The following is a 72,089-nucleotide window of genomic DNA, read 5'->3' on the forward strand; positions in this document are numbered from 1 at the left end:
GCAAAGTGAGTTTAAAATGTTTAATGCAATCAGACTTTTCTGTTTGGATGAATGGGCTGTCAAGGCCAGAAAGTAGTTTTTTGCCACTGAGTGGGCGTTCTCGCATAACTTCCAGGTACGATGATGTCACGCGCAACTTCCCCATCCAATGACAGTCGTGTGAGGTGAGCAACTCTTCCACTCATTAATGCTGATCATGAACAGCTGTGTGGGACCAGCAGCAAGCCTCAAAACCTCAGTCAGACACTCACTTCTTCAAAACCTCTGCTGAGGACCAGTCAGACACTCACTTCTTCCTCAGACAGTGGCAGCCATGTTAGGCACTCTTGTTTTTGGTGTTCTTCTCGGTCTTGGGTTTGCCCCAGGTAAGAGCTTTTTGGTTTGTTTCCAGTGTGCATTTTGACCTGAGAACAGATTCTAAAAATGTTTTCTACATCCTGATAGTTTTCTGAAAAAGCTAAGTTTCTATGTCGGTCCTTCTTCGATTTTTCTAAAATAGCAGACCTACAGACCTACAAGCTATGAGCTTGTAGATCTGCTATTTTTCAATACTTTACTGAATATCTTTCAACCAAGGTTCATGTTTTAGGTTAGCCACAATTTGCAACTCTAGATTTGTTTTATAATGGGATGAATCTAGAGTTGCAATACCCTCCATTGACTCCCCATGCATCCAATTTGCATTTGCGACCCGCTTGTATTAAACTACAAACTCACCAACATTGCAGCTCTAGGCCAAGCTTGAATTATCGTCTTTCAATCTGCCGAGCTTTTGTCTCATAAAAATCCACCGTAGACATGTTATGAGTTACTTTCTGTCAAGAAATTCTGTGCAGGTGCAAGTGTTGGCGTTTGGAAGCGCTTGTTTTTTCTTTTTTTTAATGGGGCGCACTGCTGCCTCCTGCATTATGTGCAATTTCGGAGCAGGGCCGTTCAGTGACTTACGACGAGTGCTTCCAAACTCCAGCACTTAGTAAAAATCACCTGCACAGAATTTCTTGACAGAAAGTAACTCATAACATGTCTACGGTGCATTTTTATGACACAAAAGCTCGGCAGATTGAAAGAGGATAATTCAAGCTTGGCCTAGAGCTGCAATGTTGGTGAGTTTAACGTTGTTTAATACAAGCAGAATGTGAAGGGGATACAAGGGGGATGCCCTACTGTGTGGCATAGGCTCAATATGTCAGTTTGTCACCTTCACATGCATTATCCAAAGTGTTTGTTTCCTAAAAATCCACTGTAGACACAAATTATGTGCAGGTGATTATTTTTCTAAAGTTTTGGGTTTTGGGAAAAGCTTGTCGAATAAGTAATTGTTGTACCCTGCCCTTTGTTTGTCAAGAGTTGTCACCAGCCGAGTTGGTGTGTCTGAGGCTTAAAGGTTTTGAAATACCTTTTGAAAAATGAATGAGAAATTATCTCCCTGACCGGTGCCCTCAAAGGGGGCAAACATTTGATGGTGCTAACTTAATTTGTATATTTTCTTTTTGAAGTCATTTAGCTGTATTAATAACTCCATGACTTGTGCCAACAGGATTCTACACGATTCCAGTCACGGCCAAGGCTGTGGAGGCTGTCACTGTGGAGGCTGAGAAGGCTGTCGAGGCTGTCACTATGGAGGCTGAGAAGGCTGTCGAGGCTGTCACTATGGAGGCTGAGAAGGCTGTCGAGGCTGTCACTGTGGAGGCTACCAACCAGACTATGGCTAATGACATGGGTATGGAGGCAGAGAAGGCTGTCGAGGCTGTCACTGTGGAGGCTGAGAAGGCTGTCGAGGCTGTCACTGTGGAGGCTGAGAAGGCTGTCGAGGCTGTCACTATGGAGGCTGAGAAGGCTGTCGAGGCTGTCACTGTGGAGGCTGAGAAGGCTGTAGAGGCTACCAACCAGACTATGGCTAATGACATGGGTATGGAGGCTGAGAAGGCTGTCGAGGCTGTCACTGTGGAGGCTGAGAAGGCTGTCGAGGCTGTCACTGTGGAGGCTGAGAAGGCTGTCGAGGCTGTCCCTATGGAGGCTGAGAAGGCTGTCGAGGCTGTCACTGTCGAGGCTGAGAAGGCTGTCGAGGCTGTCACTGTAGAGGCTACCAACCAGACTATGGCTAATGACATGGGTGTGGAGGCTGAGAAGGCTGTCGAGGCTGTCACTGTGGAGGCTGAGAAGGCTGTCGAGGCTGTCACTATGGAGGCTGAGAAGGCTGTCGAGGCTGTCACTGTCGAGGCTGAGAAGGCTGTCGAGGCTGTCACTGTAGAGGCTACCAACCAGACTATGGCTAACGACATGGGTGTGGAGGCTGAGAAGGCTGTCGAGGCTGTCACTGTAGAGTCTGAGAAGGCTGTCGAGGCTGTCACTGTGGAGGCTGAGAAGGCTGTCGAGGCTGTCACTGTGGAGGCTACCAACCAGACTATGGCTAATGACATGGGTATAGAGGCTGAGAAGGCTGTCGAGGCTGTCACTGTAGAGGCTGAGAAGGCTGTCGAGGCTGTCACTGTGGAGGCTGAGAAGGCTGTCGAGGCTGTCACTGTGGAGGCTACCAACCAGACTATGGCTAATGACATGGGTATAGAGGCTGAGAAGGCTGTCGAGGCTGTCACTGTAGAGGCTGAGAAGGCTGTCGAGGCTGTCACTGTGGAGGCTGAGAAGGCTGTCGAGGCTGTCACTGTGGAGGCTACCAACCAGACTATGGCTAATGACATGGTTGCCGAGTCTACGACTGAGAAGGCTGTCACGGTCCAGTTTGCGAGGGCTCTCGAGACGGAGGCTCCGGTGGTGGCTACCGAGGCTCCCGAGGCGGTGGCGATGACCAGGGGGGCTGCATAATGCAGTTCCTTCAACCCGACGCCAGAAGACCTTGAGAAGTGAATGAGATCCTGATGAGCGGCCGGCAACATCTGACTTCATCATCACTTCATCAGGATGTTCAGCAATTATCATGTCTATCGACTTCAATTAAAAGTGTTTAAACGTATCATTGTGTCCTCCTTCTTTCCCCATTTCTAGTGTGATAATTTACTAAATGTGGGTTCAAGCTGTAACGTTTGAATATTCGAGGTTGAGTAAATCCCATTTTAAAACCTTCAGTTATTTTGGACAAATAGTCCCAGACTAGCCACTCCTCCACCTCTCCATTGGTTCTAAATACCTTGATGACATCTACAGTATGAACCTAGTAGATATTTGGAGACTGGGGCATCCTGAACGAGAATACTCCTATTTTTCCTCGGTATACATAAATCATTTTCTAGACTTTATTTCTTTCTGTTAGACTCTAAATTGATACCAAATGTAATTTCGTCAAAATACCACAACATTTTAATTTCTGTCCACTCCCCAGTCTCCCTAGTTCTTGACCTCAATTTACCTGCAGGCGTTTTCACTCATTACTCTGATACATCTTTTTGTCAGCATATATGGCTGATAGCTAGGATATCAGATTTCTTGTAAATCAATGATAATCTAGCTGTTACAGACTCCACTTTGTGGGAAACTTTCAAAGCTATCATGAGAGGCCACATTATTTCATTTGAATCATTTATAAGAAAGAAAAGGCAAACGCCTCTGAAATTGAAATAGAACTATCACAGTTGGAAATCAATTGCAGAGACTCTGCTGATGTGTCTATTTTACAAAATATTCTGACAACAAAATACGAATCCAATACTATTCTTTCCACTCTAATAACTGAACAACTATATAAGATTAGACAGAATCATTTTGAACTGGGGGATAAGCCTCATAAATTATTGGCCCGATACCTTAGAGGTTTACAAGCAAGTAGAGCTACGTATACATAAAATCAAGTCAAACCTGGAGAAATGATTTTTGAGACGAAGCTTATATAAATGACACTTTGTGAGAGTTTTATGAACAATTATACACGTATATGGAGAAAATTCGCTATGACATGATGGACAACTCAAATAAGTTTGATGTTATAAGGCAGCCATTTCTAGATCACCTTGCGCAAAAGTCACATTGAACCTCAGCATTTAGTTGTATGTCCTCCACTCTACACATTCTAGCAGTGTAATGTAATGTTAATGACTCATTTAAAATGAAATCATGCCCTGTTCTTTTCTTTCTCTGTCTTGTCTTTTTTATTTTGTATCTGTCCGTCTTACTTTTGAAAAGGCTTAATACAAAACAGTTAACCCCTTAGACCCTCAATACTTAGTGAAATGGTTAGCACTATACTATATGTATCCCCCCCCCCCCCTCCTTGTCGATGGGGCTGTTTTCTCAAAAATGCTAATCTTTATATGCCGAGTAGCAGAACGGTGATGCAGGCCATTAGTCCAGTAATTATTTAATTTGACCTCAAAACTCAGCTGATTTTGTAACTTCAACATACCCTGAATAACAGAAGGTTGCCTGGAATTGTCTGAGGGGAAAGTCATCCAATATAAGGCAAATATTCTCTAAGTTTGCTTTAAGTACTGTAGCAACGTGACATGTCAAACTAGGGGGTTTCATGACTCTGAATCCATTCCAAGTGGAACTATGGTATGCTCATGCATAAAGTGAGTGGCAAAGTGAGTTTAAAATGTTTAATGCAATCAGACTTTTCTGTTTGGATGAATGGGCTGTCAAGGCCAGAAAGTAGTTTTTTGCCACTGAGTGGGCGTTCTCGCATAACTTCCAGGTACGATGATGTCACGCGCAACTTCCCCATCCAATGACAGTCGTGTGAGGTGAGCAACTCTTCCACTCATTAATGCTGATCATGAACAGCTGTGTGGGACCAGCAGCAAGCCTCAAAACCTCAGTCAGACACTCACTTCTTCAAAACCTCTGCTGAGGACCAGTCAGACACTCACTTCTTCAAAACCTCTGCTGAGGACCAGTCAGACACTCACTTCTTCCTCAGACAGTGGCAGCCATGTTAGGCACTCTTGTTTTTGGTGTTCTTCTCGGTCTTGGGTTTGCCCCAGGTAAGAGCTTTTTGGTTTGTTTCCAGTGTGCATTTTGACCTGAGATCAGATTCTAAAAATGTTTTCTACATCCTGATAGTTTTCTGAAAAAGCTATGTTTCTATGTCGGTCCTTCTTCGATTTTTCTAAAGTAGCAGGCCTACAGACCTACAAGCTATGAGCTTGTAGATCTGCTATTTCTCAATACTTTACTGAATATCTTTCAACCAAGGTTCATGTTTTAGGTTAGCCACAATTTGCAACTCTAGATTTGTTTTATAATGGGATGAATCTAGAGTTGCAATACCCTCCATTGACTCCCCATGCATCCAATTTGCGTTTGCGACCCGCTTGTATTAAACTACAAACTCACCAACATTGCAGCTCTAGGCCAAGCTTGAATTATCCTGTTTCAATCTGCCGAGCTTTTGTCTCATAAAAATCCACCGTAGACATGTTATGAGTTACTTTCTGTCAAGAAATTCTGTGCAGGTGCAAGTGTTGGCGTTTGGAAGCGCTTGTTTTTTCTTTTTTTTAATGGGGCGCACTGCTGCCTCCTGCATTATGTGCAATTTCGGAGCAGGGCCGTTCAGTGACTTACGACGAGTGCTTCCAAACTCCAGCACTTAGTAAAAATCACCTGCACAGAATTTCTTGACAGAAAGTAGCTCATAACATGTCTACGGTGCATTTTTATGACACAAAAGCTCGGCAGATTGAAAGAGGATAATTCAAGCTTGGCCTAGAGCTGCAATGTTGGTGAGTTTGTAGTTTAATACAAGCAGAATGTGAAGGGGATACTAGGGGTATGCCATACTGTGTGGCATAGGCTCAATATGTCAGTTTGTCACCATCACATGCATTTTCCAAAGTGTTTGTTTCCTAAAAATCCACTGTAGACACAAATGATGTGCAGGTGATTATTTTTCTAAAGTTTTGGGGTTTTGGAAAAGCTTGTCGAATAAGTAATTGTTGTACCCTGCCCTTGTTTGTCAAGAGTTGTCACCAGCCGGGTTGGTGTGTCCGAGGCTTAAAGGTTTTGAAATACCTTTTGAAAAATGAATGAGAAATTATCTCCCTGACTGGTGCCCTCAAAGGGGGCAAACATTTGATGGTGCTAACTTAATTTGTATATTTTCTTTTTGAAGTCATTTAGCTGTATTAATAACTCCATGACTTGTGCCAACAGGATTCTACGCGATTCCAGTCACGGCCAAGGCTGTGGAGGCTGTCACTGTGGAGGCTGAGAAGGCTGTCGAGGCTGTCACTATGGCGGCTGAGAAGGCTGTCGAGGCTGTCACTATGGAGGCTGTCGAGGCTGTCACTGTCGAGGCTGAGAAAGCTGTCGAGGCTGTCACTGTAGAGGCTACCAACCAGACTATGGCTAATGACATGGGTGTGGAGGCTGAGAAGGCTGTCGAGGCTGTCACTGTAGAGGCTGAGAAGGCTGTCGAGGCTGTCACTGTCGAGGCTGAGAAGGCTGTCGAGGCTGTCACTGTGGAGGCTACCAACCAGACTATGGCTAATGACATGGGTATGGAGGCTGAGAAGGCTGTCGAGGCTGTCACTGTGGAGGTTGAGAAGGCTGTCGAGGCTGTCACTATGGAGGCTGAGAAGGCTGTCGAGGCTGTCACTTTCGAGGCTGAGAAGGCTGTCGAGGCTGTCACTGTGGAGGCTACCAACCAGACTATGGCTAATGACATGGGTATGGAGGCTGAGAAGGCTGTCGAGGCTGTCACTGTAGAGGCTGAGAAGGTTGTCGAGGCTGTCACTGTGGAGGCTGAGAAGGCTGTCGAGGCTGTCACTGTGGAGGCTACCAACCAGACTATGGCTAATGACATGGGTGTGGAGGCTGAGAAGGCTGTCGAGGCTGTCACTGTAGAGGCTGAGAAGGCTGTCGAGGCTGTCACTGTCGAGGCTGAGAAGGCTGTCGAGGCTGTCACTGTGGAGGCTACCAACCAGACTATGGCTAATGACATGGGTGTGGAGGCTGAGAAGGCTGTCGAGGCTGTCACTGTGGAGGCTGAGAAGGCTGTCGAGGCTGTCACTATGGAGGCTGAGAAGGCTGTCGAGGCTGTCTCTGTCGAGGCTGAGAAGGCTGTCGAGGCTGTCACTGTGGAGGCTGAGAAGGCTGTCGAGGCTGTCACTGTGGAGGCTACCAACCAGACTATGGCTAATGACATGGTTGCCGAGTCTACGACTGAGAAGGCTGTCACGGTCGGGTTTGCGAGGGCTCTCGACGCTGCGAGGGCTCTCGAGACGGAGGCTCCGGTGGTGGCTACCGAGACTACCGAGGAGGCGGTGGCGTTTGCCGAGGTGGCCGCATAATGCAGTTCCTTCAACCCGACGCCAGAAGACCTTGAGAAGTGAATGAGATCCTGATGAGCAACATCTGACTTCATCATCACTTCATCAGGATGTTCAGCAATTATCATGTCTATCGACTTCAATTAAAAGTGTTTAAACGTATCATTGTGTCCTCCTTCTTTCCCCATTTCTAGTGTGATAATTTACTAAATGTGGGTTCAAGCTGTAACGTTTGAATATTCCAGGTTGAGTAAATCCCGTCTTAAAACCTTCAGTTATTTTGGACAAATCGTCCCAGACTAGCCACTCCTCCACCTCTCCATTGGTTCTAAATACCTTGATGACATCTACAGTATGAACCTAGTAGATATTTGGAGACTGGGGCATCCTGAACGAGAATACTCCTATTTTTCCTCGGTATACATAAATCATTTTCTAGACTATTTCTTTCTGTTAGACTCTAAATTGATACCAAATGTAATTTCGTCAAAATACCACAACATTTTAATTTCTGTCCACTCCCCAGTCTCCCTAGTTCTTGACCTCAATTTACCTGCAGGCGTTTTCACTCATTACTCTGATACATCTTTTTGTCAGCATATATGGCTGATAGCTAGGATATCAGATTTCTTGTAAATCAATGATAATCTAGCTGTTACAGACTCCACTTTGTGGGAAACTTTCAAAGCTATCATGAGAGGCCACATTATTTCATTTGAATCATTTATAAGAAAGAAAAGGCAAACGCCTCTGAAATTGAAATAGAACTATCACAGTTGGAAATCAATTGCAGAGACTCTGCTGATGTGTCTATTTTACAAAATATTCTGACAACAAAATACGAATCCAATACTATTCTTTCCACTCTAATAACTGAACAACTATATAAGATTAGACAGAATCATTTTGAACTGGGGGATAAGCCTCATAAATTATTGGCCCGATACCTTAGAGGTTTACAAGCAAGTAGAGCTACGTATACATAAAATCAAGTCAAACCTGGAGAAATTATTTTTGAGACTAAGCTTATATAAATGACACTTTGTGAGAGTTTTATGAACAATTATACACGTATATGGAGAAAATTCGCTATGACATGATGGACAACTCAAATAAGTTTGATGTTATAAGGCAGCCATTTCTAGATCACCTTGCGCAAAAGTCACATTGAACCTCAGCATTTAGTTGTATGTCCTCCACTCTACACATTCTAGCAGTGTAATGTAATGTTAATGACTCATTTAAAATGAAATCATGCCCTGTTCTTTTCTTTCTCTGTCTTGTCTTTTTTATTTTGTATCTGTCCGTCTTACTTTTGAAAAGGCTTAATACAAAACAGTTAACCCCTTAGACCCTCAATACTTAGTGAAATGGTTAGCACTATACTATATGTATCCCCCCCCCCCTCCTTGTCGATGGGGCTGTTTTCTCAAAAATGCTAATCTTTATATGCCGAGTAGCAGAACGGTGATGCAGGCCATTAGTCCAGTAATTATTTAATTTGACCTCAAAACTCAGCTGATTTTGTAACTTCAACATACCCTGAATAACAGAAGGTTGCCTGGAATTGTCTGAGGGGAAAGTCATCCAATATAAGGCAAATATTCTCTAAGTTTGCTTTAAGTACTGTAGCAACGTGACATGTCAAACTAGGGGGTTTCATGACTCTGAATCCATTCCAAGTGGAACTATGGTATGCTCATGCATAAAGTGAGTGGCAAAGTGAGTTTAAAATGTTTAATGCAATCAGACTTTTCTGTTTGGATGAATGGGCTGTCAAGGCCAGAAAGTAGTTTTTTGCCACTGAGTGGGCGTTCTCGCATAACTTCCAGGTACGATGATGTCACGCGCAACTTCCCCATCCAATGACAGTCGTGTGAGGTGAGCAACTCTTCCACTCATTAATGCTGATCATGAACAGCTGTGTGGGACCAGCAGCAAGCCTCAAAACCTCAGTCAGACACTCACTTCTTCAAAACCTCTGCTGAGGACCAGTCAGACACTCACTTCTTCAAAACCTCTGCTGAGGACCAGTCAGACACTCACTTCTTCCTCAGACAGTGGCAGCCATGTTAGGCACTCTTGTTTTTGGTGTTCTTCTCGGTCTTGGGTTTGCCCCAGGTAAGAGCTTTTTGGTTTGTTTCCAGTGTGCATTTTGACCTGAGATCAGATTCTAAAAATGTTTTCTACATCCTGATAGTTTTCTGAAAAAGCTATGTTTCTATGTCGGTCCTTCTTCGATTTTTCTAAAGTAGCAGGCCTACAGACCTACAAGCTATGAGCTTGTAGATCTGCTATTTCTCAATACTTTACTGAATATCTTTCAACCAAGGTTCATGTTTTAGGTTAGCCACAATTTGCAACTCTAGATTTGTTTTATAATGGGATGAATCTAGAGTTGCAATACCCTCCATTGACTCCCCATGCATCCAATTTGCGTTTGCGACCCGCTTGTATTAAACTACAAACTCACCAACATTGCAGCTCTAGGCCAAGCTTGAATTATCCTGTTTCAATCTGCCGAGCTTTTGTCTCATAAAAATCCACCGTAGACATGTTATGAGTTACTTTCTGTCAAGAAATTCTGTGCAGGTGCAAGTGTTGGCGTTTGGAAGCGCTTGTTTTTTTCTTTTTTTTTAATGGGGCGCACTGCTGCCTCCTGCATTATGTGCAATTTCGGAGCAGGGCCGTTCAGTGACTTACGACGAGTGCTTCCAAACTCCAGCACTTAGTAAAAATCACCTGCACAGAATTTCTTGACAGAAAGTAGCTCATAACATGTCTACGGTGCAGTTTTATGACACAAAAGCTCGGCAGATTGAAAGAGGATAATTCAAGCTTGGCCTAGAGCTGCAATGTTGGTGAGTTTGTAGTTTAATACAAGCAGAATGTGAAGGGGATACTAGGGGTATGCCATACTGTGTGGCATAGGCTCAATATGTCAGTTTGTCACCATCACATGCATTTTCCAAAGTGTTTGTTTCCTAAAAATCCACTGTAGACACAAATGATGTGCAGGTGATTATTTTTCTAAAGTTTTGGGGTTTTGGAAAAGCTTGTCGAATAAGTAATTGTTGTACCCTGCCCTTGTTTGTCAAGAGTTGTCACCAGCCGGGTTGGTGTGTCCGAGGCTTAAAGGTTTTGAAATACCTTTTGAAAAATGAATGAGAAATTATCTCCCTGACTGGTGCCCTCAAAGGGGGCAAACATTTGATGGTGCTAACTTAATTTGTATATTTTCTTTTTGAAGTCATTTAGCTGTATTAATAACTCCATGACTTGTGCCAACAGGATTCTACGCGATTCCAGTCACGGCCAAGGCTGTGGAGGCTGTCACTGTGGAGGCTGAGAAGGCTGTCGAGGCTGTCACTATGGCGGCTGAGAAGGCTGTTGAGGCTGTCACTATGGAGGCTGTCGAGGCTGTCACTGTCGAGGCTGAGAAAGCTGTCGAGGCTGTCACTGTAGAGGCTACCAACCAGACTATGGCTAATGACATGGGTGTGGAGGCTGAGAAGGCTGTCGAGGCTGTCACTGTCGAGGCTGAGAAGGCTGTCGAGGCTGTCACTGTCGAGGCTGAGAAGGCTGTCGAGGCTGTCACTGTGGAGGCTACCAACCAGACTATGGCTAATGACATGGGTATGGAGGCTGAGAAGGCTGTCACTGTGGAGGCTGAGAAGGCTGTCGAGGCTGTCACTATGGAGGCTGAGAAGGCTGTCGAGGCTGTCACTGTCGAGGCTGAGAAGGCTGTCGAGGCTGTCACTGTGGAGGCTACCAACCAGACTATGGCTAATGACATGGGTATGGAGGCTGAGAAGGCTGTCGAGGCTGTCACTGTAGAGGCTGAGAAGGCTGTCGAGGCTGTCACTGTGGAGGCTGAGAAGGCTGTCGAGGCTGTCACTGTGGAGGCTACCAACCAGACTATGGCTAATGACATGGGTGTGGAGGCTGAGAAGGCTGTCGAGGCTGTCACTGTAGAGGCTGAGAAGGCTGTCGAGGCTGTCACTGTCGAGGCTGAGAAGGCTGTCGAGGCTGTCACTGTGGAGGCTACCAACCAGACTATGGCTAATGACATGGGTGTGGAGGCTGAGAAGGCTGTCGAGGCTGTCACTGTGGAGGCTGAGAAGGCTGTCGAGGCTGTCACTATGGAGGCTGAGAAGGCTGTCGAGGCTGTCACTGTCGAGGCTGAGAAGGCTGTCGAGGCTGTCACTGTGGAGGCTGAGAAGGCTGTCGAGGCTGTCACTGTGGAGGCTACCAACCAGACTATGGCTAATGACATGGTTGCCGAGTCTACGACTGAGAAGGCTGTCACGGTCGGGTTTGCGAGGGCTCTCGACGCTGCGAGGGCTCTCGAGACGGAGGCTCCGGTGGTGGCTACCGAGACTACCGAGGAGGCGGTGGCGTTTGCCGAGGTGGCCGCATAATGCAGTTCCTTCAACCCGACGCCAGAAGACCTTGAGAAGTGAATGAGATCCTGATGAGCAACATCTGACTTCATCATCACTTCATCAGGATGTTCAGCAATTATCATGTCTATCGACTTCAATTAAAAGTGTTTAAACGTATCATTGTGTCCTCCTTCTTTCCCCATTTCTAGTGTGATAATTTACTAAATGTGGGTTCAAGCTGTAACGTTTGAATATTCCAGGTTGAGTAAATCCCGTCTTAAAACCTTCAGTTATTTTGGACAAATCGTCCCAGACTAGCCACTCCTCCACCTCTTCATTGGTTCTAAATAACTTGATGACATCTACAGTATGAACCTAGTAGATATTTGGAGACTGGGGCATCCTGAACGAGAATACTCCTATTTTTCCTCGGTACATAATTCATTTTCTAGACTTTATTTCTGTTAGACTCTAAATTGATAACAAATGTAATTTCGTCAAAATACCACAACATTTTAATTTCTGTCCACTCCCCAGTCTCCCTAGTTCTTGACCTCAATTTAAAAAAAACAACAATTTACCTGCAGGCGTTTTCACTCATTACTCTGATACATCTTTTTTTGTCAGCATATGGCTGATGGGATCTCAGATGTCTTGTAAATCAATGATAATCTAGTTGTTACAGACTCCACTTTGTGGGAAACCTTCAAAGCTGTCATGAGAGGCCACATTATTTCATTTATAAGAAAGAAAAGGCGAAAACTGTTTCTATGTCAGTCGCTCTTCGATTTTTTCATAAATGGCAGACCTATGAGCTTGTAGATCTGGTATTTTTCAATGGCTAAAGCATAACATAGTGCTAACACCAACATGGGTTCCCGCCCAGAATGGGTTAAACATCCTTAACTGTACAAGGCTGGTTTATCGATCGTCTTTCCAACTGTTCAACAAGCTTTGAATTATCCTCTTTCTATCTGCAGCATTTTTGTTTAATAAAAATCCATGTTATGAGCTTCTTTCGGACAAATTCCGTTCAGGTGATACTTTGACGTTTTGGAAGCGCTCGTTGGAAATCACTCAATGTGTACAGTATGCATACCACCTGTTTTGAGATAATAATGCAGGGGCCGGGAGGCAGGATATTATGTTATTGAAAGGGAGCGCTTCCAAACTCTCCAACACGACATCAAGTAGCTCATAACACGTCTGCAGTGGTGGCAATAAAGGTCTGCGAGTTTAATAATTAATACAATCAGTTTGGACTTTTCAGTTTGGATAATATAACGGGGCTTGTCAATGTAAATGATGCTGTAAACCAGGCTGTACACCAGGTGGCGGTGTTTAACCAATATTTATTATATGATTAGGTGGACTGGGCACTGCAGGCCGGATAGTTGAGAGTTTTTTAGGCTGGTTTGTCAAATGTACTGATTATTTGGCCTTGTTTCCTAATGCTGTTTAAATAAGTGTTTCACATTTTCATGTCATGGACCCCCCCCAATTTATTTTAAATTTGTATTTGTATTATGTCGTGCCAGCTAGGTACCAGATTTGTTTTGTTAAATTATTTAAAAAAATATTCAAAATATTTCCCTTTTCCCAGATTTTGTATATTGACCTGTAGCCTACTTTCCTTGAACTATTCTAACTGTAGAAACTGTACCCATTCTGCAAAACTGTTATTTTGCAATCAATAAATAAATCAATCAACAAACCAAGCAACGCACTACGGAGGTCGTAACTGGGTCCCCCCTTTTCCCCTCACTGTAGCCTCTATTTTATTTTCCCTCATTTTATGATGAAAGTGTATTCCTATGTCTCTATAAATGTTCTGATGAATTGAAAATTATGGACCCTATTGTAAACAAGTGTAATTCTTCATGGTGTCGTCCACTCAAAGTTAACAGTTTTTGTATTGAGTTGTGCTTGAAATGTACCTATTCTGCTTACTGTGTTAATGAATTAAATAAATACTTAAATCAATCAAAACTGGGACGCTCCAATGTGACGCAGCCAGAGAGTCATCCGGCGCTGTAGGGGTCGCTGTTTCCCCTCTTTTCATTCACGTCGTCCTCCACCTCCGCCTGCTGCTTCTTCTGACGTCACTGCCTGTTTGATTTCAAGCCGTGACGTGGATCTCCATTCAGTCAGTCAGTCAGTCAGTCAGTGAGCAGCACTGACTACAACAAAACGCTATTGCGTGTAAAACTCCGATCAAACTATTATTCAACACCAGATCAGTCACCAATAAGAGGTCTGTAAGCTCTTCTTCCTCTCGTCCTCATTAGATCTCCAAGTGTCTGCTGGGAGAGAGGTGAGTAACATCTAAAACCATGATGTGAGAATGTGAACGTTACTTTTTCTGCTGCATTACATTGTCATTTCTGGTCCATCCCGTGGGATAATTATGATTATGATAAGTGGTACAGTGTTGATGTTAACTGTCATACATGTAGCAATCATGTTGTTTATTTTAACCTCCTCTGATGTAAGCGTTTAGAATGTTATCTATGTGACATGGCGTTCTGGTGTGTCTCTACACACACAGTCACACACACACGCACACACACACACAGCACTGATTTATTCCCCAAAGTGTGGTCCGGGGACCCCCAGCCAGGGGTCCTTGAGGGAGACTTCCAGGGGGTCCCCCCAGCTAAATGATATTTGGAACTAAATGTACCCTAAGATGGGTCTGCAACTCTGAGAGTGTACCAATGGAACCAAATGGACCCTAACGGGTCTGTAACTCTGAGAGTGTACCAATGGAACCAAATGGACCCTAACGGGTCTGTAACTCTGAGAGTGTACTAATGTAACCAAATGGATCCTAATGGGTCCAAATGACAGACCACACCACATCAAATCAAATCAAATCATGACTATAGAGCGCAGCAGTCCCGCCCCCTTTCAGAAAAGCGAGTGGCCCAGGAAATGAAACCCCAATGCATTTTTCCATCGGCACTTCGAATATAATTTATTTATAGACGGTTACGCCGCGGACAAAGCCAATTCGGATCATGACAAATCATGACAATGAACACAATGTTTTGGGACGATCAAATAATTTATAAGACGAAAAACAAAACAAATAGTGTTGTGTCTCCTGACTTTATTTTCTTCTTTCTAATGCTTTGATCGTCCCAAAACATTGTGTTCATTGTCATGATTTGTCACGATCCGAGTTGGCTTTTTCCGCGGCGTAACAGTCTTTAAATAAATTATATTCGAAGTGCCGATGGAAAAATGCATGGGGTTTCATTTCCTGGGCCACTCGCTTTTCTGAAAGGGGGCGGGACTGCTGCGCTCTATAGTTACTAGATCAACACAAATCGCTGTTCTTAGATTGAGGGGGTCAAAAAAAGCTTTTCTGCACATTTCTGGGTCCATTTGGTTCCATTTGTACACTCAGAGTTAAATTAACATTGATTTTACAATAAAAAATTGGGGTCCCAGAGATAGAAATGCAATAAAAATGGTTTAGAATCACTGCTATAGAGCTGTACAGATCTTCTCCTATGGGGGACCCTGGCATATATATATATATTTTTAAATGGGGGTCTGCGGGATAATTATAGGGTGACCAGATGTCCCTCTTTGTGTGGGACAGTCCCTCATTTCCAGGACTTTTCACTGCACGATTCTTGCTCAAATGTCAATCTTGATTTATTTTTTTTCCTCCACAAGAATTGAGATCACGATTCTCATTTTGTCCATGAAAGTATGTATTGTCTGTCTCAAGCCCATCACACACCGTCTGCGACCGTCTGCGGCGCGACGCATTGCCGCGCGGCGCCACCTGGAAAATAGAACTGTGTTCTATCGGCGCGCCAGGCGACGCGGCGCGGCGCGGCGGACGGAGCCGGTGTGTGGTGGGCTTTAGCCGCAATTTGCAACTCTAGATTTTCTTTAAATAATGGGATGAATCTAGAGTTGCAATAATAACCTCCATTGACTCCCCGCTCATCCAATTTGCGTTTGCGATCCGCTTAGAATTAAACGACGTTAAACTCACCAACATTGCAGCTGTACAGTCCAAGCTTGAATTATCCTCTTTCAATCTGCTTGAAAGAGCTTTTGTTTCATAAAAATCGACCGTAGACATGTTATGAGCTACTTTATGTCAAGAAGTGTTGGAGTTGGATTCATCCCATTATACAAAATAATCTAAAGTTGCAAATTGTGGCTGCATGCAGTGCACTATTCTGGTTCAAAGTTAGACATGAGATTGTGTGTCTGCAAAGTGATCTAGATGTCGATCTTTTCTTCTGATTAAGTGTGCCGCACTAGTTCACTATGTTAGTGTGTAGATTGAGGTCCCAGAGATGAGTAACGAAAAACAAAATGAAAATGGGGACAGCCAGGCGGGTGGCATAATACCGTGGTTCCTCCCAAACGTTTTCGCCCGCCACCCAAAAGCGAAATGTGACGTCTCCCCGGGTCCCAAATAATAATAATAATTATAGCTATTGAAAAATAGCAGATCTACAAGCTCACATAGCGCTATGAGCTAGCTTGTGGCTCAAATCTTTATATTCTTTCAGAGCGAACGTTTTTAACTCAAATCTTCGCTTCTGGGGTGGGGTTTCCCCTGGAACAACATATTTTCAGATGTGGGTCGGCGGCCAATTACATATCATTTTTGGGGTCCTTGACATGAAATATTGAGACAGATTTGACTGTATGTTGTTGTTATAGGATGTTGTTGTTATGTATGCTGTTATAGGATGTTTCTAATCATGTGACTGTTGTGTTCCACACACACACAGAGAGAGAGAGAGAGAGAGAGAGACAGACAGGCCGCAGCTCCAGAGAGACGGCTCCAGAGCAGACAGACAGGCCACGGCTGCAGACAGACAGACCGACAGACAGACAGGATGAGTAAAACCAAAGTGCTGAACCTGAAGGACAAGATCAACGGCAACGAGATGGACCTGAGCCTCTGCAACCTCACCGAGGTCCCTGTCAAGGAGCTGGTGAGTCCCTAGCAACCTCACCGAGGTCCCCGTGTGAGATGTGTGGAGTTTGTGTGTTCTCCCCGTGTCCCCTAGGGTAGGTACCCTCAAATGTTCTCCCCGTGTCCCCTAGGGTAGGTACCCTCACATGTTCTCCCCGTGTCCTATAGGGTAGGTACCCTCACATGTTCTCCCCGTGTCCCCTAGGGTAGGTACCCTCACATGTTCTCCCCGTGTCCCCTAGGGTAGGTACCCTCACATGTTCTCCCCGTGTCCCCTAGGGTATAGGTACCCTCACATGTTCTCCACGTGTCCCCTAGGGTAGGCACCCTCACATGTTCTCCCCGTGTCCCCTAGGGTAGGTACCCTCACATGTTCTCCCCGTGTCCCCTAGGGTAGGTACCCTCACATGTTCTCCCCGTGTCCCCTAGGGTAGGTACACTCACATGTTCTCCCCGTGTCCCCTAGGGTAGGTACACTCACATGTTCTCCCCGTGTCCCCTAGGGTAGGTACACTCACATGTTCTCCCCGTGTCCCCTAGGGTAGATACCCTCACAAAAAACATGCAGTAATCCTGGTCTCTAAACTGCCTCCCCCTGGCCAGCCGAACCCTGTGGGCTCAATCCCAGAGTTATAGTGTCGAAGTGTCCTTGAGCAAGACTCTGAACCCCTAATTGCCCCCGATGTGCAGGTTGGTGCCTTGCATGGTTTCCTCTGCCATCGGTGTATGAATGTGTGTGTGAATGGGTGAATGTCACACAATCTATGTAAAGCGCCTTGGAGAAAGGCGCTATATATAAATGCACCGTTTACCATTTACATTATAATGTTCTTATTTTGATCGTAAGACTGACCCGATTATTGAATGTCTAGTCTCCAGGTGTTCTTCAGAATAATTATGTTACTTACTACGACACTGTGGCACATTTATTTGCAATTTATTTGCATTTATTTGCAAGCACCCCCATGACTCTGACGGTGTACACATGGAACCAAATGGACCATTTGCATTTTGCACACATTTTACAGACCTGTTATGGCAGGCATACCATATTCTGAATTACCAAAAAGAGGACACATGCGCGCGTGTGCATGCATGTCGTGGATGTGCATGTGTCGTGCGCGTTTGAATTAAATTAATTTGTCAAAAATGTTTGGCTCCTAAATTTGATCAAATATGCTCTATATTAGTTATGTATTTATTTAAAGCAGTGGCTCTCAAAGGTGTGATCCAGGGACCCTCGTGGTTCCTTGAGGGGCCTGATCTACATCCACACGTGAGCTTGTAAATCGGCTAGTTGAACTATTCAAAAATGTTTTTGTTTTCAAAATAGGGCCTTAAATATCTTCAGGGTATCGTGGACGTCAGCAAGGGCATGCTGTCACACATTCAAAGTAAATTAATCCATTGTGATTATGGATCCACAAAATCCATAATCATTTGTATTGTTGAGCTATTTCTAAATTATTGGCGCAACTTTCGTTCAACTTTGACCCCTCTATCACATGGAACTATTTTTTTGGGCATATAGTGATATGGACACAAAAAAAACGCATTGTCAAACTGGGATTCTAGTGCTGCTTGAGACGTAAAAAATCTTCTCTTGTGGGGGTCCCTGGCATATCTTTTCAAACGGGGGTCCGCGGACTAATGAGCGTCAGAACCCACTGGCTTAGTGGACAGAATCATCAACAACAGTTTCTAAAGCATGTATTTCTTTGTGTTTCTCTCCTTCCAGGCTGCGTTCCCCAAAGCAACCGTTCTGGACTTGTCCTGCAACAACATCACCTCCCTTCCTGTGAGTACCGACAACTTCTACCACACAATTAGCAAACGTTAGCACTAGTGTCTGCGTGGCTCAGTCGGCAGAGCACTACTGTAATTTCCGGACTATAAGGCGCACCTGAATATAAGACGCACCAGCCAAATTTAGGGAAAATCCCAAATATGTACGTATACAAGCCGCACCGGACTATAAGCCGCAGGTGTTTTAATGTTTAATTACCATTATGTAAAGGTTTCTGCACGGTCGCCCCTTTTCCATCTCGGCCCACTATTATACTGATTTATATAAAAAGTATTTTCATATTAATTTATCATTGTTAAGTTCACTCTGCATATCCACGGGCATAATAGCAGGATGATGCCATTACAAAAAATGGGCTAAATCAGGAGAAATGTGTTTAATAAAACGAAATTAACTGCTATAGTGGGGGTCCGCAGGGTTAATGAGTGTCAATCTGGGGGTCCTTGATGTGAAAAGGTTTGAGAACCACTGCTGTAGAGCCGTCCCATTGGTCATAATTAATAACGATCATAACGTCTGGTTCTGTTTTTCTCTCTCTGTGCAGCCAGAGTTCTGCAACCTCACCCACCTGATCAAAGTGGACCTGAGCAAGAACCAGCTGGCCTGTCTGCCAGATGACCTGGGGAACCTGGTCCACCTGCAACACCTGGACCTGTACAACAACAAGCTGAGTGTCCTACCGGTCAGCTTCTCCCAGCTGAGGGTGAGACGCACACACGCACGCACGCACGCACGCACGCACACGCGCACACACACACACACACACACACACACACACATGCAATTATCATGTATTTATGTCCACATATGAGATACAATGAAAGGTACTATGTTTACCCAGGGTAACTGGACTAAGGAAAGGAAAGGTACTATGTTTACCCAGGGTAACTGGACTAAGGAAAGGAAAGGTACTATGTTTACCTGCAGGGTAACTGGTCTAAGGAAAGGAAAGGTACTATGTTTACCTGCAGGGTAACTGGTCTAAGGAAAGGAAAGGTACTATGTTTACCCAGGGTAACTGGACTAAGGAAAGGAAAGGTACTATGTTTACCCAGGGTAACTGGACTAAGGAAAGGAAAGGTACCATGTTTACCCAGGGTAACTGGACTAAGGAAAGGAAAGGTACCATGTTTACCCAGGGTAACTGGACTAAGGAAAGGAAAGGTACTATGTTTACCCAGGGTAACTGGACTAAGGAAAGGAAAGGTACCATGTTTACCCAGGGTAACTGGACTAAGCTCAAGAACTTGTTTACAGCCAGGCCCTGCTCATAGAACATTTCATGGTAGAGGTTCAATGCCTTGTCCATAAAGGGCACTTCAGCGGTGGTAATTTTAACGTGCCGCCGGTCCGGGGATACGAACTATAGCGACCTTCCGATATCAAGACCGCTCCGCAAAAACCGTTCGGCCACCGCTGCCCCTTGACACAAATATTACAGTCGGCAAATCTTGGACGAAGATGAAGATCACAACAACAACAACACGCTTCAGGGGTAACATAACAAGTCACATCGTCTTCGCCGTATCTGGCGGCTACCGATCTGCATGAGTGGATCAGTGAGTGGCTGATGATGGCAGTATAGGACAGGGGTAGGCAACCTTTAATATCAGAAGAGCCATTTTTGGCCCAAGAACGTATTGCAATTCTATCTGGAGCCGCAAAATATGTTTGCTTTAATTAAGCAAACTTTCATTATTTGTGATTTTTCTGGTCTTTTAATATTACATTTTATTGTTTTCTAATTTCTCAAAGCATGTCAAGTATACTGTGTACCAGTAAGCCAGCAGCATTGGTGGTGAAAACAAACATAGATGTATCATGAATACATTCTTCTATTCTTCAATTTTCCTCCATTAAATATGATTCTTATTTGTATCTGGTGTATATAGGCAACATTGTTTTGCAATATCAAAATGAATGAATAACTTTATGCCTACTACAAATTCAATAATAAATGATGATTAAATGTATATACCCCTGGTATAGGAGGTAGTAGAAGAAGAGACTGCACAGAATTCCGCAAGCTGTTTTAGTTTAGCTGCTTTCTTTAGCATCCCAAAGTTGTTGGAAGCCTCTTCCAACCAATTTACTGTACATACTGTACTGTACTGTATGTGTACTGTACGTCTGTCCTAGACGAGACCAAAGATAACCACCAGTAGATTGCACCTGTAACCTGTAGCTCTGTGATGACGGTATGGATGGAGGAGTGGCTGGCATTTAATGACGTTGGTCATAAAGGCTTCCTCTAAGCTAGAGTCAGAGGTGTGTGTGTGTGTGTGTGTGTGTGTGTGTGTGTGTGTGTGTGTGTGTGTGTGCGCACACACACACACACACACACACACAGCGGGCAATATCAGGCATAACTTCAATCCTCAACCCGCTCCCTCTGCTTATCAAACACCAACCTCCTCAAACCAGATGAATCTGCCATTGGCGGAATGGTTTTATTTGACAGTTTTGCCACACTGTGATAATGGTCTGGCTAATGGCTAGTCAAGGACAGCCTTTCTAGGTGTCATTACTCAAATATTATTCTCGTGTGTGTGTGTGTGTGTGTGTGTGTGTGTGTGTGTGTGTGTGTGTGTGCGCTCACAGAGCTTGAAGTGGCTGGACCTAAAGGACAACCCCCTGGAGGCGGAGCTGGAGAAGGTTGCAGGAGACTGTCTGGACGAGAAGCAATGCAGACAGTGTTCTGTCAAGGTAACAGAGACTTCACATTGTTTAGACTGACGCTAGGTTCTCTGTTTGGTTTTAACTATGAATCCCAGTTTATTGAGGCACTATACACTTTCTCTCTGCATTGGATGTACAGTAGATTATTACCTTGCTTACTGTACAGTACAGTATGTCGCTCTGGATGAGAGCGCTGTCTGCTAAATGCCTACATTATGAATCGTGTGTTATGTATTATGTATTATGTTGGATGTTCTGCCTCCAAAACATGTTCTACATGTTGTCAGGTGTTCTCTGGGTTCCTCCAGGCATTAGATCGTTCAGTCAGATCTTGTCTCTTTCATATACGTCTGTTGTTCAAACTGTGATGTTGTTCTGTAGGCCTGGTTTAACAGTATCTACAGTCTATAACTGTGATGTTGTTCTGTAGGCCTGGTTTAACAGTATCTACAGTCTATAACTGTGATGTTGTTCTGTAGGCCTGGTTTAACAGTATCTACAGTCTATAACTGTGATGTTGTTCTGTAGGCCTGGTTTAACAGCATCTACAGTCTATAACTGTGATGTTGTTCTGTAGGCCTGGTTTAACAGTATCTACAGTCTATAACTGTGATGTTGTTCTGTAGGCCTGGTTTAACAGTATCTACAGTCTATAACTGTGATGTTGTTCTGTAGGCCTGGTTTAACAGTATCTACAGTCTATAACTGTGATGTTGTTCTGTAGGCCTGGTTTAACAGTATCTACAGTCTATAACTGTGATGTTGTTCTGTAGGCCTGGTTTAACAGTATCTACAGTCTATAACTGTGATGTTGTTCTGTAGGCCTGGTTTAACAGCATCTACAGTCTATAACTGTGATGTTGTTCTGTAGGCCTGGTTTAACAGCATCTACAGTCTATAACTTTGATGTTGTTCTGTAGGCCTGGTTTAACAGTATCTACAGTCTATAACTGTGATGTTGTTCTGTAGGCCTGGTTTAACAGCATCTACAGTCTATAACTGTGATGTTGTTCTGTAGGCCTGGTTTAACAGCCTAGTCTATAAGAACAAACTTTAGAGCCAAATCAAGAACTGCGCTAAGATTGTTGTTAGGCCTGTTGAGGTCGTGTTACATTCCTTTAAAGAAGGCCAGACCAAGAGCATGCTTAGACTGGCCAAGAGCATCTCCTCCGACCCCTGAGGGTGGAGGAGGCCCGTTTCAATTGAAACTGGTGAAACATAGCCAAGGCCCCCTATGGTCTCCGTACTGTAATAACTGTATTCATGTGGGGTGTTGTTCTCTGTTCTGTCTCCAGGTCCTGCAGCATATGAAGGGCCTTCAGGAGGAGGTGGACGTGGCCAAGGAGAAACGTCTCCTGAAGGAGAAAGGTGAGCTCCTCTTCTCCTCCCAGCTGGTACCTGTGAAGCCATTAAAGGGGTTCATAGTACCACTTTCAACTTTGTACTCATGTCACATGCAGTTTATATACACAAACAAATCTTCATGTAAGGCAAAGACATATATTATAGACAATGAGACAAACATGAATTAAAAACGGATACATATTGAGGTAGGGAGGTTCAGAAGCAGGTTGTTAAATTGACCATAGGATATTTGGGGTATTAATTTTCAATGTTTGCTGTAAAGTGTTCCATGTGGTTGGGGGCGGGGCATCGAAGCAAAACTCTGACTTTCCTAGTTCGGATTGTATGGATGGGACCTCTAGTTTAAGCCATTCACTTATATATAAATAAAAACGTGTATTTTCTCCCCATAACACAGAGCAGGAGAAGAAGCGCGAGGCCAAGCAGCGTGAGCGCGACGCCAGGGAGCGGGAGGCGCGGAAGAAGGACAAGGCGGAGGAGAAGGAGAGGAGGAGGCAGGAGTACAACGCTCAGCTGGCCCAGCAGGTGGCGCAGGAGACGCAGAGGAAGAAGAGGGAGGAGAAGAAGAAGAACCGGAACGGCCAGGCGGCAGGTCAGCACATTTCTATTTTAGTTTTAGTCATAGTCTCCTGAATAGTTTTCACTTAGTTTTAGTCACCTGGAATGGAATTAATGTTTAGTCTAGTTTTAGTCGACTAAATGTCATAAGATTTTAGTCGTCTAAATCTACAGGTGATTTAGTCGACTGAAATGTGTTTTGGCGGGCCTTGATGCCGTCGTAATGGCAGATTTTATACTTGCTGAAAATAGCCGATCTACAAGCTCACAGCTGCGACGCGTTGTGAGCTTGTAGATCGGCTATTTTCAGCATGCAACCAAGTGTAAAATGACTTATACTGGATCTCTTCTCCACTAGTCCCTCCCTGACATTTAGTTCTACTGGATCTCTTCTCCACTAGTCCCTCCCTGACATTTAGTTCTACTGGATCTCTTGTCCACTAGTCCCTCCCTGACATTTAGTTCTACTGGATCTCTTCTCCACTAGTCCCTCCCTGACATTTAGTTCTACTGGATCTCTTGTCCACTAGTCCCTCCCTGACATTTAGTTCTACTGGATCTCTTGTCCACTAGTCCCTCCCTGACATTTAGTTCTACTGGATCTCTTCTCCACTAGTCCCTCCCTGACATTTAGTTCTACTGGATCTCTTCTCCACTAGTCCCTCCCTGACATTTAGTTCTACTGGATCTCTTCTCCACTAGTCCCTCCCTGACATTTAGTTCTACTGGATCTCTTCTCCACTAGTCCCTCCCTGACATTTAGTTCTACTGGATCTCTTCTCCACTAGTCCCTCCCTGACATTTAGTTCTACTGGATCTCTTGTCCACTAGTCCCTCCCTAACATTTAGTTCTACTGGATCTCTTCTCCACTAGTCCCTCCCTGACATTTAGTTCTACTGGATCTCTTCTCCACTGGTCCCTCCCTGACATTTAGTTCTACTGGATCTCTTCTCCACTAGTCCCTCCCTGACATTTAGTTCTACTGGATCTCTTCTCCACTAGTCCCTCCCTGACATTTAGTTCTACTGGATCTCTTCTCCACTAGTCCCTCCCTGACATTTAGTTCTACTGGATCTCTTCTCCACTATAGTCCCTCCCTGACATTTAGTTCTACTGGATCTCTTCTCCACTAGTCCCTCCCTGACATTTAGTTCTACTGGATCTCTTCTCCACTAGTCCCTCCCTGACATTTAGTTCTACTGGATCTCTTCTCCACTAGTCCCTCCCTGACATTTAGTTCTACTGGATCTCTTCTCCACTAGTCCCTCCCTGACATTTAGTTCTACTGGATCTCTTGTCCACTAGTCCCTCCCTAACATTTAGTTCTACTGGATCTCTTCTCCACTAGTCCCTCCCTGACATTTAGTTCTACTGGATCTCTTCTCCACTAGTCCCTCCCTGACATTTAGTTCTACTGGATCTCTTCTCCACTGGTCCCTCCCTGACATTTAGTTCTACTGGATCTCTTCTCCACTAGTCCCTCCCTGACATTTAGTTCTACTGGATCTCTTCTCCACTAGTCCCTCCCTGACATTTAGTTCTACTGGATCTCTTCTCCACTAGTCCCTCCCTGACATTTAGTTCTACTGGATCTCTTGTCCACTAGTCCCTCCCTGACATTTAGTTCTACTGGATCTCTTGTCCACTAGTCCCTCCCTGACATTTAGTTCTACTGGATCTCTTCTCCACTAGTCCCTCCCTAACATTTAGTTCTACTGGATCTCTTCTCCACTAGTCCCTCCCTGACATTTAGTTCTACTGGATCTCTTCTCCACTAGTCCCTCCCTGACATTTAGTTCTACTGGATCTCTTCTCCACTATAGTCCCTCCCTGACATTTAGTTCTACTGGATCTCTTCTCCACTAGTCCCTCCCTGACATTTAGTTCTACTGGATCTCTTCTCCACTAGTCCCTCCCTGACATTTAGTTCTACTGGATCTCTTCTCCACTAGTCCCTCCCTGACATTTAGTTCTACTGGATCTCTTGTCCACTAGTCCCTCCCTGACATTTAGTTCTACTGGATCTCTTGTCCACTAGTCCCTCCCTGACATTTAGTTCTACTGGATCTCTTCTCCACTAGTCCCTCCCTGACATTTAGTTCTACTGGATCTCTTGTCCACTAGTCCCTCCCTGACATTTAGTTCTACTGGATCTCTTCTCCACTAGTCCCTCCCTGACATTTAGTTCTACTGGATCTCTTCTCCACTAGTCCCTCCCTGACATTTAGTTCTACTGGATCTCTTCTCCACTAGTCCCTCCCTGACATTTAGTTCTACTGGATCTCTTCTCCACTAGTCCCTCCCTGACATTTAGTTCTACTGGATCTCTTCTCCACTAGTCCCTCCCTGACATTTTAGTCTAGTTTTTATTTGTTGACGGAATTGTCAAAATGTGACCAGATTTGACTGAGGGGCTGTCATCGTGCAGCCTCCAGCTTTTCACCAGAGGAGAAAAACTGATTTTGTTTAAAAAAAAATTAATCCAAAATGAGTTAATAGCACAGGCAGACTCTTCACGTATTAGAGCATGTCTGAAATAAATGTCAGAGCTGAATGTAAATATGAAATAAATGCATAAACGTGTAGCTAGGTGTAATGTTAGAGTCCACAGAAGACATGTAAATATGAAATAATTGCTTAAACATGTAGCTATAGGTGTAATGTTAGAGACCACAGAAGACATGTAAATATGAAATAAATGCTTAAACATGTAGTTAGGTGTAATGTTAGAGACCACAGAAGACATGTAAATATGAAATAAATGCTTAAACATATAGCTATAGGTGTAATGTCAGAGACCACAGAAGACATGTAAATATTAAATAAATGCATAAACATGTAGCTATAGGTGTAATGTTAGAGACCACAGAAGACATGTAAATATGAAATAAATGCTTAAACATGTAGCTAGGTGTAATGTTAGAGTCCACAGAAGACATGTAAATATGAAATAAATGCATAAACATGTAGCTATAGGTGTAAATGTTAGAGTCCACAGAAGTGAACCTTTTCAAGCCTGTTTTCTCAACTCACTGTTTCTCTGCAAGACATTAATTACTCTATAAGCCATATCTCCAAACCTGGTGGATCGAACTGAACAACCAATATGTCAATTTTAAGCTATGATTCCCTGCTTTCACATGACATGAAAGAAATCACACCCGTGTGAAGTGAGGGGCGCTCTTATCATCTTACAACGTCAATTACAACATGTTAATGGTGGTTTTTAGTCCTCAAACAAACATTACATTTCTCTTTATTGTCTGGTGTTTTCTTAAACAAGCATTGTTGAAAGACAAACAAACATTAAAGCTGTATATAGGAGGGGCTAGCGCCCCTCAAAAATCCAATGGGAGCCCCTCGGTCAAATCTGGTCACATATATGTGACCGGGGACAGTAGTTTGATATACAAAAGGGTCATGGTCATTTTTCAGTTCTTTACATATTATGAAACTGCACACTGTAACCTTCCATATGACGTATTGCTCATTGAAATGGGGGGGGGGGGGGGGGGGGAATGAAGAAGATATGACCATCTGAAACTTGTTGAACCAGAAATCCCAAATTAGAGCATTTCCCCCTTCAAAGCAATTGGAACGACTTAATGACACTAAAACGACTTTCTGGTGGAATAAAAACATTCTTTAACATTTTTTTTTTCTTATTATATTTTTCATCCCACGATTTTGTAACCCATTTTTCACCCCTGTGTCAATCATCTAATGTGATCCTGGGCTCTACACACCCTCCACCAACCTAGTCCCCATATATGGGGGACAAGGAGAGAGCAACGGACTTGAACTCATGCTTCCTTCATGCCTGAGTGTCCAAGTTGCTCCTTTACACCTGACAGGGGGGAGTTTCCCTGGTTGGACGTAGCGCGTGGAAGGAACACGTTATTCCAACCAGTTCCTTTCCCCTCCATCAGGCGCCCCGGCTGGCCAGGGGGAGGCAGTTTAGAGACCAGGATTACTGCATGTTTTTGTGAGGGTACCTACCCTAGGGGACACGGGGAGAACATTTGAGGGTACCTACCCTATAGGGGACACAGGGAGAACATGTGAGGGTACCTACCCTATAGGGGACACGGGGAGAGCATGTGAGGGTACCTACCCTAGGGGACAGGGGGAGAACATGTGAGGGTACCTACCCTAGGGGACACGGGGAGAACATGTGAGGGTACCTACCCTAGGGGACAGGGGGAGAACATGTGAGGGTACCTACCCTAGGGGACAGGGGGAGAACATGTGAGGGTACCTACCCTAGGGGACACGGGGAGAACATTTGAGGGTACCTACCAACGAAGTTTCATTATAGCCGACTTGTGGTTGAAAATACTGGCACTGGTCACATATTTAGTCATCGTAGTTCATAGTTTTCATTTGTAGTTTTTTTTTGTCAGTGAAACAAGGCAGTCGACGGAGCATGTTTCTTCATATACCAACCTCTTCCCCCCCCCCACCAGACAAAAAGGCGGGAGGCGCTGCGGGAGGCGCGGCCCCCAACAAACCCGGCACCACCAGAGGGCGCTGCCGCTCCCTCGTGGGCCTGCTGCTGAAGCTCCTCCTCCTGCCGCTGCTGGGCCTGGCGGGTGCCGTGGCGCTCTGCCGGCTGACGGAGCTGCGGACGGAGGGCGCGTGCGTGGCGCTGAGCGAGGCCTCGGACGCCGCCGCGCTGGCGCTCGGAGCGGCCGCGGCCGGCGCAGCGGCCACGCTGGCCGCGGCCGCGGACGGCACGCTCCGCTGGTGCCGCGAGCAGGAGGTGGTCGTCCGGCGGCTGGCGGAGCAGCTGTCGTCCCGCGCCAAGGAGCTGATGGAGAGCGCCGTGCGGGCGACCACGACGGCGGCTACGACGACGACAACGACGACGACGTCCAAGAACTAAAAAGAAAATACTTTTACGGTAGTCGGGGGGCGGGGGGGGGGGGGGGGGGGCGGAGTCTGGAAAAAGATGTCTCCAATCTGGGAACGAATTCTTTACCGATGCCGTTTCTTCACCGATGTGTTCGTAAAGGTGTCTGGTGACACAAACGCTAATGTCCAAGTTAAATTAACGTTATTATTACAATATAAATTGGGGGTCCCAGAGATAGAAGTCCCATTAAATTGAGGTCTGTCCATCCGTAGCCTAAGGCATGTCAAACTGGGGGTCCTTGAAATTATTTTATTGGGGGTCTTTGGCATATCTTTTCAAATAGCAGGCAAATAAATGAGTGTTCATTTGGGGGTCCTTGACATGACACTGTCCTACTGTAGGTTAATCTGAATATTAGTCTTTTGTGCGACGTTGTTAGCAAACACCTTTTACAAACACATGGGTGAAGACTTTTATTGGTAAGGAGTTTTTTTTTTTCACTTCTCAGATTGCTGCTTAACCTCATCGGCGGGGGGTGTGTGTGTGGGGGAGGGAGAGTGGTCGACCACCACCAGCCAGGAGGGTGGGGGGTGTCTTAACGGGGGGGGGGGGTGGTCTCTGTTAAAAGGCCGATCTATGCTTTGTAACGTGAAGTTGTCGACTGGATGATGTGTCGCTCAACAACAGAACTAAGTGTTCTCCCACCGTCCTAAAAACATTTAGAATTTAGAAAGAAAGAAAGGGGGGGGAGGGGCGAACTGTTTTTTTTTTTTCTTTTTTTTGCAATCCCCCCCCTCTCCCCCTCCCCCCCGATATGTAGTTTTGGCTATTTATTTAAACATGTCCCAAAACGTGCCTCAGTGAAGATCTCCTCTCCTCTCTGAAGCGCTTCAGGAGAGACGAGACGACCCACATTTTCATAGAGTGGAGCGGTGAGTCGACTGGCCTGTTTTATCTTTTATTTGTTTCGCTGCGTTTGTCTCTCCTTTTGGACTCCTCCTGAGGAAGACGAAAAAACGTGGGAAAACGTCGGTCTGCAAAACGCCTGCAAAACAATAACGATCTTTGAATGGACTTCTTTTTAGTGGAAACAAACGACAACATGTGGAACTGGAAAACGCGACTTGTGCCTCTCTAGTGGATGTGTTGTGGGAGGAGAGACGTGTTTTTAGGGGGGTGGGCGATATGGAAACAGTATAAATATCACAATCCTTTTTTTTCCCCAAGTAGTTATCACGATACACGATTAATATCACGATATTGTTTCATGCTGTTTTTATGGTTATTTTTTTTTTCAAGTTACTCATAGGAGAATTCCATGCTAGAAGGCTTTCTTACCTTTTTTTTTATTTGTGGTTGTTACGTCTTCACCAAAGAGGTCCAGGTGTCATTTTGTGCAAAAGTGCATTATTGACTATTTCCCCATTTATTCCCCTAATGTTGGGTTTTTTTGTGCCAATTCGCTTATTCCCATCGAAATAAGTAGTAAAGTTTATTATTAATATGAAGAGAGGACACCCCAATGCCCCATTCAATGCAATTCAATTCATTGAGGGCTTATTAGGGTATAGGGGAAATAGCCAATAATGCGCTTTTGCACAAAATAACACCTGGACCTCTTTGGTGGGGACGTAACAACTACAAATAAAGGTAAGAAAGCCTTCTAGCATGGATATGTTTTTTTTAATATATACAGTATATATATATAATTATATATATATGAATGAGATATCTCTGAAAAGGCATACATTGGTATAGTCTGGACAGTATTTCTCTCCATATCACCCAGCCCTATAGTTTGGAAGTCACCGCATGCCGTTCTGAGCATTGTGCAGGTGAACAAAGAGTAAGTAAAGAAGATAAACCTACTGATGTTTGGCCTCAAGTGTTCTTTCATTGATCCTTCATGTTGACTCCATTAACACGTCGACTGCGTTTATAAGTACATTTTCACTAACCTTTTGAAGAACCGCCGCGCGCCACGATCATCGTTTCCGGTTCATGAAAATCCTCCTTAACCCGTTTTGGTGTTATGGCATCGTGTCGTGCTTTAGCTATTGAACAATTAGCAGACCTACAAGCTCATAGCGCGCCACCGAGTGGCGCGCTACGAGCTTGTAGGTCTGCTATTTTTTCAAAGATCGAAGAGCATACAGTAGAAGACATTTTTAGAATCTGATCTCAGGTCCGAATGGAAAACTGTCGGGATGTAGAAGACATTTTTTTAATCTGATCTCGGGTCAGAATGGAAAACTGTCAGGATGTAGAAGACATTTTTTAGAATCTGATCTCGGGTCGGAATGGAAAACTGTCAGGATGTAGAAGACATTTTTAGAATCTGATCTCAGGTCCGAATGGAAAACTGTCTGGATGTAGAAGACATTTTTAGAATCTGATCTCAGGTCAGAATGGATGTAGAAGACATTTTTAGAATCTGATCTCAGGTCGGAATGGAAAACTGTCAGGATGTAGAAGACATTTTTTTAATCTGATCTCAGGTCAGAATGGAAAACTGTCAGGATGTAGAAGACACTTTTAGAATCTGATCTCAGGGCAGCATACTCCCGTTTACTTCTCAGAAAGAAAGGCTCGTATGTCCTGATCTAGGGAGCCCATCCGGGGTTTAGTTGCGAACGCAATGAGCACTTACTATGAGACCTAGCAGATCATGTCTGTCTGTCTGTCCCGCTTTTGTGCCCATATATGGAGCTGAGTGATCTGTTTGTGAACTGATGCAAGTGTCTGTCCCGCCGTTACGTCACCATGACTCAGCCATAACCATATAAGGAGTCCCCAAAGCAGCTATACGTCCAAAAACCCAAATATGTACGGTACGAGCTGCGTTCGCTTCCCGCGTTTGCGCGTCTTACTTGTCATAGTTTAGCCCATTCTGAACGGGAACCCATTTTGGTGTTAGCGTCAAGTTATGCTTTAGCTATTGAAAAATAGCAGATCTACAAGCTCATAGCGCGCCACCGAGTGGCGCGCTACGAGCTTGTAGGTCTGCTATTTTTGAAAAATGGAAGAACGACTGACATTTTTAGAATCTGATCTCAGGTCAGAATGGGTTCATCAGACCAGTGTGTGTCCAGTGGAAACCTCGTATTAATCTGATCTCAGGTCAGAATGGGTTAGTCATAGTCTTTGGAATGAAACTCCATTTAGTTTTAGTCTCCTGGAATGTTTTAGTGTTTAAATCTACAGTTTATTTAGTCGACTACTAAAATGTATTTTGGCGGGCCTTGATGCCGTCATAATGGCTCATTTTACACAGCGCGACGCTTGCAGATCGGCTATTTTCAGCATGCGTGACTGTAAAAGGACTTCTGGATCTCTTGTCCACTATAGTCCCTTCCTAACATTTTAGTCTAGTCTATCTCTTGACCAAATTGTCAGTATATTTAGTCTTAGTTTAATCATAATAGCTTCGTTTTCATGTGGTTTTAGTCAGTGAAAAAAACATTTTTCGTCTTAGTTTTAGTCGACAAAAACAACACTGCTAATGACAATATATCAACGGTGCCACCGACCCCCCCCCCATTTCAAAATATCTTGTCCCAGGGACTTTGTTTTTTAAGTGTTCTTATCTTCACAGAGAGAATGAAGCTGAACTGCATGTTATCCACTAGAGAGTGCTCAAACACAATGAACTTATAAACATGAACTTATAATTGGATTTCAATGCAATACCAGTCCACGGATATGACTTAAGAATAAGAAGTGATGATTAAAACCAGGAAAAAGACTACACCCACATCTCTGAACAAGATATCTATAGTCTCACAATCTAACAATTAGGTTATCGGTATAATCATGTCATGTGAAAGCAGGGAGTCATACTGTAGCTTCAAATTGACATATTGGTTGTTCAGTTTGACCCACCAGTTTTGGAGATACGGGCTTGAAAGGTTCGCTTCTGTGGACTCTAACATTACACCTATAGCTATGTTGATTTCAGCTCTGAGCCTCTGACACTTAATTCAGACATGCTCTAGTATGTGAAGAGTCTGCTTGTGCTATTTTGGATTTTTTTTATTTTTATTAAAATAAGAAAAAAAGAAAAAAAATCTGAAAATTAATACAACATTGTTCAAGTCTTCTGGATATGGTTATAGATTTCAACGTGAAATCTGGAGAGGCTGTAACGAAGGCTCACTTCCATTCATATTAGCCGGACTGGGAGAGTACCCGTTCGTTGGATATACAGTCTCCATATATGGGGATATCCGACTAGTTTGCGCCCGAGCCGACCTGGTGCTGACATCAGATAGATGTGGTGGAACCATATATGGATAGATCTAACTGTCATCGTGACAAGCCTAGTCGGAGAATATATGACAAGGGTCGGCTTCAGGGAGAAGCCAGAAGTCACCACTACGGCGGGTTCTAACCTAAGTAATCAGCAATAGACCTTTTGAGCTATTTTATAGACAGACAGACAGACAGGGTGATGTTGCGTTGGACCATTTCCAAAACAGGAGGACCAAAGCGAGCCTTTCATGCTGCTGTAGCAGTGAGGAACAAACTGTATTCCTTTGGAGGCTACTCAGCCTCAGCTACTCAGTTGCTTGATGTCCATGTCTTCAACACAATGTCTTTATGCTGGAAGAAGTTACCTCCAGTGAGTCCTGGAAGAGGAGACGGTCACCTTGAGGTTCCATCCAGGCGCTGGGGACACACAGCTGTGCTGATAGAAGATACAGTCTACATCTGGGGAGGCTATCCTTACTGCAATGTGCTTTATGCATTTGATGTGGACGCCCACATGTGGTTGAAACCCAGCAGGGTTTCTGGAGCTGTTCCAGAGGCGAGGAGGTACCACTCAGCCTGTGTGTTGGGGAAGGACATGTTTATCTATGGAGGAGATACCAATTCGACTGGATACACTAATGACATGTACAAGTTGGACACCAGCACAATGGTCTGGTCTTTAATTAACACCAGAGGAACTCCAGCTCCTGTTACACACCGTCACTCTGCTACCATCATTGGGACAAAGATGTTTGTATTTGGGGGCTGGGGGGGTCCGTACCACAGCACCATCAGAGTGTTTGAAACAGAGACCGACCTCTGGATGAGCACACCTTCAGCACAGCTTCTTCCAGAAGGACGCTACGATCATTCATCCTTTACCTACAATGGAGAGCTGTACATATTTGGTGGCTGCAACGACAATCAGACCTTCAATAATCTATGGAAATTAAACCCAGACTCCTTCTCCTGGAAGAAGGTTGAGCCCAAAGGGAAAGGCCCGGGTCCAATGGCTGGTATGTGCTGTTGCATGATGGGAGATCGTATCATCCTCTTTGGAGGTTGCTCCAAACTTGGAGATCTCACACCCATAGATGAGCTGTTCATCTTAGACTTGAGTCCTACTCTTAAGACTTTATGTAAACTAGCAGTTATCCAGTACGGTCTGGATCAGACCGAACTCCCACACGACATCAGGTGGGAACTGGTAGCCATGACGACCAACAGTGTGCAAACTGCCAACAAGGTCACTAAAAGAAGGAAAAACAGAAAACATTGAGTCAACTAAACCAGACCCCATGTGACCAGTCTATGACGTCACTCATGTGCAGTATGACATCACCACTATGACGCCTGTCATCTCCATATTTGGGCAGCTCAAATCAAGGTTGTAATTAATGTCCTACATCTGAATTATGCTCAATAAAATATAGGGTTTAATTTGGACTTGAGCAAAGATTGACCTTAAATAGAGCGCTGAACTATGACGTTCTTTAACCTCCTACCTGGGTTGCTTTTTCTTTTTTCTGCCTGGCATTGTGTGTTCGGCCTGTGACGTCATGTGTGTGGCTAAGTCTATGGACTTTGTATGATGTCATGTGTGTGGCTAAGTCTATGGACTTTGTAAGACGTAAATGCTTCTGTACATCAACGTCAATTGCTAAATCAATGGCAAATGACGTAAGTGGGTGACTTCATCATGCATGATCATCATGATAATAAGCACCTCTCACTTCACACAAGTGTGATTTTCTTTTTTTTTTCTTTTTTTTAACCCCAGTATCATGCTGGTGACCCCTGACCTCTGTAGGACATGTTGGTGACCCCTTGACCTCTGTAGGACATGCTGGTGACCCCTGATCTCTGTAGGACATGTTGGTGACCCCTTGACCTCTGTAGGACATGCTGGTGACCCCTGACCTCTGTAGGACATGTTGGTGACCCCTTGACCTGTAGGACATGCTGGTGACCTCTGACCTCTGTAGGACATGCTGGTGACCCCTTGACCCGTGCCCCTGTGTCCCTGTGCCCCCCCCTGTGTCCCTGTGCCCCCCCCTGTGTCCCCGTGTCCCTGTGTCTCCCCTGTGTCCCTGTGCCCCCCCTGTGTCCCTGTGTGTCCCTGTGTCTCTGTGCCCCTGTGTCATCCCTGTGTCCCTGTGCCCCTGTGTCCCTGTGCCCCTCGTTCCCTGTGTCCCTGTGTCCCTGTGTCTCCCCTGTGCCCCTGTGTCCCTGTGTCTCCCCTGTGTCCCTCCTGTGTCTCTGTGCCCCTGTCTACCTGTGTCCCTGTGTCTCTGTGCCCCTGTGTCCCTGTGTGTCTCTGTGCCCCTGTGTGTCCCTGTCCCCCCCTGTGTCCCTGTGTGTCCCTGTGCCCCTGTGTCCCCGTGTCCCTGTGCCCCCCCTGTGTCCCCGTGTCCCTGTGTCTCCCCTGTGTCCCTGTGCCCCCCCTGTGTCCCTGTGCCCCTGTGTGTCTGTGTGTCCCTGTGTCTCTGTGCCCCCGTGTCCCCCCTGTGTCCCTGTGTCCATGTGTCCCTGTGTCCCCGTGTGTCCCTGTGTCTCTGTGTCCCTGTGCCCCTGTGCCCCCCCTGTGTCCTTGTGTCTCTATGTGTCCCTGTGTCCCTCTGTGTCCCTGTGTCCCCCCTGTGCCCCTGTGTCCCTGTGTCTCTGTGTGTCCCTGTGTCTCTGTGTCCCTGTTACCCCCCTGTGCCCCTGTGTCCCTGTGTCCGAGCACGGAAATATATAGCGTTTGTTCACCACCAGGCGTCACTGTTGCACAGCCTAACACAGAGACAGGCCAGGGAGGAGGGCTTGTACAGTACAGTACAGTACAGTACAGTACAGTACAGCACAGCACAGTACAGCACAGCACAGTACAGTACAGTACAGTACAGTACAGCACCACTCACTTCAGACGGGTCTGATTTTTTTGCATTGGTTCAATAATCTGTGTTTTGTAACCAACCCACAGATGTAAAGGCTGTTCAATCAACAGCATTGATTTATGTTCGGTTGAATACATAATTATGGTATAACTATATCAGTGAAATGAATAAATAAGTTTAATACATAACTATAACTATAACTATGGCATAACTATATCAGTGAAATAAATAAACAGGCCAAACAATAGCAGGGTTGGTTCACGATATCATTTATTGTTATTATATTTACAAATGCCTGCAGATATCTATCTATACAGACTCCTGAGTCAAAACGTTCATGGGGCTAAAGGGAGTGAAACTGGACTGTATTCTGAAGAGGATTTGCGTTAAACTGAAGTCCTCTTTTTTTTTTTTTTTTCCTTTTTTTTTCTACTGTGTGTATATTCATTTTGGCGCCTCAAAGACGGCGTCCACTTTGAGCCTCTTGTAGAGCTTGACGATGAACTTCTTGCTCTGCTCCAGCTCGTAGGTGTCCGTGATCAGCTCCATCAGCAGGCGCTTGTTGCACGGCTCCACCTTGTCCTTGGTGAGCGGCGTCATGCCCTTGGGGTACACGTCCTCGTCCAGGATCACGTCCTTCATCTTCATGAAGGTGGCCGGCTCCATGTCCACCAGGCTGGTCAGGAGGAAGTCCTTGAACTTCTGCTCGGGGGTATTCTGGACTCCTGCCATGGCTGCTGCTTACTGCTGCTGCTTACTGCTGCTGCTTACTGCTGCTTACTGCTGCTGCTTACTGCTGCTGTCGGTTCGTGTCAAACAAACAAACACAAACAAACAAACAGAAGGATGTTTATTTACCCCATTCGGGACAGCTGGGGAACGGAAACCCCTTTTGGTGTTTTTAACCCGTTCTGACCTGGGATCAGATTCTAAAAATGTTCTTCTACATCCTGACGGTTTTCTGAAAAAGCCATGTCTTCTATGTCAGTCGTTCTTCGATTAAAAAAAATAAATAGCAGAGTGGCGCGCTATAGAGCCAAATATTGTCACAACTTTCCCTGCGCAATTCTGCCAATAATAAACGCATTATCTTTAGACACTCGTCTGAGTTTAGGGCGGATGTCAAACAATTAAGTTGATCACGTGACGTTGATACCCGTTCCCTATTGGCTCGTATACGAGGACATGTGGGCGGCAGAACGTACGCTGACCGCTAGCATGGTTTCGTCTTCGGATTCGGGTTCTTGGAAACGCCCCCCCAGCCACGCCCACAAGGTTAGGTTTAGGTATAGTTTACTGAGGTTAGGTTTAGGTATAGTTTACTGAGGTTAGGTTTAGGTATAGTTTACTGAGGTTAGGTTTAGGTATAGTTTACTGAGGTTAGGTTTAGGTATAGTTTACTGAGGTTAGGTTTAGGTATAGTTTTACTGAGGTTAGGTTTAGGTATAGTTTACTGAGGTTAGGTTTAGGTATAGTTTTACTGAGGTTAGGTTTAGGTATAGTTTTACTGAGGTTAGGTTTAGGTATAGTTTTACTGAGGTTAGGTTTAGGTATAGTTTTACTGAGGTTAGGTTTAGGTATAGTTTTACTGAGGTTAGGTTTAGGTATAGTTTTACTGAGGTTAGGTTTAGGTATAGTTTACTGAGGTTAGGTTTAGGTATAGTTTTACTGAGGTTAGGTTTAGGTATAGTTTTACTGAGGTTAGGTTTAGGTATAGTTTTACTGAGGTTAGGTTTAGGTATAGTTTTACTGAGGTTAGGTTTAGGTATAGTTTTACTGAGGTTAAGGTTTAGGTATAGTTTTACTGAGGTTAAGGTTAGGGTTGGTTATAGTTTTACTGAGTTTAAGGTTAGGTTTAGGTTATAGTTTTACTGAGGTTAAGGTTAGGGCCGATTCATACTCCTATTTTACCGCTGTTTCGCCGCTGTAGTGCCGAAATGATTTTGGCTAGTCAGACATTTTCAGTAGCACCGAATAGCCGACTTTAGGACGGTACCCGCCTCCCCAAACCTCAAATGACGTCACATTGTAGGCTCTACAGAGCCGAACCGACTTTTATTCGGCTCTAAAATTAGAGTATGAATCGGCCCTTAGGGTTAGGTTTAGGTGTAGGCTGTCAATCACAGCGCACCCTCTACATTCACGCTGACCTTGGCGGGGACTTACGTGGTGTGTCTGTGAGGAAGGGATTGGCCCTGGGACGTCCTTGTTGTGTCTGTGAGGAAGGGATTGGCCAATGGGACGTCCTTGTTGTGTCTGTGAGGAAGGGATTGGCCAATGGGACGTCCTTGTTGTGTCTGTGAGGAAGGGATTGGCCAATGTTAGGGTTAGGGTTCTTGTTGCTGATCTGGCGTTTAGTGGAGTCTGTCGTGAAGATAACCCAACGCATCATCCACGTTAACATTTCACGCTTTAAACGTGTCTCTCCGTACAGTAATTCATAAAGAATAATACTATAGTAAACAACAATAGACTTATATTGCGTTATAGACATGTTATACATATATGGTATTGTTCCATTTGTATTGTTTTAAATTCTACAACACTTTGTACACTAACTATACAAACACAATACCATATGTTAACACGTTTCAACCCATGCAGCTGCACAAGTGAAGTTAAACAAAAAGTGAAGATTTTAGTTTAGCTCAACATTTTAGCAAGTTTAGATGGTCAACAATACATTTAGAAAAGCCAGTGCGTGAAAGTATACACCTTATCACATGTAGACGGTAATTAAAACAATTCAATAACAATTGATTTAATTAATTTAAAAATATATAATTTTATTGACAAAAACTTAAACTTAAAATAAAGCAAAACTTGGTGAAAGTTCACAATCTGTCAGTAATAGTATGCTTTACGCCAGCTTGTATGAAATGTAAAACACATAGCTAATCATTTTGTTGAATATAGCCGACATTTGGAAAGATATGTCTTCGAAACAAAATAAAGAAAAGATTAATCATGCCTACAGTACAGTACAGTACAGTACAGTACAGTCGCAGCGCTAACCCAATGCGTCAACACCGGGAAAGCATTTCAGATTTTAGCATAAAATAAACAAATAAATAAATAGCAGCTCTACAAGCTCGCGGCACGAAGCGACTTGCACATTTGCTATTTTTTGAAAGATTTGTAAAATATTAATATGTTTAGTTCAGAAGGCATTTTGTAGAATTTGTGAGCTAGTTAATCCAGCTATACCAATCCGACGCTGAAACAAAAGCGTGTTTCGTTTACTATATAGCGTTAGACATATAATAGCAGTTCCATGGAAGCCAGTGAAATTCGAGTTCCATGGAAGCCAGCGTCGAGTGAATAGCGTTAGACGAATCGAATAGCGTTAGACATAACAGCAGTTCCATGGAAGCCAGCGTCGAGTGAATAGCGTTAGACGAATCGAATAGCGTTAGTCATAACAGCAGTTCCATGGAAGCCCGTGTCGAGTGAATAGCGTTAGACGAATCGAATAGCGTTAGTCATAACAGCAGTTCCATGGAAGCCCGTGAAATTACAGTTACATGGAAGCCAGTAGTCGCACCACCATCCTTACCTTCTCTCTCTCCTGTGTCCTCGCGTTCTGTCCGTCCTCTGTCCGAGTGTCCGCGTGTCCCGCTCCATGAAATGCTAATCCCGTTGGAAGATTATCCCCAGATTATTTATGACCATGAGCGTCACCTCATCGTCGTGCATACATGCATGGCGTGACTTCCAGATTTAATAATCATAACAAAATCCTTCACTGCACAAGGAGTCCAAGCCACTTCTTATCACCTGACAGGGGGGAGTTTCCCTGGTTGGACGTTGGGCGCATGGAAGGAACACGTTATTCCAACCAGTTCCTTTCCCCCTCCATCAGGCGCCCCGGCTGGCCAGGGGGAGGCAGTTTAGAGACCAGTTCCTTTCCCCTCCATCAGATGCCCCCGGCTGGCCAGGGGGAGGCAGTTTAGAGACCAGTTCCTTTCCCCTCCATCAGATGCCCCCGGCTGGCCAGGGGGAGGCAGTTTAGAGACCAGGATTACGTGTGTGTGTGTGTGTGTGTGTGTGTGTGTGTGTGTGTGTGCGTGTGTGTGTGTGTGTGTGTGTGTGTGTGATTATGTGTGTTTCTTTTTTCTTCTTTTTTTTGGTAACCAAATGGATCCCCTTATTAGATCTTGGACCCTTACGCTTCCATTTGGTTTCATTTTTCACTCTCAAGAGTTAAATTATTCACATTGCTTATAATTTACCAGAAGTGTACATAATTATAGATTGACAGATTGTAGAAGAATTGTTATTTTGATCTGTTATCTCTCCTAATGGTACCAACATCAATACAACCTGTTGTCTCTCCTAATGGTACCAACATCAATACAACCTGTTGTCTCTCCTAATGGTACCAACATCAATACAACCTGTTGTCTCTCCTAATGGTACCAACATCAATACAGCCTGTTATCTCTCCTAATGGTACCAACATCAATACAGCCTGTTATCTCTCCTAATGGTACCAACATCAATACAGCATGGAACTACAACTGCACTCTGTCGAGGGCATACTTGCTTGTTGCACACTAGTAGGCCATAAATGGCCTATACTAGTGCGCAAGCAAGTACTTTCGACCGCTACAAACTGTCAAATCTCAGTAATGACTAATTGTGCCTGATACGGCAGTGGTGCCAGATTACATACATGTATATACACAGGAGCATTACCTTTAATCCTCCCGACACTAAAACATATCGTCATTACGTCACCATCGAAAACCAATTACACTCTGGCATTGGGTCCTGTAATCCACATCTTTTTTACGTCATCATTGAGAGCTAGTTATACATAATACTATATGTAATTTGTAAGTTGATTAGTTGTATACTGTGGTTATACCGTACGTAATAAAGATGTGGATTAAAGGACCCAATGCCAGAGTGTAATTGGTTTTCGACGGTGACGTAATGACGATAATTATGTTTGAGTGTTGGGAGGATTAAAGGTAATGCTCCATGTGTATACATGTATGTAATCTGGCACCACTGCCGTATCAGGCACAGTTTGCTGGGACGGTGCATATAAGCATAGAAATTGGCGGGACGGCTGGGACGGTGCGTACGAGTCCCGGGCGAAACTATAGTACTTGCGCGCTCTGCTTGTGCAAGTAATTATATGGACAGAATCTTATCCAACAATAAAACCATATTCTATCTATACGTTTTGGGTCTGAGAGGCTAAATGTCATCAAATGGTGGCCCGGCTGTGGCGCAAATGCAGAATAAAACAATAATGGACCTTGATGTGAAAAAAGTGAAATACCCCTTTAAGAGTTTCCCTCAGAGGGTGGGGGTGGGGAGGGTGAACTAATCAGCTCCAGATCTGACTGTAAGGAGATTAGGTAATTAATTATAATTAATAACAGCATATGGCTCCTCCTCTCCACACACACACACACACACACTGCATGGTCAGCACACCCGCCCTTTAAACCAATCGAGGAGCTTATAGCAGCCGTGTAACCGATTACATGTAATGTGTGGAAAGTAACTTGAGTAGATTCTTTTTTACAGTATGTCAATTTCAAAATCAGTGGATCGATCTACAGGCTCACAATTCAATTCAATTAGACTCATTGTGATGCGATGTGGTTTGTGACCAGTAGCCTACATACTACGTTGAAACTGAAAGCGCTTTTACTTTTTAAAGTTTTCAAATAATTGTAGCGGTGCAGTGGGGGTGGAAGCATGAGTCAAGTATCGAAAAATGTAAAACACTCGAGTAAAGAAAAGAAAAGAAACTTCTTGAGTATACGGTGGCGACTAAAACTAAGGCGAAAATTGTTCATCAACGTTTTTTCACTGATGAAAACTAAATGGAAACTAAATTAAAACTGAGCTATGATGTCTAAACTAAGGGCCGATTCATACTCCTATTTTACCGCTGTTTCGGCGCTGTAGTGCCGAAATGATTTCGGCTCGTCAGAAATGTTCAGTAGCACCGAAGAGCCGACTTTAGGACGGTACCCCCCCCCCCGACCCGAACCTCAAAAGACGTCACATTGTAGGCTCTACAGAGCCAAATGACGTCACATTGTAGGCTCTACAGCGCCGAACCGACTTTTATTCGGCTCTAAAATAGGAGTATGAATCGGCCCTAAGACTACATATTGACAATTTAGTCAACAAATAAAAACTAGACAAAAATGTTATGGGAAGGGACTAGCTATAGTGGACAAGAGATCCGTCATTTTACACTTGGTTTGCGTGCTGAAAATAGACAATCGCCTATTTTCGACTAAATCAACTGTATAGATTTAGCGGACTAAAATCATATGACATTTTAGTCGACTACAACTAGACTAACACGAAAACATTCCAGGTGACTAAAATGTGACTAAAACTAAAGCAAAACTATTCAAAAGACTAAAATCAACACTGCTTGAGTACAGTACTTGAGTAAAAGTACTTATGCTGCTGTACTTTACTTTTGACCAGCGCTTCCGACACACAATGCATGGTCAGCACGCCAGCGGTTATTGGATCACACACACACACACACACACACACACACACACACACACACACAGACACGCATGCACGCACGCACGCACACACACACACACACACACACACACACACACACACACACACCTAACACACACCTAACACACACACGCACACACACACACACACCTAACACACACGCACACGCACACACACGCGCACACACGCACACATAGCACGCACGCGCACTATAACTGCCACCCCGTCTTCACACTAGGGTGACCAGATGTCCCTCTTTGTCCCTCATTTCCAGGACTTTTCAGGCGTCCCACACATTGAGACCCTCATGTCTGTCCCACATTGTGACTGACAGGCAATATTACATCAGTGTTCAAATGCCCTAATAGTTTAGTCCCCTAATAGTTGGCCTTCTGTTGTAAAGCTCTCTCATTGTCTCTTCCTGCAAGATGTGTTTTTAAAGCCTGTTAAAATAGCATAAAAATGAAAAATAAAGCATGATTTTAAAACAAAAATGTGAGACACCAGAGGAGTTTATAAATGATAGCCAATAGGCCTTTAAGGTCGAATATGACATCAAGGCATTTAATAGCAACTCAAGTAAGTTGCAAACCCGGTACTATATCGGTATCGCTTGTGTGGGTCCCACACAAGCTTCACAGTGTGGGTCACAGTGTGGGTCCCACACAAGCTTCACAGTGTGGGTCCCACACAAGCTTCACAGTGTGGGTCCCACACAAGCGATACTTCTGTCCCTCAAATGAACACGTTTGTATCTGGTCATCTATGGCTACTGCACAGCCACACACACACACACACACACACAAGCGCACACACACACACACACACACACACACACACGCATGCGATGCGCATGGCATGCACGTGAACAATGACAGCATTATAACTGCCAACTGCTCTGCACGCACACACACACACACACACACACACACACACACACACACAATGACACATGCCAATGACAGACGGACAGGAGTGACTATGTGGTCATCTGAGGTGACTGACCAACACGCTTAATTGTGTATTAACCCATTCTGGACGGGAACCCCTTTTGGCATTATGTTCTACTTTAGCTGTTGAAAGATAGCAGATCTACAAGCTGAGTGCCGCGCTATTATTATTTTTTAAATCGTTAAATGTGCTGAAAACCTTTGAATATATATTCTTTCACAGTGAACGTTTTTAACTCGAAACCTTGCTTCTGGGGGGGGGGGGGGGGGGGTCCCTGGAACAACACATTTTCAGATGGGGGTCTGACCACTGACATAGAAACATATGTCATGATTTAGAAGACATTTTGTAGAATCGTGCTCAGGTCGCAACTTCACAGCAGCAGTTCCATAAATCCAACAGCTGCCCCTGAACTGTGGAATGCTCTCCCCGAACACTTGAGAGCACCACGGTCAATGGACTGCTTCAAGAGAGGACCTAAAGACCAACCTTTTTAATAAGGCCTTCTCCCAAACCCACTGACTTTATTCCCTGACCTCATGTTCAATAATCGTTGTTTTTGTTTGAGTGGTGCAACCACTCCAAGGAACAGCAATGTCCGTGTTCACCTATGTGTTCACCTATGTGTTCGGTTAAAATGGGTGGGGTTTAAAAAAAGGCAAGAGCTTGCTCTGGTGCACTGGCCTAAAAGTGGGTCCTTAAAAACTGCTAAAACTTCTGAAATGTATGTATGTAGGTATGTATGCATGTATGTATGTGTGTAGTATTTAAAAGGGGGCTTTTTTGTAAAAAGCCCAGCCCACAATACCTTCATATATTTAAAACTAATCCAAAATAGGGTTACCAGTGAAGGGCAAAATGCCTATTCACTGAGGACTATGCAAGGCAGAGGCGTCCACCCCCCTGAATCCAAGTTAGGCTAGACTATGTATGTATGTATGTATTATAATGTATGTATGTATGTATGTATGTATGTATGTATTAATGAGTATACATACAGTATGAGTATTAGTGCTGCACTGTTGCCTGCTAATGAGAGAGAGAGAGAGAGAGAGAGAGAGAGGGGGGGGGGGGGAGTTGCACCACTCAGTTCACACGGGTGTGATTTTTCTTGATGCCAAACTGTGTGCTTTTAATCGTGAATGTTCTTTTTTTTTTGCTTTTGACTCACTATACTGTTTCTTATTTTTGCCTAATGTCTACTGTAGCACTTTGAGGTTCTGAGGAATGTAAAGTGCATTATAAATACAATCCATTATTATTATTATAAATATACAACAAAAAACGTTTAGAAAGTTGTCACTGTCAGCATGGACACTGAGGCGCTCTACTACACTTCTTATATAGTCTGTCACTACCCTCTTGTGGCCAGACGTGGTAGTGCAGCTTGAATCAGCTCAGATTCATAGAGGAACCGTATGTATAGTAGGGAAATTAATGTCAGATATACAAGGGGTGGGAGTTTATAATTTTTTTTAGCCTACTTCATCTCACTCGATCCTTTTTGGATATGCTTAGATTACTTTCTCTATTTATTTTTTTGTTGCTATATTTTAATCTGATATTCATATAGACTCGAAATGTAATATTATTGCTTTATGATATTCTACTGTTTGCAAATTGCAGGTTAACTGCATGCCATGGTATTTTTTATATTAGGCTACATATTGTTTTTAGTTTTATTTTATTTATTTCTTAAATTCCAGGGACGGATTCGCCGGAACTGTTTATATACAGTAACAGTACCTACTGTGTTGTCGGACACAGTTAGTGGTTTACACGCTGATGCAGCTCCGTCCTGTGATCAAAGCTGTGTTCAGCAATTATGTGCTAGCACCAATAAAGTTTCCGGTTGCCTTCAGAATAAGTAATTCATGTTTTTAAATGACATACATTTTTTAATTTAAAAAATACATTTATGATGTATAGTATTTTATAATGAAGAAAATGCGAGCACTCAATATATGTCCTTTTCCCCCACATGATTTTATTTACCTCTGACGAGCAGACAACGTACGCGTTTAATGTGCAAATTAATATACCTTTTTTGTTTTTAACTACCTTTAACGTTTATTCTGAAAGGATCGGCCACCGGAAGTCGTATTGCTGCTCCGTTACTGCTGCTCTCAGAACACAGGCTTCTCTTTGGAGATCAGAAGCGATAGTTGAAGTTAGTTTAAAACGTTATAAAAGTGAGTATTACATTGTTTATTTCATTAATTCTAAAGCTGTGTGTGTGTGTGTGTGTGTGTGTGTGTGTGTGTTGTGGAAACTTGTCTGTAACTCATTCCCTGTAGATTTAATTTGCATGCAGAGCAACGAAGAGTATAAAAGTTTGTTGGCATGCATGGTGGTGTTGTTTTTCTCTTTGCTTAATTTCATTACATTTACGTTTGTAGTTTGTTTACGTTATGTATTCTATCGTGCATGTTGTTTATTGGGCGTTCTTGTATTGAAGCTCATTCATGAGAATGTTGTAATAAGAGAGAATTAAGAGAAATAAATGCGAGTAAAGTAACGACAACATGAACATACAAAGTTAGAAGAATCCTCACACACTGAGACCCGTGTGTGTGTGTGTGTGTGTGTGTGTGTGTGTGTCTGTCGCAGCAGCTGCAATCTGTGCTAGTGCCAACACTCCTGGATCTTCTCCTGCATTTTGACCACATAATTCACACAGGCTGTGTATTATAGTTGTAAAGTGCAGTTGCTTATTTGGGCTTGTTTATAAAGTGTACTTTGCTTATTTGGGCTTGAAGAGTTGTTGCTTGTTTGGGCTTGTTTATAGTGTAGTTGTTTATTTGGTCTTGTTTCTAAAGTGTAGTTGTTTATTTGGTCTTGTTTCTAAAGTGTAGTTGTTTATTTGGTCTTGTTTCTAAAGTGTAGTTGTTTATTTGGTCTTGTTTCTAAAGTGTAGTTGTTTATTTGGTCTTGTTTCTAAAGTGTAGTTGTTTAGTCAGTCTTGTTTCTAAATAGCCGCAATTTACCACTCTAGAGTTCTTTTATAATGGGATGAATCTAGAGTTGCAAGTACCCTCCATTGACTCCCCACTCATATTTTTTGGTTTGCGAAACGACGTTAAACTCACCAACATTGCAGCTGTAGTCCAAGCTTGAATTATCCTCTTTCAATCTGCCGAGCTTGTTTTTCATAAAAATGTAGAGATGTTATGAGCTACTTTCTGTCAAGACATCCTCTGCAAGTGATTGTTTTTCTAAGTGCTGGAGAGTTGCAAATTGCGGCTAGTTTCTAAAGTGTAGTTGTTTATTTGGTCTTGTTTCTAAAGTGTAGTTGTTTATTTGGTCTTGTTTCTAAAGTGTAGTTGTTTATTCGGTCTTGTTTCTAAAGTGTAGTTTTTTATTCAGTCTTGTTTCTAAGGTGTAGTTGCTTATTTCGGCTTGTTTCTCAAGTGTAGTTGCTTATTTCGGCTTGTTTCTAAAGTGTAGTTGTTTATTCAGTCTTGTTGTTTCTAAGGTATAGTTGCTTATTTTGGGCTTGTTTCTAAAGTGCTGTATCCTGAAGAACAAGCCCAAAGCAGGTATGTATTGTGCACCCCTGATCATGGTCTAGCCGTGATGCCAGGCTCTGTGGCGTGCACGGGTGGCGCTGTCGACTGGATCAGCTCCAGGTCTGCAGCTCCCGGTCTGCTGCTCCAGGTCTGCTCATGAGGCGCGCGGGACACATAGCAGCTTAAGAAAGAAATCCAGGTCTAGTCTAGGCGGGCGTGTGCACGAGACAATTTCACGAGGGGCGCGCCGCCTGTGAAGATACGCATCAAAAGGTTCCATTTTGTACCCTCTCCGAGTTAAATGAACACTGAGGGTTTCACTGTGTACTGTAAGCACATCATGTAACAGTAATGTTGTGTGTTCTCTCTGCAGACGAGACCTACAGTACTACCTCACCTCACCTCAGCCATGGCTGACAGGAGACTGGACACTGACCATGTGAGTGTGTGTGTGCATGCATGCGTGCGACTGCGTGCGCGTGTGTGTGTGTGTGCGTGTGTGTGTGTGTGCGCTGTACACGGGACAGGGAACGTTGTCTTACATACAGTGCCGTCGCTACCTATACGCGCAGTACGCACTGGGGGGGGCAGCAGCACAAATATCCTATGAGTAGGGCCAAAAGGGGCTCCGGCTTCCTGCCTCAAATGGCTTCAATGGAGGAACCAATATGCAAGGGGAAAATAGGACATTTGACAAGGTTGCACAAGGACAGTTTTCAGGCCACATTACCAGATGTGCAACAACATGACAACATGGCTTCACTGCACTGGCTTCCGGTTGCATTTAGGATTGATTTTAAAATTATTTTACTCGTGTATAAATCTCTCAATGGTCTCGCACCTTCCTACCTACATGACTGCCTGCCTAAATATGTCCCAAACCGCCCCCCCCTAAGGTCTTCCACTGCTGGCCTGCTCGCTTTGCCTAAGAAAATGGCAACTAAAAAACACGGGGAAGCAGCTTTTTGCTTCTACGGGCAGACGGCGTGGAACAAACTCCCACTGTACCTTCGTCAGGCAGCCTCTTTAGACATTTTTAAAGCACAGCTCAAGACCATAGACTGTAAAAAATATGGACAAAGCGTTCCGCGGGTCTAACATGAATGTAAAATGAAGCCTCTCTCTATGTGTCAGCAAGCAGCCATCTTTCTATATCCGGGCCCAGGCCCAGCTGGCCCATTGGCTGGCCCAGACAACGAGGCGGGACTTCCCCCCTTCTTCTTCGTTGGTTTTTATTTTGACTCGAGTGGGTGGGGGATCCTGTTCATAGACTGTAACGGTAGCCACGCCCCTCAGAACATGCGGGACTTTATGGTCATTCTTTTTATACATGGGACCATAATTTTCCAAAAAGAATATTATGACATTAGAAATGAGACTTTAAACTAGTGACTGGAAGCAAAAAGTATTCATGACCATGTTTATTAAGGTAATACAGTCTAGGTGAAGTTGGGCCAAAATACATGGACTTCTATGGGGCTATGGGTTTTTCTGGGTCCAGTGATAGCGCCACAACAGGCCATTATATGAACTTTCATTTCCTTAGTGGCTTCACAAAATATCTGTCTGACTGCCCCCCTGCTCAAGACCCACTTCTACAACATTGCTTTTAATTGATCTTTTATTTTTTGTTATTCATGTCCTCACTGTACTGCATTACCATTACTGCTTGTTGCCTTGCTTTTCTTTCTTTTTTCTCCATTGTTCTGTAAAGCACTTTGAGCTGCATTTCATGTCATGAAAGGTGCTATACAAATAAAGTTTTATTATTATTATTAATGGATGAACAGTAGTTTTATTTGTCCCTCTGGTGGTTGTTTGTCGTCGTTGCATACAGGGGGACGGCACCAGTGTACCTCCATCCTCCCTGAAGGCTGAGGTGTTTGAGAACCCTGACCATCCCAACAGGCTGTTAGAGGGTCTCAACAGGCTGCGTCTCAACGGTGTCCTGTGTGATGTGATTCTGTGCTGTGAGGGACAGGAGGTCCCCTGCCATCGTCATGTACTGGCCTCCTTCAGCCCTTACTTTGAGGTAAAGTGCTCAACCTTAAACTCTTAACCCATTCTGACCTGAGATCAGATTCATACGAGGTTTCCACTGGACACACACTGGTCTGATTAGCCCATTCTGACCTGAGATCAGATTCTAAAAATGTCAGTCGTTCTTCGATTTTTCAAAAAATAGCAGACCTGCCATTGAAATGGCATTGCAATGAACATCACTGATGACGTTTAGGTGAAAAAAGAACAGAAAGAAATTATAATAATTAAGTAATTAATTCAAATATAAGTTGTTGCTATAAAGCAACGCTGGGTCTTAGAGGGTTAAACCTCCTCCTCCTCCTCCTGCCTTGGCTTTTTTTTATTTTATACAAACCAATTATAATGCTATTGTCAAAATTAAATGTAAATAAGAAAGGCCTGAATTTCCCTGAACTGTGGACAGTCCCCCCCAAGCCAACCGTTCTCCTTTCCAACGTGCACAGGCCATGTTTACGTGTGGTATGAGGGAGTCCACACAGGACAGAGTGACCATCAGTGGACTGGAACCTCAGATGATTGGTTTGCTGGTGAACTACGCCTACACGTCTAAGGTGTCCATCTCTACTGATAATGTGCAGGTAATGTATTTTATTATTATCATAAACATCAGACATTGTCTCCATATAGTCCTACATAACATCAAGCTAATGTGTTCATTTGTTCCAGGCTCTGCTGGCGGCATCAGACCTGTTGGAAGTCACGTCTGTGCGAGAGGCCTGCTGTGAATACATGAAGCGTCACTTGGACGTAAATAACTGTGTGGAGTTTTACTGCAGTGCCGACGACCACTCCTGTGAAACGTTGAGGGAACTCAGCCTGGATCACGTTCTGGAACACTTCAGTGTCCTCTACCAGGGGGTCAGTGATTCTTTAGCTTTTTCTTCCTGCTATAACTATAACTTAGTCATTAGTTTTATTCCTGCTAGTCGACCTCCCACTAACCGGCCACAACTGACCCAGACCAGAGTAGAAACATTCCATCAATCACAGAGATTATATACATGTATATAAGTTATAGTCATATGCTCTGTATAGCAGTGGCCGGCAAACTGTGTTCTTCTGGATCGGTCTAGTGAAGAAACACACAGAAGGTTGTCGTATATTAGATCAGTCGATGGGTGGCTCTTCCAAGAGAGATTGTGCGCTCTCATTAGAAGGCGGGTGTTCGTGCCATCCAGCCGTTTCTCTAACTTCTTTGAAAGTGAAAATGTCTCAGAGCCATAGAGTCCTAAATATTTTTTACCTTGAACCCTAAGCTGGGATGACCAGATCTTAATGCACGTCACTGCGAAATACACCATTTACCATTTTAACTAAACAAACCCATCACTCACCACCAGTGAGCACTTCAGAGGAGAAAAGGTGACTTCAGTATGAAGTAGTGTCTTCATGTCTCTCAGCTAATCGTGTTATTTATTTATTTTTCTTCTACCAATAGGAGGAGTTCCTCTCTCTCTCCGTGGAAAGGCTGACGGAGGTTCTCTCCAGTGACCATCTGAATGTTCCTGAGGAGGACATGGTGTTTGAGGCTGCCATGCTGTGGTTAGACAAGAGTCCTACCCACAGACAGAGCTTTGGACAGGTCAGTCATTTCTTATTCTCTCGAGTCTCGCCTTGTAAGACAATCGGAGACAAGCGTCTCTTTACCCTCATGTTTAGCTCCTCGCGGTGGCCTTTAAACCGCCGCAACAGTCTCTATCATGTTGATCACCCAATATCCAGTTGGACCAGTACTAATACTCTGTGTTCTCTCTGTGTGTTCTTTAAGGTGTTGGAGCACATCCGTCTGCCTCTCATCAGTCCCTCCTACCTCCACACTGTGGTGGAGAGTCTGGAGGTGGTGAAAGAACAGCCGGGCTGTCAGAGGTTCATCTCTGAGGCCAAGGGGGAGCAGCCATACTCTGACACAGCACGCCCACGCAGGATCACAGGTAGGCAGAGAGAGGGCAGTGTTGGGGAAAGTTCCTGAAAACCACTAACTAGTAGTTACAGTTACTAGTTCATTACTTACACCAGAGAATCCTTTTAGTTTGGACAAATCACAAATCCATTCTATTGTCTCCTCCTCTGTCTCTCCTGCTCCCCCTGGTGGTTGAAGTGATCGTGACTCTGGAACAGGGCGTGGGGCGTCGTAGTAAATCCCACACCTTTGACCCCCTCGCCAGGCAGTGGAAGACTCTCTGTCGACTGCCAACCATAGTACATGATTACGCTGTGGTTGCATCAGGTGAGGATTTCACCGTCACAGTCCATCAAACGTTTTGATTGATTGATTGACATATTTATTAACAGTTTTGCAGAATTACAGTACATTTCAAGCACAAAACTCAATACAACAATTAAGCATTATACACTTGTTTACAACAGGGTCCTCCTTGTTCAATTCGTCAAAACATTTAGAGACGTACAAATAGACACTTCTATTATAGTTAAAGAACAGAACAGGAATTCATCTTAAAGGAAGCAAAAAAGGAAAATAAGTTGTTATAAGTCTGCTCTTTCTCCACCATAGGTTCCAGTCTGTATTTGGCCGGAGGCCAAATACAGATACAGATGTTGTATCCTCTTTACTTTAGAGAGACGTGGAGCTACAATGTCCTCCATAACTCATGGCGGAGGAAGGCCGACATGAATGAGCCGCGCCACCTTTTCAGTAAGATCAAACTACAATGTAGAACAATACAATAAGAATGTGAAGGAGAAAGCCTAAAAACCCTCCAGGGGCTTCTCCAAGGCTTGTTTATACATTCATATTTTCTTTTCTTTTTTTTGTTTAAAGAAAAAACATCATATTGAACATGCAGATGCATCTACTCTAGTTGATTACCCCTGGCATAATTATGACCAAGGAACTTAGCCACAGGTCACAGGTCATTTCTAATTTCTTCCCCCCTGCTCAACCCCACATGTTCACAGGCCTGGTGATGCTGGATGGATGTGTGTTTGCAGTCGGGGGCCGAGGGAGTGAGAAGAGTGGAGACTCGATGGAGAAATACGACCCGCACACAGACTCCTGGAGGCTCATGGAGTCTGTCGGTGTGGCGGCGCGTTACGGTGGTTGTGACAGCTGTAACGTGGTCGCTCTGGACGGACATCTCTATGTTATTGGTACGGGAGCAGATCTGTGGTGGGAAAAAATACTCACATTTCACTGCAATGTATACAAATACTCTGTTAGAAGTAGATTCAAATTTTAATTGAGTTAAATGAGATCAGATTCTAAAAATGTTCTTCTACATCCTGACGGTTTTCTGAAAAAGCTATGTTTCTATGTCAGTCGTTCTTCGATTTTTATAAAATAGCAGACCTACAAGCTCGTAGCGCGCCATTGAGCTTGTAGATCTGCTATTTTTCAATAGCTAAAGCATAACATAATGCTTTACACCAAAAGGGGTTAAGTACAGTACTTGTCTTAGTTACGTAACCCTTGTATATTTATACCCACAGGTTCAACCTGCTGGGGTCCATGAGGTGTTAGTGGAATGTCAAAGCATAAATGTTCACTGAAAAATTGGTATTTTTATGTACGTGTCCTCCCGGACACTAGGTGGCGCTCCAGGTGACGATGAGGAGCCAGGTGGCCAGGTGGCCAAGTACAACCCCGTAACCTCCGTGTGGACACGACTCGCTCCGATGCTGAATCCACGAGATAAATCAGCAGCTTGTGTTCTGAACGGAAAGATCTACATTACAGGTACGATAAATCAGCTGCTTGTGTTCTGAACGGAAAGATCTACATTACAGGTACGATAAATCAGCTGCTTGTGTTCTGAACGGAAAGATCTACGTTACAGGTACCTTGTGTTCTGCGAGCTTGTAGGTCTGCTATTTTTGAACAATCAAAGAACGACTGACATAGAAACATGAGTTTGAGCACATGATAAAACACAACTTAACAAGTCACTGTCCTGTTTGATTCTTGTTTTGTCTTATTAGGTGGTGAGCATTATCGTAACGGGCCAATTACAAGTATGATGGAACGCTACGACCCGCAGTGCGACCAGTGGACCATGTGTGCCTCCATGCAGGTCAAACGCATCTCTCATGGCGTGGCTGTGGTGGACGGAAGGATCTACGCACTAGGCGGGCGAGACTATTCTGGGTATGACACCGCTGGCTGCTCCTCGAATGTCTGGGGAAATGTGTCTTCTTTGAATGAATTAATGAATGCCTTCATTGCAGAAAAACATACAAAAGACAACATGAAACTGCCTCCCCCTGGCCAGCCGGGGCGCCTGATGGAGGGGAAAGGAACTGGTTGGAATATCGTGTTCCTTCCACGCGCTATACGTCCAACCAGGGAAACTCCCCCCTGTCAGGTGTAAAGGAGCAACTTGGACACTCAGGCATGAAGGAAGCATGAGTTCAAGTCCGTTGCTCTCCCCTTGTCCCCCATATATGGGGACTAGGTTGGTCTCCCCCTTGTCCCCCATATATGGGGACTAGGTTGGTCTCCCCTTGTCCCCCATATATGGGGACTAGGTTGGTCTCCCCTTGTCCCCCATATATGGGGACTAGGTTGGTGGAGGGTGTGTAGAGCCCAGGATCACATTAGATGATTGACACAGGGGTGAAAATTGGGTTACAAAAATCGTGGTATGAAAAAAATAATATATATATATATATATATATAAAAAAAACACATGTGTGTGTGTGTATGTGTATATATATATATATATATATATATATATATATATATATACATCCAATATAACACTGTCCGAATGTATGTTAGACAGGCATTTGTGACAGTTATAAATAAAGGCTTTTTACTGTCTGCTTTTAAATGTCTTCTTAGGCTAGAGAAGTATCTAGTGTCTTTTGACAGGGTTATTTATACAGACGATGATGCTTTTGATTGATCAATTTATTAACAGTTTGCACATTTACAGTGCATTTCAACATACAACTCCATACAAAAAACTGTTAACTGTGAGTGGACTACAGACACCATAAAGCATTACTCTTGTTTACAACAGGGCCCACCATTTTCAATTCATCAAACCTGAATGAATCTATGCATTAGGTTCCGGAGAACGTCTTGAAAAGCATCGCCTCTTCCTCATTTCTCTCATGGTGTGTGTCTCTTCACGTAGGTCCGATCACAAGGTCGAGTGCTACTGCGAACGGCGGGTGAACTCGTGGGAAACCGTGGGACGGATTCCTCTCTTCCGCTTCCACCTCAAATGTGTCTCTCTCAAGCTGCGGAGGGATCACGGACAGCCCAGCATAGACCAGGCTTTTGAAGAAGACCACCCACGGTGGACCCGGGAACCCACCGGACGTGGAGCGATGGGACACGACTTTTGAGGAAGGCGGATTCGCCTTCCGTCACGTTTGTCACTGTCTGAGCCGGCGTGTGGACCTCATGTTTGTGCGAGACAATTACAATACCGGTGGTTCCAAAACGCTTTGATGTCAAGGACCACCATGACTCTTTGAGTCACAGACACGTAAAGGGGAAATAATTTTGGAACCTGTTTTGGAATCTGACTGAATTTATGTCCTAGTCAGTTTTGACATTAATTAACCCATTTTGGGGCGGGAACCCCTTTTGGTGTTAGCATTATGTTATGCTTTAGCTATTGAAAAATAGCAGATCTACAAGCTCATAGCGCTACGAGCTTGTAGATATGCTATTTTTTGAAAAATCGAAGAACGACCGACATAGAAACACAGCATTTCCAGGAAACTGTCAGGATGTACAGTAGAAGACATGTTTAAGCCGTCTGTTATTTAATATTTATTTATTTATTCGACGTATTTCGGGCTATATTGCCCCCAGATAACTACAGTAGTACATTATGCTGCATGTTCACTTTGGCCTTCATTTCAGAGCCTTAATATCTCACCTCATATCTCTATTCTATTTAGTTTGTGTGTATACTTACTGTAGTCTATGATAATTTAATGCAATACTGGAATATGCGGAAATGACTGGAGATGCACATCCTGAAGTGTCTATTAGTCCGCGTCCACTGGAACAAGTACTCACATTTTTTACTCAAGTAAAATGTATCAATTCTGCAATGTAAGAATACTCTGTTACTCTGTACCAAAAGTAGAAAGTACTGGTTGTTGTGCAGAATGTCACAACTTTCCAATGTGTTGTATTGTGAGCTTGTATTTTAGGTGGCTGATTTTCAAATGGCCCCAAATGCAAACATGGCTGATAATGTACGTTTTTCTGATAATTATATGAAAATTAAAGTCTACAAAGTAACTAGTAATTAAAGGTTTCAAATAATTGCAGAGGAGTAACATTACAATATGAGGATTTGAAATGTAGTGGAGTAGATTAGAAGATACTGAAATACTGGAAATTACTAAATTCTCCAGTAAAGTGTAAACGATAGTTGTACTGTAGTTAGTACAAGTATTTGAGTAAATGGTACCCTTACACACTCAAGAGAGAAAATATTGTTTAACATCTGCATTACTTACAAGACGTCTACACAAAAATTAGAGAATTTGAATAATTCATATAATAATTTTGATCAACGTTTGCCTGTTACTACTTCGTAGTAGTGTTGTTTTCGTCGACTAAAACTATTAAGACGAACAATGTTCGTCGACTACCTTTTTTCACTGACTAAAACTAAATCAAAACGAATCTATGATGACTTAAAACTAAGACTAAATATACTGACAATTTCGTCAACAAATAAAAACTAGACTAAAATGTTAGTAAGGGACTAGTGGACAAGAGATCCAGTTTTATGCTGGGTTGCATGCTGAAAATAGCAGATATATACAATCTCACAACTGCTGCGCTACACTCTTCTCCCAGCAGAGGGCAGTAAGAGTGCACAGTTCTTCTGGGTGACCAAGGGATGATTTAGCCTACATAAAAAAGTGTGAGCGGCCTAAAGGTTGCACGGCTCGGCTGTGTCTAATGATGATTCACTTCAGAGACAGACGGCCCTATTACTTCACTAATAGAATAGTTCACCTTTAGACGAGGAGCTTATTAAACAACCTCCTCACGTACAAGTCAGTGTGTGTTTAACATGCAGTGCTGCGACACGTACGTTGAGTCTAATTGTTGTGGTCACGTCACACTCGCATGCATGCAGACAGACAGTTACAATACAAATAGTGTTTTAAAGGGAGCTGCGCATAGGTAGCTATAATAGCTATAGGGGAGCGAGAGAGAGAGAGAGAGAGAGAGAGAGAGAGAGAGAGAGAGAGAGAGAGAGAGAGATATGTGTACAGTCGAGCAGATACAGGGAGAGAAAGAGGTACAGTCGAGACTGTCGAGCAGATACAGGGAGAGAGATCGAGATCGAGAGAGGTAGAGAGAGGTCGAGGTACACTCAGAGCAGAGAGAGAGAGAGAGAGAGGTAGAGAGAGCCGGTACGGTACACTCAGAGGAGAGAGAGAGAGAGGTAGAGAGAGATACACTCAGAGGAGAGAGAGAGGTACACCGAACTCAGAGCAGAGGGAGAGAGAGAGAGAGAGAGAGAGAGAGAGAGAGAGAGAGAGAGAGAGAGAGAGAGAGAGAGAGAGAGCCTGAGGTGGTAGGTAGAGAGAGGTACACTGAACTCAGAGCAGAGAGAGAGAGAGAGAGAGAGAGAGAGAGAGAGAGAGAGAGAGAAGAGAGAGAGAGAGGTTCACTCAGAGAGAGAAGTGGTATAGGAGAGAGGTGCACTCAGAGCAGAGAGAGAGAGGTGGTAGAGAGAGGTTCACTCAGAGCGGTGTGGGGGGGAAACACAACAGGACCTGTCGCGATGTTCCATTGATTACCTCTCCTCCGTCCCGTACTATCGGTAACCGGATATACTAACACAACAAACACAAACATCAAACAAACACCGCCGCATGCTGTCATCAGCGTCAGGTGAGAAGAACATCATTCACTCATTCATTCATTCATAACAATGTCCCCCTCGCACGTTATTCTCATTATATCAACCCGATAAAGCACTTTAACGTCAATATGCATAAATATCTGCTCTTTTTATAGGCTAAATTAGACCGTTTCTTCGGTTGGAGTCTGGGACCCCTCGCGGTTACCTTTTCTGAATGTTGGACGGATATAATTACCTCCGTTCAAACATTCAGAAAAGGTAACTGAGGGGTCCCGAATGATTTAAGATAATATTAACTAAATAAAACGTACTGTGCAGGGCTGTATGTATAGCCTACGGCCAGGTGAAGCAAGGTGACGAGCTGTTTATATTTCACTGCGTTGTGTTGGGTCTCTCCGACTCGCGTTGCTTTGCTGCAGTGAGTTAAAATAGTATTACTTATACTTTAATTATTCTAGACTATACAAAAACACGACTCAATGTAACTCTTGAGAGTCTCTAGAGAACCAAATGGAGACTTTTCAGGGTACATTTGGTTCCATTCGTGCACTACAGACTAGAGTTGCTGTTTCTTTAGCAATTGCCTTTTGAATGTCTGACCTGCTTGAATTCAGCTGTGTACACTGCACACACATACACACACACACACACACACACACACACACACACAGAGAGAGTCAGAACTGTTGGCTACTGTACAGAAAACACGAGATTGAATTCTATAAACTTAATTAGATTTGGTGGTGAGAGTAATGTTTCCTATTTTGTGTGTTTGTGTAAACTGTAAATTAAGTAGGCTATATTATATTCATAGGAAATAGTCTGCACCACTTCTCATTGTTCAGTATAGGTGAATAATGTTTACAGTTCACAAACTGTTTCTATAGATATAATATTAGCATATTAAACACAATAGCCTATATATGCTAAATGTAGTTCAGTGGTTTTCAACCTGAGTTGGTAACCAAATGGACCCTTAAATGAAACCAAATTTGGTTTCATTTCACGCTCTCACGAGTTCAAATGTATTAATTAAACATAAAACATGATGCAACATTGAATGCTTTGAGTTTGCATATCTGCTATTTTGAACGCTATGAGCTTGTATATCTTCTTTTCAATGCTTTGAGCTGCTATGTTTGAACGCTATGGGTTTGTATATCTGCTATTTTTTGAATGGTATATGAGCTTGTATATCTGCTACTTTTGAATGCTATGACTCTGGGGTGTGTGGAGATATTGTGGCCCTCTGGAGTGAGTGTGGAACTATAGTGGCCCTCTGGAGTGAGTGTGGAACTATAGTGGCCCTCTGGAGTGATTGTGGAAATATAGTGGCCCTCTGGAGTGATTGTGGAACTATAGTGGCCCTCTGGAGTGAGTGTGGAACTATAGTGGCCCTCTGGAGTGAGTGTGGAACTATAGTGGCCCTCTGGAGTGAGTGTGGAACTATAGTGGCCCCCTGGAGTGAGTGTGGAACTATAGTGGCCCTCTGGAGTGAGTGTGGAACTATAGTGGCCCTCTGGAGTGAGTGTGGAACTATAGTGGCCCTCTGGAGTGAGTGTGGAAATATTGTGGCCCTCTGGAGTGAGTGTGGAAATATGTGACGAGATTTGACTGAGGGGCTGCCATTGGATTTTTTTTCATGTCATATGAAAGCAGGGAATCAATTGACATATTGGTTGTTAAGTTTTGACCCACCAGTTTTGCAGATATGGCTTATAGAGTAATATGTCTTGCAGAGAAACAGAGAGTTGAGAAAACCGGCTTGAAAGGTTCACGTCTGTGGTCTCCTAACATTACACCTATAGCATTTATTTCATATGTGCATGTCGATTTCAGCTCTGACACTTATTTCAGACATGCGAATGTGCTATTAACTCATTTTGTATAAAAAATCTGGTCACATAATTATGATCTGGTTGCAAAAGGGGTGAAGTGGCCCTTTTTTTAATGACAAGAACACTTGTGATGTAACTCCAAAGGTGGTCAAAGCAATCAATACAAATCACTCTCCTGTGAAGTGAGGGGTGCTGTTATCGTCATACATCATCGCATTCCGGGCCAATCATCACAATTGCCATCCTCACTTTTCTGTCCTCACCTTTCCTATAATTATTATATAATAATTATATTATTATAATATGTGACCAGATTTGACTGAGAGACTGCCATCGCGCAAATTCCATATTTTCACCAGAGGAGAAAAACTTTTTATTTATTTATTTAAAATGAGTTTATAGCACAGGCACTCTTCACATACTAGAGCATGTCTGAAACAAGTGTCAGAGCTGCAATCGACATATATACATAAATATGAAATAAATGCCCAAACATGTAGCTAGGTGTAATGTTAGAGACCACAGAAGACATGTAAACATGACATCAATGCATAAACATGTAGCTATAGGTGTAATGTTAGAGACCACAGAAGACATGCATATAAATATGAAATAAATGCTTAAACATGTAGCTATAGGTGTAATGTTACCACAGAAGTGAACCTTTTCAAGCCTGTTTTCTCAACTCGCTGTTTCTCTGCAAGACATTACTCTATAAGCCATATCTCCAAAACTGGTGGGTCAAACTGAACAACCAATATGTAAATTTGAAGCTATGATTCCCTGCTTTCACATGACATGAAAATTCAAAAAAATCCAATGGCAGTCCCTCTGTCAAATTTAGTCACATATTATATAATTATGTCCAGCTTTGAGTGTTTGTGTAAGCACAAACATTTGCGTACACACACAGATATTGAAGACAAAAGTGAGGACGCAAATTGTGATTCATTGGCCAGACTGAGATGATGTCTTGTATGATGACAAGAGCAGCCCTCACTTCACACGGGTGTGATCTTTGAGGGGTGCCAGCCCCCTCTTATATACATACAGCTTTTTCGTCACAACACGTGTCGCAGATGTAAGAGTTGCCGGCCAGCTCCATATTATTATAAATTATAAGCAGATCTATAGGTGATGATCCAGTGTTCTCCATGTATGGCTATATCCAGGGTTTGATGAGGTCAGTGTCGCAATCTTCATATATGGAGACGTGCCATATATGGAGTGTGTCACACGAGACGTGATTGGACTGACGTCCATATATGGAGCGTGTCACAACAAGGCGCCATTCTTTTCTGTTTTTGAGGGTTGCCAGATTTGTTTTGTGTGTGCACACAAACATTAACCCATTTTGGGGCGGGAACCCCTTTTGGTGTCAGCATTATGTTATGCTTTAGCTATTGAAAAATAGCAGATCTACAAGCTCATAGCGCTCCACCGAGTTTGCGCGCTACGAGCTTGTAGGTCTGCTATTTTTTGAAAAATCGACTGACATAATTATAGAAACATAGCTTTTTCAGAAAGACATTTTTAGAATCTGATCTCAGGTCCAATGAATGGACACTTTTGAGTGTTTGTACTAAACCAAAACATTGCGTTAACACAAACATTGATGACAAAGTGAGGACGCAAATTCTGATTGGCCGGAATGAGATGATGTATGATGATGTATACGATGATAAGAGCGCCCCTCACTTCAAACAGGTGTGATTTATCTTTCTTCTTTCAGTGAGCTTGTTGGCACTTGGCACATTTCAAAGACACATTTCCACACGTGGACAATAAATGTAACTAACTATAACGTTAAAGGACAACTTTTTTTTTTTTTTCAACCAAGCTTCATGTTTTAGGTTGTTATTAGAGAAAGTAAAAGGTGAGTGTATTTTCTTTTCTTCATTTGCTGCTTTCTTTCGTTTTAGGGATTTTAGCTGTTTTTGACAGGGGGGGCGGGGGCATTCGAACATGGGGCTAAATATGTATTTCTTTACTAAATGTTACAGCGATTTATTTTTGTATTATTTACTATAGTCCTACTAGACCCGAAGAAATTACATCTGGCCACAAAAGATCACGAGATCTTCTGAATGTGTCAAACTGACATATGGAGCCTATGACACACAGTGTGGCTTCCCACCAGTAGGCTACCTTCACATTCAGTAGATCCTGTGATCTTTTGTGGCCAGTTGTAATTTCCTGGGGTCTAGTAGGACTATAGTAAATCATTAAAAAAAATCGCTATCAAATTTAGTAAAGAAATACATATTTAGCCCCATGTTCGAATGCCCCCCCCCCCTGTAACAATCCCTAAATGAAAGAAAGCAGCAAATGAAAAACATTTAACACTCATCTTTTACTTTCTCTAATAACAACCTAAAACATGAACCTTGGTTGAAAAGAACTAAAGTTGTCCTTTAAAGGAGAATTCCATACTAAAAGGCTTTCTTACCTTTCTTTGTAGTTGTTATGTCCCCACCAAAGAGGTCCAGGTGTTATTTTGTGCAAAAGTTCCTTATTGGCTGTTTCCCCTACCATAAGCCCTAAATGAATTGCATTGAATGGGAATTGAATGGGGCTATGGGGTGTTGTACTAATTCGCTTATTTCCATCGCTCAAAATTATAATTTCTTTGTATATATCCTCTCTTCATAATGTAAATAATATCCCAAGCGGCACACTTTACTACTTCTTTCGATGGAAATAAGCGAATTAGCACAACGCCCCATTCAATTCCCATTCAATGCAATGCAATTCATTGAGGGCTTATGGTAGGGAAAATAGCCAATAAGGAGTTTTTGCACAAAAAAACACCTGGACCTCTTTGGTGGGGACGTAACGACTACAAAGAAAGGTAAGAAAGATAAGAAAGCATTCTAGCATGGAATTCTCCTTTAACTCATTGTACCAAGCACCAAGTACTGGCTTTGCTTCTTTTTCACAAAGGGCCTCCAGGCCAACGACGTTTTTAACTTAACACATTTTATTACATGGCTTGGTTGAATGCTTGATTCCGATTGGTCAATGGCTTAATTCAGCGGTGGTTAAATCCATGTAGAAAACAGAAGAAGAAATGATTATTATAACTAAAGCTATAGCAAAATAAACTAGAATAAAAAAACAGTGGACAGCGGACCTACCTCATGCTTCCTTCTATGCATGAGGAGTCCAAGCTGCTTCTTTTCACCTGATTGGGGGGGGGGGGGGTTTCCCTGGCCGAACGTATAGCGCACGCCGCACGGCCCAACGTAGCCCACAGCGTGCGTCCCCAGCGGGAATCTAACCCAGGACCTTAATTCTAGCTGTGAGGCGACAGCACTACCGACATACCGTGCCCCCTACTATAGTCTGCTTCATATTCAGAATAACGTCCCCAGTTTGGGGACATCATTCTGAGAGGTTTCCAGCCGACAGACGGAGAGAGACAATGTTCTGCCGGTTCTATATTTAGCCGGTGTTCTCTGGAAGGTTACAGAGTCGTTTCTCGCTCCACTGTATGCAGTACAACGGGATCCGTTCCAAAAGTTCAACCAAAGACACTCCAACTCAGCATCCTCTCAGTCACTCTGTCAGCGTGATTACTCTGCAGAAAGCTCTGTGCCAGCTTAGTATTAACACTGACAGAGTTAATGTAGGCTTATATAGCAGAGGTTAACACAGACAGAGTTAATATAGGCTTATATAGCAGAGGTTAACACTGACAGAGTTAATATAGGCTTATATAGCAGAGGTTAACACTGTCAGAGTTAATATAGGCTTATATAGCAGAGGTTAACACTGACAGAGTTAATATAGGCTTATATAGCAGAGGTTAACACTGACAGAGTTAATATAGCAGAGGTTAACACTGACAGAGTTAATATAGCAGAGGTTAACACTGACAGAGTTAATATAGCAGAGGTTAACACTGACAGAGGCTTATATAGCAGAGGGTAACACTGACAGAGTTAATATAGGCTTATATAGCAGAGGTTAACACTGACAGAGTTAATATAGGCTTATATAGCAGAGGGTAACACTGACAGAGTTAATATTCTACGAATCTCTTCTAAATCTAAGACAGTTTTCTTCAAAAACCCTGTTTCTATGTCAGTGGTTCTCAACCTTTTGCATGTCGAAGACCCCCAGAATGATCTGAAAATGTTGTTCCAGGGACCCTCCAGGGACCCTCCAGGGACCCTCCAGGGACCCTCCAGACGCAAAAGATTTGAGTTAACAAACGTTCGCTCTGAAATAATATATACATTCACATTTTCACGATTTTTCAAAAATGGCAGACCTACCAAGTTCATGTTGTAGATCTGCTATTTTTCAATAGCTAAAGTTGAATGATTAAAACACCAAAAATGGGTTAAAGCTTGGCAGAGGGGGTAACACTGACAGAGTTAAAGCAGTTATATTCTTTCTCTAATGCGTATCACTGAACCTGAAACTATCTTGTATGATTATATTATTAGTGATGCTCCGATCAGGTTTTTTGGGACCGATCACTGATTGTTTTTCTCGTGATCGGCTGATTCCGATATTGTGCACATTTGGATTGTTCCAAAATTATTATGTCAAAACTCACACACACACACACACACACACACACACACACACACACACACACACACACACACACACTCCCACACACGTGTGTCACAAAGATGCAACATTATATTATACAATATATCTGACTTTTATACCACTTAAATGCTATAAAAGATCAGTTTCTCCAGATAAGGTAAATTGCAGATCACCGATCGAGTCATTTGGAGGCCGATCTATATCATATATATCCATATATATCTATCTATCTATCTATCTATCTATCTATCTATCTATCTATCTATCTATCTATCTATCTATCTATCTATCTATCTATCTATACATACACACAAAATATTCAGTGGCACAACGCAACACGCTTTGAGCTTGTAGATCAGCAATTTCCTTTTTTGAATCCTGAAAAGTAACATTTGTGGACGTATGAGTTTTCCACCCGACAGAGACGTGTTCTGTACCAGGAAGCACAGCTGCAGAGAGAAGATCTCTTAGATTCTCAGAGTTCTTCTCTGTGTCGTACAAGATTGGAACACGTTCACACACGACTCACGACTGTAATATATACCCACAGTTTACAGTAAGTGTGAATGGACAGGATTTTAAATGGAGTCAAAGGGTGCAGGTTGAAGAACAGCTGCACGAATTGGCGTCGTTAAGACGTGCATGGAAACAGTTTGTGTTGTGTGTGATTTCAAGTTCACACCAGAATATATAAGATGATGAACTGTGTTGAAAGTTACAGTAGACGTTACAGTAAAGTTACAGTAGACGCCGAGGGAGAGAACGAGAACAAGACAGACAGACAGACAGACAGACAGATGTTGTGTTGGACCATTTCCAAAACCGGAGGACCAGAGCCAGTCTATCATGCTGCTGTAGCAGTGAGGAACAAACTGTATTCCTTTGGAGGCTGCTGTGATGGAGGGACCTTCAACGAGGATCAGATGGATGTCCATGTCTTCAACACAATGTCTTTATGCTGGAAGAAGTTACCTCCAGTGAGTCCTGGAAGAGGAGACGGTCACCTTGAGGTTCCATCCATGCGCTGGGGCCACACAGCTGTGCTGGTAGAAGATAAAGTCTACATCTGGGGAGGCTGCTATGGAGAGGAGTACTACAATGAGCTTTATGCATTTGATGTGGACGCCCACATGTGGTTGAAACCCAGCAGGGTTTCTGGAGCTGTTCCAGAGGAGAGGAGTTACCACTCAGCCTGTGTGTTAGGGAAGGTCATGTTTATCCATGGAGGAGAAACCGAGCTGACTGGAGTCACTAATGACATGTACAAGTTGGACACCAGCACAATGGTCTGGACTTCAATTAACACCAGAGGAACTCCACCTCCTGCTTCATGGTGTCACTCTGCTACCATCATTGGGACTAAGATGTTTGTATTTGGGGGCTGTATGGGGGGTCGGTTGACTCGGTACCTCAACACCATCAGAGTGTTTGACACAGAGACCGACATCTGGATGAGCACACCTTCTGCACAGCCTCTTCCAGAAGGACGCGATTGTCATTCAGCCTTTACCTACAATGGAGAGCTGTACATATTTGGTGGCTTGGATTTCAATGATCTGTGGAAATTCAGTCCAGGGACGTTCTCCTGGAAGAAGGTTGAGCCCAAGGGGAAAGGCCCTGGTCCAATGGTTGGTATGTGCTGTTGCATTGTGGGAGAACGCATCATCCTCTTTGGAGGACAAGTACACAAAGAAGGACTACGCCGATACGCTGACGACATGTGTATCTTAGACTTGAGTCCGTGTCTTAAGACGTTATGCAAACTAACAGTTATCCAGTACGATCTGGATCAGTCTGAACTCCCTCACGACATCAGGTGGGAACTCACAGCCATGACCACCAACGGTGTGCTCACTGCCGACAAGGTCACTTAAAGAAGGAAAACTAAACGCCGGCGCGGTTTCCGGAGAGCCGCCACCGCGTCCGAAACGGTTGAGAAATGACAGAGTTACCGTGTGGGGGGTGTCCCTCTATTGTACTGCACTGTCACACCCGAAATCATCACATATACAGTTGATATGTGTGTGTGGGTATATAGGCTGCACAACAGTGACACTTGGTGATGACCAACCAGACGCTATATTTTCGTGCTCGGACACAGGTGTTGTTGCACCATTCAAAGTTGATACAAGCTGATCTACAAGCTCGCAATGGCCACTTTTTCCCACCGTGGGAATTGCACTGGTGCAGTTATTTTTTTTTCCCACTGAAAATGAATCTGTTCAGAGTCCCGCTAAAGGTCCTTTTCCAACGGGCAGTGATTTACCGCGTTTTGTCAACGACACCTGCGCTTTTTTTTCTTACACGAGCGGAGAGGTCGAGGAGGGTCAACAACGGTGAAAGCGTATTCACGTGAAATCGTCGCGCGCTCGTCGCGTGCTCAACACGCCCGCGACCTGGATTCTGTTTAGCTTATTTTTTTTCCCTTATTTTCTACGCTTGCGTTGTCGCGTCCCTCTTTGAGCAGAGCTGTCATTGGTCCAGACCGTGATGGTGTGTGTCGGTTGGTCAGGACCAAGTTGACCAACAGAGGAGAAGGTGACAATTTAGCGAGAGCGAGCATGCATGGATCTGTGAGACTGTGCGCTCACTATCTGGCAGTGAGAGAGAGGAGAGAGCAGAGCCATGGTTCTGAGACTGTGTGCTCACTATTTGGCAGAGAGTGTTAAGGAGAGGCAGGGGCTAAAATCCTGTAAGAGGGCACAAGATCTCTTAGATTCTCAGAGTTCTTCTCTGTGTCGTACAAGATTGGAACACGTTCACACACGACTCACGACTGTAATATATACCCACAGTTTACAGTAAGTGTGAATGGACAGGATTTTAAATGGAGTCAAAGGGTGCAGGTGAAGAACAGCTGCACTATTTGGCGTCGTTAAGACGTGCATGGAAACGGTTTGTGTTGTGTGTGATTTCAAGTTCACACCAGAATATATAAGATGATGAACTGTGTTGAAAGTTACAGTAGACGTTACAGTAAGTTACAGTAGACGCTGAGGGAGAGAACGAGAACAAGACAGACAGACAGACAGTCAGACAGATGTTGTGTTGGACCATTTCAAAAACCGGAGGACCAGAGCAAGTCTATCATGCTGCTGTAGCAGTGAGGAACAAACTGTATTCCTTTGGAGGCTGCTGTGATGGAGGGACCTTCAACAACGAGGATCAGATGGAGGTCCATGTCTTCAACACAATGTCTTTATGCTGGAAGAAGTTACCTCCAGTGAGTCCTGGAAGAGGAGACGGTCACCTTGAGGTTCCATCTATGCTCTACGGCCACACAGCTGTGCTGGTAGAAGATACAGTCTACATCTGGGGAGGCCGCTGTGGACAGGAGCACTACAATGAGCTTTATGCATTTGATGTGGACGCCCACATGTGGTTGAAACCCAGCAGGGTTTCTGGAGCTGTTCCAGAGGAGAGGAGTTACCACTCAGCCTGTGTGTTGGGGAAGGTCATGTTTATCCATGGAGGAGAAACCGAGCTGACTGGAGACACTAATGACATGTACAAGTTGGACACCAGCACAATGGTCTGGACTTCAATTAACACCAGAGGAACTCCACCTCCTGCTTCATGGTGTCACTCTGCTACCATCATTGGGACTAAGATGTTTGTATTTGGGGGATGTATGGGGGGTCGGTTGACTCGGTACCTCAACACCATCAGAGTGTTTGACACAGAGACCGACATCTGGATGAGCACACCTTCTGCACAGCCTCTTCCAGAAGGACGCGATTGTCATTCAGCCTTTACCTACAATGGAGAGCTGTACATATTTGGTGGCTTCAGTGGTGAAAAGGATTTCAATGATCTGTGGAAATTCAGTCCAGGGACGTTCTCCTGGAAGAAGGTTGAGCCCAAGGGGAAAGGCCCGGGTCCAATGGATGGTATGTGCTGTTGCATTGTGGGAGAACGCATCATCCTCTTTGGAGGACAAGTACACAAAGAAGGACTACGCCGATACGCTGACGACATGTATAATATCTTAGACTTGAGTCCGTGTCTTAAGACGTTATGCAAACTAGCAGTTATCCTGTATGATCTGGTTCAGTCTGAACTCCCTCACGACATCAGGTGGGAACTCACAGCCATGACCACCAACGGTGTGCTCGCTGCCAACAAGGTCACTTAAAGAAGGAAAACTAAACGCCGGCGCGGTTTCCGGAGAGCCGCGTTCGAAACGGTTGATGAATGACAGTTACCACCGAGTGGCGCGCTACGAGCTTGTAGGTCTGATTTATTTTATTTTATCGAAGAACGACTGACATTTTTAGAATCTGATCTCAGGTCAGAATGGGGTTAATCAGACCAGTGTGTGTCCAGTGGAAACCTCGTATGAATCTGATCTCAGGTCAGAATGGGTTAAGGAGAGAAAAAAAAAAGCATTTCTCCTGAAGGCTGCCTTCCTTCCGGCGGGGTGTGGAAAGGAGTGTCGTTAGCCTTTCATTCGTTGGTCTGGAGAGGGTCAGTTGTTTTACAGACGTAAAATATATATCCTACTATAATTCTAACAATGTCTGAATGAATGAATGTCAGAAACACCGCCGCATCTCCTCATTGCCTGCACCAATCACTCCCACTTTTCACACAGGCATTGACCATATGAATATGGAGGTCTTAACGGAGCCCTTTGTTCGATTTGACACATTAATGATTAATAATGAATTTATTAGTGAATTAAAAATGCGAAAACGCACCCAGGGCGCAGTACCCCCCGCGGCCACAAGGGACGGGGGGGATATCTCACAACGGGTAAGGGCTAGTATATTGAAATTATTTATTTGGAATACCCCTTGAGATACAATATCTCGTTTTCCAGAGGGTCCACAAGCATACAATCAATACAAGGTAATTAACCCATTCTGACCTGAGATTAGATTCATACGAGGTTTCCACTGGACACACACTGGTCTGATCAACCCATTCTGACCTGAGATCAGATTCTAAAAAATGTCAGTCGTTCTTCGAATTTTTCAAAAATAGCAGACCTACAAGCTCGTAGCGCGCCACTCGGTGGCGCGCTATGAGCTTGTAGATCTGCTATTTTTCAATAGCTAAAGCATAACATGATGCTAACACCAAAACGGGTTCCCGGTCAGAATGGGTTAACAGAAAAATGAAAACATAACAAAAACAAAACAAACGGTTACAAAACACAAAACAGGGTATTGAACTAGACGGGCAGAGTAGCAACCAGATGGAAAAGTTGTTCCGTCAGTATCACTGTCACTATAGGTCAGCAGCGTATACCGTATAGTAATTAGTAACACGTAAGACGCGCAAACGCAGGAAGTGAACGCAGCTCGTACATATATATATTTTTTTTTAAGTTCTTTTTTTTAAGTTAAGGTGTGTGTGTGTGTGTGTGTGTGTTTTGTGTGTGATACAGCTGTGCCCTCTGGTGGCGGGCAGGTGGTGTTACAGCGTGACACACACACAGACAGACAGACATGTTCTGCCAGGTCTCATAGTTAGTGCTCAGTGCGTTCGCAATAAAGTAAAAAAAAGCTACAATGAACAATCCTATTGAAACCTTATGTCCCATGGGGAACAAGAGGAGTAAGTAAGTAATATTAAGTAATGGATATATAGATAATGGATAAAAATGGAGTGAGATGGTCATGGGCATGTACTGTACATGAGGTCGTAAAATAGGAAGACACTGAAGACACACGTTTTTAAACATATATTAAAGGATGAGATGGTTTGTAAAAGGGGCAGTGGCTGAAGCCCCCTTTGATGTCTATGTGTGTGTATGCACGTCCCTGGGCAGTGAGAGAGGAGAGAGAGAGCAGGCGAGGACATGTTGCATTGGTCTAAAAGCAGAACACTGCAGAGGAGACGAGGCTGCACCGTTTATTTTATTTTATCATATGATTAAATATAGCAGCGGTGCTCTTTAAACCATTCTGAACGGGAACCCATTTTGGTGTCGGCATCATGTTATGCTTTAGTTATTAAAAAATAGCAGATCTACAAGCTCGTAGCGCGCCACCGAGTGGCGCGCTATGAGCTTGTAGATCTGCTATTTTTGAAAAATCGAAGAACGACTGGGTTAATCAGAACCAGTGTGTGTTCAGTGGAAACCTCGTATGAATCTGATCTCAGGTCAGAATGGGTTAAACCCATGCAGGACGGGGGGAACCCCTCTTGGTCTTTTATGCATTGGTCCGAGCGGTAATGTGTGATGATATGCTGACGATATGCTGATGATATGCTGACGATATGCTGATGATATTATGCTGTGCATATATGGACGACATGCTGTGCAGTCACACAGCCGAGGGCAGATGTGTTTGCCTTTCCTCCGCTGCAGGGTTTCAGTGTCCGTGATGCTGTCGGGCAGGCATGACCGAGCTGTCAGCGACCCTGGTGTCCCCTACGGCCGAACACAATGCACGCACGCACGCAGGCACGCACGCACGCAAGCACGTGCACACACACGGCCGAGCTCTCCTCGAACAGCCTGGTGTCACCTACGGCCGAACACAATGCACGCACGCACGTGCACACACACGATACACCTACAGCCAAACGATACAGACTAACACATTGTGACATCATGGTGTGTTTGCCTTGAACACAGTGGAGTAAAAAGCAGTGGCTTTAATCCAAACCCTTCACATCACCATTTTTTATTCTGCCTTTTTGAGCCAACGGACTTATCATTCCATGATATTCACTAATTAATTATGCAGAGATTAACCCGTTCTGACCTGAGATCAGATTCATACGAGGTTTCCACTGGACTATACACACTGGTCTGATTAACCCCATTCTGACCTGAGATCAGATTCTAAAAAATGTCAGTCGTTCTTCGATTTTTTCAAAAAATAGCAGATCTACAAGCTCATAGCGTGCCACTTGGTGGCGCGCTATGAGCTCCCGTGCTATGAGTTCCCGTTCAGAATGGGTTAAAATAGGGTGCATTTTGCATTTTTCCCAAAGCGCAGTTTATAGTTATTAAGAGACGCACTACAACAACGACCTCTGCATCCGTAGATGCACTACTACTGTACCGTTTTTATTTATTTATTCTAGTTTATTTTGCTAGCTTTAGTTATAATAATCATTTCTTCTTCTGTTTTCTACCTGAATATAACCATATAAAATGCAATGGGAGTTAAATGCTGCAATTTGTAAAAGAAAATGGGACTCATTACATTGAAAACCTATTTACATAACTGCTATGTGTAGTATGTGTAGGAGAGATGGCAACAGGCAAATGTTGATCAATACAACTCTATTGTTCCTTTTTTGTGACACACTCACCACACACACACACACACACACACACACACACACACACACACACACACACACACACACACACACACACACACACACACACACAGCTGAAGTGTGTACCAGTGTAGATATTTAGCATCCATTACCGGCCTCATGGTATCTGGATCAGTGGGTGATTAGCAGCAGTGTTGGTGTGTCGGCAGGCAGGCAGAGAGTAGATTGGATCTCTGGGTCTCTGTGGAGATGACAGATCAGAGCTTCTGGTGGTGTCAGCTCTTCTGATCCGTGTCAGAGAGACACACACACACACACACACACACGCACACACACGCACACACACACACACACACACACACACACACACACACACACACACCCACACGCACACACACAGCTCTTCTGATCCGTGTCAGAGAGCCACACACACACACACACACACACACACACACACACACATATCAGCGGGCGGGAGATTGTCCTGATAGTATATGCGGCCTAATTGGAGGAGGATTATCCATCATTCAGCTACAGTAATAGGCTCTAGACAGTACAGTATATGGTAAATGGTGCATTTATATAGCGCCTTTATCCGAGGCGCTTTACATAGACTGTGCATTACATTCACCCGGTCCCATTCACACACACACATTCATACACCTTTACATATAATATATTGTGCATTACATTCACCCATTCACACACACATTCATACAACTTTACATATAATATATTGTGCATTACATTCACCCATTCACACACACATTCATACAACTTTACATAGAATATATTGTGCATTACATTCACCCATTCACACACACACACACACACACACACACACACACACACACACACACACACACACACACACACACATTCATAAACCTTTACATAGATTGTGCATTACATTCTGGTACAAACAGAGTCAGTATTAATGATACTAATGAAGGCTCTGTTCCATTCTGGTCAAACAGAAATGGAATACTTATGGGGGCGTAAAAGGAATGTAGACAATACGGGAAAGAAAAAGAAAAGGACAAAAAGTAAAAGAAAAAGGCTGCATTTTTCATATATTACAACAAACATTCAATTAAATTCTATTGCAATATCGCTAGGCTGAGAGAAGAGATTCCACTTTTCCCACTTTTTATAGAATTTATCCTCTTGTAGTCTCAGTATGAATGTTAGTTTTTCCATAGAATACAGTTCCTCAGTAATGTCCATCCATTGATCTTTCGTTGGTGGGTCCTGTTGGTACCAGCGTCGTGTGATTGCTTTTTTACTTGATGCTAAGAGGATCTTGATTAAATATTTATCATGTGTTAGAACTGGAATGTAACTTTAAGGCAAATGTAGAACCACTGATTCTAAACACTCTCTCTCTCTCTCTCTCTCTCTCTCTCTCTCTCTCTCTCTCTCTCTCTCTCTCTCTCTCTCTCTCTCTCTCTCTCTCTCTCTCATATATGCAGACTGAGGCCAGCTGGATGTTCAGAAGAGCAGAGGAGGAACTAAAAGAAGACTTCTCCCCACTGGGACGTCACAGAGCCGAGGTCCAAACAGCTCACGGTGGATTACCTTTTGTAGCGCGAGCAAAGTGTCGTGACCTCCGCAAGGCAGCACCTCTGACCTCTGACCCCCCACAAGGCAGCACCTCTGACCTCTGACCCCCGCAAGGCAGCACCTCTGACTCCCGCAAGGCAGCACCTCTGACCCCCCACAAGGCAGCACCTCTGACCTCTGACCCCCCCACAAGGCAGCACCTCTGCCGTTCCTCTGACATCTTGCCCCCGGTGGGCTTTTTGGAGCGAGCTTGGTGGGCGGTCGTCGGTTGTGCCGTCAAAAGTGCTGCTTCATAGACATTGGTCGGTTGTTCCAGACACGTGGTATATATAGACGCGTCTGTCCCATTGGCTATAGTGCCCATCGCTGCCCCGCCCCCCGGGGCGATAGTTCGCCAATCCTGTGAACCCGACGATGACAACAACAACAACGGCGCCATTCTTCACGCTCTAGTGAGCGTATTCAACTTGGGTGGGCGTGTCTAACAGAGGTACCCACCAGTACTGATAGATGTCATTTTGAGATTGAGGAACAAACGAGTAGGATCCCACTGTATAGCGGGGGATGGAGGAGGGGGGGGACCTTCTTTTGAGGTTTTCCCCGTTATAATGGGAGTGGGTGGAAGTTGACGCTCGGACGGACGTGAGGCGAGGAGAGACTCTCACTGTGTTGTGATGGCGGCGGTGTGAGGTCAGGTGACCTCAGGATGACGGAGACGGAGAGGAGAGAGAGACGGACACATCGGCGTCCAATGGCGTCGCCGCTGCTGCTGCTGCTCCTGGCCGGCCTATCGGAGCTGAGGGGCGGGGCCTCGTTCCCTTTCAGTCCCTCCATGGACGCGGACGTCACGCCCAGAACGACCGTCCTGCTGAAAGGTACGTGCCACACACACACACACACACACACACACACACACACACACACACACACACACACACACACACACACACAGACACACACACACACACACACACACACACACACACACACACACAGATCTTTACCTTATTGGCCTTTACCTAATACCTACTGAAATGAGAGCATGTGTGCATGTGGATTCTCTCTCTCTCTCTCCTCTCTCATCGCACGCGCG

The 72,089-nt window shown here is 43.9% G+C and overlaps 3 protein-coding genes across 5 annotated transcripts in view; all 3 read left to right on the forward strand.

The window, feature by feature from the left end:
- Positions 1-13,761: 13,761 nt before the first annotated feature.
- lrrc59 (leucine rich repeat containing 59) lies at positions 13,762-27,878 on the forward strand. 3 transcript variants are annotated; one of them, XM_080788946.1, is made up of 8 exons: positions 13,762-13,916; positions 16,372-16,578; positions 18,298-18,357; positions 18,911-19,069; positions 20,968-21,072; positions 22,341-22,413; positions 22,808-23,002; positions 27,436-27,878. In XM_080788946.1, exons 2-8 carry the CDS (start codon positions 16,480-16,482, stop codon positions 27,852-27,854), a joined length of 1,110 nt encoding a protein of 369 aa, XP_080645072.1. In that variant the 5' UTR covers positions 13,762-13,916; positions 16,372-16,479; the 3' UTR covers positions 27,855-27,878. The 3 variants fall into 3 exon arrangements, with proteins under 3 accessions (XP_080645072.1, XP_080645073.1, XP_080645074.1); XM_080788947.1 differs by having other exon boundaries at positions 16,378-16,578; XM_080788948.1 differs by having other exon boundaries at positions 16,382-16,578.
- Positions 27,879-44,549: 16,671 nt separating this feature from the next.
- On the forward strand, positions 44,550-54,149 carry LOC308333406 (kelch-like protein 24). Its single transcript, XM_080789796.1, has 13 exons — positions 44,550-44,613; positions 46,304-46,369; positions 47,768-47,962; positions 48,417-48,551; positions 48,640-48,831; positions 49,412-49,555; positions 49,742-49,904; positions 50,072-50,200; positions 50,486-50,626; positions 50,890-51,081; positions 51,521-51,667; positions 51,910-52,075; positions 53,070-54,149. Exons 2-13 carry the CDS (start codon positions 46,340-46,342, stop codon positions 53,281-53,283), a joined length of 1,848 nt encoding a protein of 615 aa, XP_080645922.1. The 5' UTR covers positions 44,550-44,613; positions 46,304-46,339; the 3' UTR covers positions 53,284-54,149.
- Positions 54,150-71,747: 17,598 nt separating this feature from the next.
- sema4gb (sema domain, immunoglobulin domain (Ig), transmembrane domain (TM) and short cytoplasmic domain, (semaphorin) 4Gb) overlaps positions 71,748-72,089 on the forward strand; it is a gene marked incomplete at both ends in the record, with an annotated part of 88,519 nt that continues 88,177 nt past the window's right edge. The window contains 1 exon segment of the mRNA XM_080789290.1: positions 71,748-71,871. Coding sequence (XP_080645416.1) covers positions 71,748-71,871 — 124 coding nt within the window.

The sequence above is a fragment of the Protomyctophum bolini genome (assembly GCF_963924005.1).
Source record: "Protomyctophum bolini genome assembly, chromosome: 18".
Classification (NCBI taxonomy): Eukaryota; Metazoa; Chordata; class Actinopteri; order Myctophiformes; family Myctophidae; genus Protomyctophum; species Protomyctophum bolini.

Excerpts from the sequence above, each read along its gene's own strand:
- lrrc59 (XM_080788946.1), top strand. The coding sequence starts at position 16,480 with ATGAGTAAAACCAAAGTGCTGAACCTGAAGGACAAGATCAACGGCAAC. Across the intron at positions 18,358-18,910 it reads ACAACATCACCTCCCTTCCT|CCAGAGTTCTGCAACCTCAC; the intron begins GTGAGTACCGAC and ends CTCTCTGTGCAG. Across the intron at positions 19,070-20,967 it reads TCAGCTTCTCCCAGCTGAGG|AGCTTGAAGTGGCTGGACCT; the intron begins GTGAGACGCACA and ends GTGCGCTCACAG.
- LOC308333406 (XM_080789796.1), top strand. The coding sequence starts at position 46,340 with ATGGCTGACAGGAGACTGGACACTGACCAT. Across the intron at positions 50,627-50,889 it reads TGAGCCGCGCCACCTTTTCA|GCCTGGTGATGCTGGATGGA; the intron begins GTAAGATCAAAC and ends ACATGTTCACAG. Across the intron at positions 52,076-53,069 it reads GGCGGGCGAGACTATTCTGG|GTCCGATCACAAGGTCGAGT; the intron begins GTATGACACCGC and ends CTCTTCACGTAG.